General features: G+C 40.6%; 11 protein-coding genes and 1 non-coding gene across 29 annotated transcripts in view; 4 read left to right on the top strand and 8 right to left on the bottom strand.

Moving 5' to 3' along the window:
* Positions 1 to 1,228: 1,228 nt before the first annotated feature.
* gucd1 (guanylyl cyclase domain containing 1) lies at positions 1,229 to 3,623 on the bottom strand. 2 transcript variants are annotated; one of them, XM_026321028.2, is made up of 6 exons: positions 3,322 to 3,622; positions 3,169 to 3,253; positions 2,840 to 3,005; positions 2,661 to 2,752; positions 2,329 to 2,570; positions 1,229 to 2,033 (listed from the first exon to the last, which is right to left on the bottom strand). In XM_026321028.2, the coding sequence occupies exons 1-6, from the start codon at positions 3,326 to 3,328 to the stop codon at positions 1,942 to 1,944; spliced, it is 684 nt and encodes a 227-aa protein (XP_026176813.1). In that variant the 5' UTR covers positions 3,329 to 3,622; the 3' UTR covers positions 1,229 to 1,941. The 2 variants fall into 2 exon arrangements, with proteins under 2 accessions (XP_026176813.1, XP_026176812.1); XM_026321027.2 differs by having other exon boundaries at positions 2,661 to 3,005; positions 3,322 to 3,623.
* A 98-nt stretch (positions 3,624 to 3,721) lies between these two features.
* On the bottom strand, positions 3,722 to 6,870 carry p2rx4b (purinergic receptor P2X, ligand-gated ion channel, 4b). The gene is made up of 12 exons (XM_026321024.1): positions 6,684 to 6,870; positions 6,416 to 6,563; positions 6,155 to 6,226; positions 5,494 to 5,566; positions 5,307 to 5,403; positions 5,138 to 5,218; positions 4,884 to 5,025; positions 4,566 to 4,702; positions 4,401 to 4,494; positions 4,238 to 4,303; positions 3,951 to 4,055; positions 3,722 to 3,835 (listed from the first exon to the last, which is right to left on the bottom strand). The coding sequence occupies exons 1-12, from the start codon at positions 6,824 to 6,826 to the stop codon at positions 3,803 to 3,805; spliced, it is 1,191 nt and encodes a 396-aa protein (XP_026176809.1). The 5' UTR covers positions 6,827 to 6,870; the 3' UTR covers positions 3,722 to 3,802.
* A 313-nt stretch (positions 6,871 to 7,183) lies between these two features.
* On the bottom strand, positions 7,184 to 10,642 carry zbtb26 (zinc finger and BTB domain containing 26). The gene is made up of 2 exons (XM_026321021.1): positions 10,169 to 10,642; positions 7,184 to 9,047 (listed from the first exon to the last, which is right to left on the bottom strand). The coding sequence occupies exon 2, from the start codon at positions 9,015 to 9,017 to the stop codon at positions 7,668 to 7,670; it is 1,350 nt and encodes a 449-aa protein (XP_026176806.1). The 5' UTR covers positions 9,018 to 9,047; positions 10,169 to 10,642; the 3' UTR covers positions 7,184 to 7,667.
* Positions 10,643 to 11,520: 878 nt separating this feature from the next.
* susd1 (sushi domain containing 1) lies at positions 11,521 to 18,999 on the bottom strand. 4 transcript variants are annotated; one of them, XM_026321037.1, is made up of 20 exons: positions 18,859 to 18,999; positions 18,292 to 18,470; positions 18,007 to 18,147; positions 17,708 to 17,863; positions 17,309 to 17,461; positions 16,901 to 17,080; positions 16,418 to 16,597; positions 16,036 to 16,215; positions 15,568 to 15,747; positions 15,266 to 15,445; positions 14,934 to 15,113; positions 14,465 to 14,644; positions 13,870 to 14,034; positions 13,666 to 13,760; positions 13,310 to 13,496; positions 13,102 to 13,195; positions 12,193 to 12,448; positions 12,074 to 12,113; positions 11,799 to 11,892; positions 11,521 to 11,676 (listed from the first exon to the last, which is right to left on the bottom strand). In XM_026321037.1, the coding sequence occupies exons 2-20, from the start codon at positions 18,344 to 18,346 to the stop codon at positions 11,658 to 11,660; spliced, it is 2,715 nt and encodes a 904-aa protein (XP_026176822.1). In that variant the 5' UTR covers positions 18,347 to 18,470; positions 18,859 to 18,999; the 3' UTR covers positions 11,521 to 11,657. The 4 variants fall into 4 exon arrangements, with proteins under 4 accessions (XP_026176822.1, XP_026176821.1, XP_026176824.1 ...); XM_026321036.2 differs by lacking the exon at positions 18,859 to 18,999 and having other exon boundaries at positions 18,292 to 18,593; XM_026321039.2 differs by lacking the exons at positions 15,266 to 15,445; positions 18,859 to 18,999 and having other exon boundaries at positions 18,292 to 18,593.
* A 1,255-nt stretch (positions 19,000 to 20,254) lies between these two features.
* LOC113138458 (uncharacterized) lies at positions 20,255 to 26,970 on the bottom strand. 8 transcript variants are annotated; one of them, XM_026320906.2, is made up of 7 exons: positions 26,614 to 26,970; positions 26,349 to 26,512; positions 25,458 to 25,715; positions 25,094 to 25,303; positions 24,821 to 24,993; positions 22,920 to 23,078; positions 20,255 to 21,163 (listed from the first exon to the last, which is right to left on the bottom strand). In XM_026320906.2, exons 2-7 carry the CDS (start codon positions 26,386 to 26,388, stop codon positions 21,068 to 21,070), a joined length of 936 nt encoding a protein of 311 aa, XP_026176691.1. In that variant the 5' UTR covers positions 26,389 to 26,512; positions 26,614 to 26,970; the 3' UTR covers positions 20,255 to 21,067. The 8 variants fall into 8 exon arrangements, with proteins under 8 accessions (XP_026176691.1, XP_026176693.1, XP_026176692.1 ...); XM_026320908.2 differs by lacking the exon at positions 26,349 to 26,512; XM_026320907.2 differs by having other exon boundaries at positions 25,473 to 25,715; positions 26,349 to 26,970.
* Positions 26,971 to 27,227: 257 nt separating this feature from the next.
* On the bottom strand, positions 27,228 to 28,252 carry LOC113138459 (immediate early response 3-interacting protein 1-like). The gene is made up of 3 exons (XM_026320913.2): positions 28,092 to 28,252; positions 27,570 to 27,671; positions 27,228 to 27,492 (listed from the first exon to the last, which is right to left on the bottom strand). Exons 1-3 carry the CDS (start codon positions 28,180 to 28,182, stop codon positions 27,437 to 27,439), a joined length of 249 nt encoding a protein of 82 aa, XP_026176698.1. The 5' UTR covers positions 28,183 to 28,252; the 3' UTR covers positions 27,228 to 27,436.
* Positions 27,436 to 49,630, top strand: lrp13 (low-density lipoprotein receptor related-protein 13). Its single transcript, XM_033325353.1, has 21 exons — positions 27,436 to 27,751; positions 38,532 to 38,678; positions 39,294 to 39,506; positions 39,593 to 39,793; positions 41,832 to 42,044; positions 42,152 to 42,381; positions 42,596 to 42,725; positions 43,318 to 43,508; positions 43,739 to 43,925; positions 44,590 to 44,802; positions 44,912 to 45,095; positions 45,186 to 45,387; positions 45,556 to 45,720; positions 46,019 to 46,219; positions 46,736 to 47,288; positions 47,418 to 47,537; positions 47,763 to 47,870; positions 48,022 to 48,255; positions 48,330 to 48,702; positions 49,259 to 49,367; positions 49,447 to 49,630. The coding sequence occupies exons 1-21, from the start codon at positions 27,709 to 27,711 to the stop codon at positions 49,474 to 49,476; spliced, it is 4,047 nt and encodes a 1,348-aa protein (XP_033181244.1). The 5' UTR covers positions 27,436 to 27,708; the 3' UTR covers positions 49,477 to 49,630.
* On the bottom strand, positions 29,648 to 37,927 carry LOC113138457 (mothers against decapentaplegic homolog 2). 2 transcript variants are annotated; one of them, XM_026320903.1, is made up of 11 exons: positions 37,776 to 37,927; positions 36,485 to 36,896; positions 34,950 to 35,039; positions 34,531 to 34,724; positions 33,698 to 33,832; positions 33,390 to 33,452; positions 32,658 to 32,711; positions 32,252 to 32,464; positions 31,951 to 32,088; positions 31,369 to 31,513; positions 29,648 to 31,085 (listed from the first exon to the last, which is right to left on the bottom strand). In XM_026320903.1, exons 2-11 carry the CDS (start codon positions 36,718 to 36,720, stop codon positions 30,962 to 30,964), a joined length of 1,392 nt encoding a protein of 463 aa, XP_026176688.1. In that variant the 5' UTR covers positions 36,721 to 36,896; positions 37,776 to 37,927; the 3' UTR covers positions 29,648 to 30,961. The 2 variants fall into 2 exon arrangements, with proteins under 2 accessions (XP_026176688.1, XP_026176687.1); XM_026320902.1 differs by having other exon boundaries at positions 33,378 to 33,452.
* A 985-nt stretch (positions 49,631 to 50,615) lies between the features above and the next one.
* LOC113139281 (mucin-2-like) lies at positions 50,616 to 53,172 on the top strand. Of its 2 annotated transcripts, XR_003296538.2 has the most exons (3): positions 50,616 to 51,060; positions 51,838 to 51,923; positions 52,016 to 53,172. XR_003296538.2 is itself a non-coding variant. In XM_026322374.2 (2 exons), exons 1-2 carry the CDS (start codon positions 51,861 to 51,863, stop codon positions 52,637 to 52,639), a joined length of 687 nt encoding a protein of 228 aa, XP_026178159.1. In that variant the 5' UTR covers positions 51,819 to 51,860; the 3' UTR covers positions 52,640 to 53,172. The 2 variants fall into 2 exon arrangements, 1 of the variants encoding a protein (XP_026178159.1); XM_026322374.2 differs by lacking the exon at positions 50,616 to 51,060 and having other exon boundaries at positions 51,819 to 51,923.
* On the bottom strand, positions 51,203 to 57,248 carry rchy1 (ring finger and CHY zinc finger domain containing 1). Of its 2 annotated transcripts, XM_026322373.1 has the most exons (10): positions 57,137 to 57,248; positions 56,776 to 56,895; positions 56,582 to 56,697; positions 55,974 to 56,052; positions 55,829 to 55,873; positions 55,674 to 55,732; positions 55,558 to 55,587; positions 53,989 to 54,109; positions 53,532 to 53,766; positions 51,203 to 52,707 (listed from the first exon to the last, which is right to left on the bottom strand). In XM_026322373.1, the coding sequence occupies exons 1-9, from the start codon at positions 57,185 to 57,187 to the stop codon at positions 53,554 to 53,556; spliced, it is 834 nt and encodes a 277-aa protein (XP_026178158.1). In that variant the 5' UTR covers positions 57,188 to 57,248; the 3' UTR covers positions 51,203 to 52,707; positions 53,532 to 53,553. The 2 variants fall into 2 exon arrangements, with proteins under 2 accessions (XP_026178158.1, XP_026178157.1); XM_026322372.1 differs by lacking the exon at positions 51,203 to 52,707 and having other exon boundaries at positions 52,911 to 53,766.
* A 7,051-nt stretch (positions 57,249 to 64,299) lies between these two features.
* On the top strand, positions 64,300 to 64,370 carry trnag-ccc (transfer RNA glycine (anticodon CCC)). Its single transcript has one exon. It is a non-coding gene; the product is annotated as a tRNA-Gly (tRNA).
* A 317-nt stretch (positions 64,371 to 64,687) lies between these two features.
* The window catches only part of LOC113138724 (nucleolysin TIA-1-like), a 9,838-nt gene continuing 7,578 nt past the window's right edge, over positions 64,688 to 66,947 (top strand). Inside the window, exons 1-3 of one of the 4 annotated variants that reach the window (XM_026321405.2) lie at positions 64,688 to 64,919; positions 65,632 to 65,728; positions 65,931 to 66,029. In XM_026321405.2, the coding sequence (XP_026177190.1) occupies positions 64,891 to 64,919; positions 65,632 to 65,728; positions 65,931 to 66,029 (225 nt within the window). In that variant the 5' untranslated portion in view covers positions 64,688 to 64,890. Of the gene's footprint in view, positions 64,920 to 65,631; positions 65,729 to 65,930; positions 66,030 to 66,947 lie in introns of those variants that run through there. The other 3 variants (XM_026321406.2, XM_026321404.1, XM_026321407.1) reach the window with 3 other exon arrangements.

Genomic DNA, 66,947 nt, shown 5'->3' on the forward strand with positions numbered 1-66,947 from the left:
TGTAATCACATGTCCAACTAGTGCAATCAAACGTCGAACTAGTTCTGACAAAGACTGAACTAGTATGTGAAATAAACATCTGATATCAAGGATATCTAATTTATGCTCAAACGGCTTGCCATAAGCCACTGCATGTTGAAGTAAAACCACTGAATGTTTAATGTCTTTGATGTGTCAGCTCAAACCAAATGAAGTTATAAGAATGAGCCTATACAGCAGCCTAGGCCTGTTTTTACAATCTAATATTTCATGTTGAGCAGCTCCAGGTGCTTTTGGCCCATTAGTTTGCACCTAAATGAATATAAAATGTAGTCACATCCAACACGTTTTCATCTCTAGCCTTCTGTTAGAAGAAACAAAGTGCTGCTGTGTGGAACACACTCCAGAACAGTTGGCTGCAGTGTATTAAAGTCAACATAGGTGTCTTCAGCTTTTCGTTAGTAAGAGGAAAAATTAACTCAAGTTCAAACCAGTTGAAGTGCAGGTTATCTCACAGCTACTTGGATGATCATTTACACACACACTTAGAAAGATACTTTGGGATACAATGAGTGAAAAAACTACTGGTTCTGTTATTAGACCACTGAAAACATTTAACTTGATAAATTTGTTAGGGATTTTTCATCAAATTAACATATTGCTAAAATATACTGATTGGGTTATTTTAGGTTTTCATTTCACATTTAGAATAAGCTTTAGCTTTAAAAAGGAGAATTTGGTTGTGATGATTCTGTGGTCATTTGTTCATTTGGAAAAATTGTAGAATTTAATGGAGAAGTAGCTTATTCAATACTCATGTACAAAAGAAAAATAGCAATAATGGGGCTTGTGTTCAAATCCTTTAATCACGACATATAAATGCAGCTCTATGTTTAATAAAAAATAATGTTTGTGGTTTAAAAGGTGCTGTTTGTTTTTTTTTTTTTTGTTTTCAAAAAGCACAAACAGGACAAAACCATTTTCATAGTTTCAGTAAAGCAATTTCATGATAAAATCTTTAAATAACATAATCCGGTCTAATATGAACACTTGTAGTGCAAAAAGGTATACATAATAACACAATTAAAAAAATAAAACTTGAGGGACAGTGAGGATGTGACCTAGGCTTCGCTACATTCAACAGAGAGCATGGCAGAATGAAGAGGACACCTTTGTTCTGCGACATGATTAGTATAACCGCACCATCTGTTCAGCATGTTGCCACAAACACAAGATGTTTTTTTTTTTCCCAGTGAAATGAATCAAACTAGTGAGTTCATGTTTCATTGTGTCCACATACTGTCCATGTTCTTCTGTAGGCAGAGCCATCAACACACTATGGAGTATTGCATTGAACTAGTTTTGTCATTTGATTCACTTCAGGGTGTTAATTACCTGAGACTCTCAGCACAAATACTTCCTGTATTCCCTGTTGAAAGAAAGTGACATAAGGGTTTTTTCAAATAAACTCCTTATCCTAAATGTTGTTGTCGTCAGCCCTGAATTATTTGCACACCATTTCCTGATAATTCCTATTCTACATCTTGATTCCCAAGAAACCAATAACTGTCGCTGCGCAAGTCTGAAATCCTTTGCTCACAGTTTGAGATTTAAGCACTGAGCAACCACAGTCATTACAATTCAACAGACACAAAATTCATTTGAACTATCATATCAAAAAAAAAAAAAGAAAAAAAAAATCTTTTAGATTGTTGAATCTCCCATCTGTTTATCCTTCAAGGGTCAAGTAGTACTGGATGTATAAGAGGGAATTAAAAGCAGTGATTCTGCGGCAAGTGTTTCTCATGTGAGCAGTCATGTTGGGCTTATTAGCACCAGAGAAGGTAGCCCAGGTGACCTGTGACAGCAGAGTCTAGTACTGAACTGGAGACATGCAGCGTCATGATGTCACTATAATGATAAATCGAGAAGTGTGAACCTCTAATCCATCATCACTGGCCATCAACTCTCCTTATAGATGAACAGGATATCCTCATCTGTTCCATAGCTTTGCCGAGCCTCTTCAAAGTTACTGACGCTGGTGCAGCACACCCCTGAACAACAACACACATCAAACTGAACACGTTAATTCGGAACAGCTGTCAGCGGATTACTGTATCTAAAGAACTGTCACATTTTTGGTCCACTGCACTATGGGTCTTGATCTGGTCTGTTGGTTGGTTCACCATGATCCAAACTTTGACTTGTATTTAGTGCTAATTTGCTAACGTTAGCATGCTAACCTACTAATATGGTGTCAACTACACCTGTAAAACAAACCTGCAATGAGTCAGTATAAAGTGCAGTATAAATGTCTAGAAACACAACGAATCATATGGTGTCACTCACTGTCGGAATATGCAGGGTTGTTGTAGAAAATACACCCCGTGGTCCTGTTGAAGCCGCACACTACCACAAAGTGTCCCTGGTACTCTGGCTTCCTGCAGAAACACTTCTGACCCACAGGGAGGAAGCAGCAGTACTTTACAGGTGAGGAGCACAGTTCACATGTCAAGACGACCGCGTTTACCAGGACTATGGCGACGTGACCCTGCTCCAGATGAGACTGGATTTCCTGAACTGTCACAGAGCTGCAGAAAGAGAACAAACCCTACAGATCAGGTTTATGTTAAAGGCAAAAGCTGGTGACTTATCCAAGTGAAGAGTAACAGAAAACTCACCATTTGCTCACCACCACACCTTTGCTCTCAGCTTTGAGGAAGAGCTGGTTTACTCGGTCTTCTTCTGTATCAAAATGCTTCTTGTAAAATGACTGCAAAAACAACATACGCACTGTGACAGACACACAACTGAGACCCAAATCAGATGTGTTTTGGACAGTACTGATAACCTCATGTACCTGATTCCTGAAGCCCTTATCAACGCCCAGAGTCTGTGTGCAAAAGCAGTGTTTGATCCCTAAATGGCACATGAGGTAGGCCAGGTCCACAGTCCACACACTCTCCGTCAGCTTCAGCTCCCAGCATGCCCTCTGAAACTCCTCATCACTGACTGGGTGGAGGTACCTGCGGGACGGGAGGGTTAAACACCGACACCGCACCCGGGTTACCCTACAAACATACGGCGGCTCAGCCTTACTAGCAATCAGTGCAGGCTTTAGTTACAGAGACTAGACGAGTTACTGAGCACACAGTGACTTCCGAGGTGCGCGCAGTGTGCCACACTCACCTCAGGACCATCCTGGAGCAGGCTAAGCCACAGTCCCAGTGGTACAGCTGCCGAATGACGGGGACCTTGAGCAGGACGGCATCCTCTGAGAAAAGCCGGTGTCAGTATACTGTCATTTAAAACACAGCACCGACAAGGGTATGAGTTACTCACCTGTCATCCTGTTGTCCTTTCTAAGACCAGCGGATACCTCGCTAACACACGACGAGCTGCTCGGTGCTGCTCACAGCATTTACCCCGAGGTCGTGTTTCCTCATCGACGCTAACTACCTGCCGGGCTGAGCTAGCACCTCGACCTACCCCTGTCAGACATACAAGCGCCACTCAACTATAAAAATAAGGCAACGAGGGTAGAAGAGCTCATTCTTAGCACGTTTCGTGACAGTGTCGCCATCTAAAGGTTTCTTGTACTTCACTCCTCTGTTGTTTGCTAACAGCCATACGTCTGTCAGCTGCCGTCACACTGCCACCCAGCGGCCGGGGGGAGTCACTGCCAAGCTCGGGTTCAAACCGGAAATTGGTTTGAGGGACATGAACTCAGTCCACACATTCAGACATTGAAGCGGTTTTATTGAAGATTTTAAATGATGTTTAAGACAATCAGAAAAATGAAGGTAAATGTTGATGCGACCGTCTATTGAGTTCCATAGCTGGTGGCCAGTGACATCTGTAACATATAAAAAGGAGATTAGCTGTGCAGCAAGTAAACTATTATTTTATTCATTACTTATTACCGACTACAGTGGGGAATGTAAAATAAAAAACGAGTATTAGTCACTTACAGATTCAGTATGGGCATCGTCACTCAGATATGTGACTTTATGTTTCCTGTAAAGATCTCTTTTTTTCATGCATGTTAGTAGAAACCAGTCAGAAACTGCAGGAATCTGGGGAGAAACAGGTAAAACACCCAGTTTGTGACTGTGATCACTTTTTCCATAAAGGAACTACCTTTATGGAAGGTACATTGATACATTGAAGCCAAACCTGTGTCATTACTGTCTGAAACACGGTCTATAAAGCCTCTATGCAGTGTTTAGGACATGATGTGCCTCCTCTATGTACTCACCAAACTGAGAAAAGCCAATGTTGCACCTAAGTTCACTATAGTTGGTACAATGCCAAATTTTCCTGCCTGTAAGATAAAGGTAAAAGCCACAGCTACTATCAATGCAAAGTGACCACACACATTTTGATGAAGATACTAAGTACAAGACTTATCGAGGCCTCACAGTTCCAAAAACAATGATGTCAAAGCGGATCCCATACGCTTTGATCAAGGTTCTGGTCTCCTCTCCATCTGGGGTCTTGTAGTATTTGGCAAACCTAAAAAAGGTTTAATTTTAGTGTTTCACGCATTTCTAAATGAAATTGGTTTTAAATAAAAATGGTTTTACCTGAAGTTGTATCCAGGGGCCACAGTATGGTCAGGGTCTTTGTTGTCCAGCCTGTGGAAGCTGTACTTGGGGTAACACTTCCCTGCCCACCAGTCCAGATCACAGCTCCAGTCGATAATAATACCTATAATGCCACCCTTCACAAATATTAAAACACTTCATTCACTTATCCACCTGTGTACAAGTGCACACAAATATGTGAAAGACTTGACAACTGAAAGGCAAAAGATTTAGGACACAGGAAAGTGTTTGGGGGGGAGGGGGGATACAGTAATGACATGTTTGAAATGTGGTTGGTGTATTTCATTCTGGGTGTACCATCACAGCCATGTCTTGAAACTCCTCTCCAGCCTCCGAAACGATGTGTTTGAGGCGGAATATGGGACAGTCAGGGTCTGTTGCACGATTGAACTCACATGAGTTCAGGTATGACGAGTTAATGTGTGGCAGTATGTTTCTTCTGGAAGAGAGACATTTGATCTAATGGCATACAGTGAAGCATCATGTTTGCATATACCAACCTGAGAAGAGGACACACCTGTCCCTCTTGTCTTTCTTTACAGAATACTGACCTATGAAAGTTGAACTTCGGGTATGTAATGCTGTTTTTGATCAACACAGTGAAGTTCTCAGCTGCAGTCAGCATTGCATATCTGTGGGACAGAAAATGCCATGTTGGGCCATTTACCTTTATGTTGTTATAATTAATTGTAAATACGACAACATTGCTTATATTCTTACTTAGGTGGCATAGTGTCAATTTCAAGAGGACACCATGAGAACACTTCACAGGTCCGCACAGTTGTGGAATAGTTCTCACACAGTCCTGTTTGTATACCTGGGTGGAAAAATAGCTGCAGTTTGATGAATGGTGTTGCATACATCTCTCTGACTTGTACTATTTATGGTTGATATAACAAAGCCCTACCACTGCCTCGAGGATTACTGTATCCCTCAGTGCAGTCGCAGTCATCCACACAAGTTGTTGATGGACTTGGAAGCTGGAGGAGAAATGGCCAGTGTTAGTCTGAACATCCGAAACTAGACAACTGAAATCTGCAAGGCTGCTGGCGTGAGATCAGGATGTGCGCATGTCGTATTTCTGTGGTGTTTTTGGCCTGAGCAAGGACATAGACGATCATAATGTTTACAATAGCTCTGTTTCATTTAAGTCTATCAGTAAGCCATGTCAGTGAACCAGCATGCAAAACAGTAACTCCCTGGGAGAGGCAGAGATAAAGGAGTTGCATGCACAATAATTTTTTTCAATTATAGCTGTGGTTTCAGGTATATCAGGTTACCTGCAGAGAAAAAGGTCCACACACTGTAACTTATTGTAACTTATCAAGGATCAAACCTTAGAGTTCACAGCCATGCTAGCAGCTCTGAGAGTCTGCATTTAGGCTGAAATTAACATGCTGATGTTCACAAGGACAGTAAGCACATGCTTATTTTTAGCAGGCAGAAATTATACCCTGTTGTCCATCTTAGTTTGGCCCTTTATCATGCAGACATTTTCGAAATAGCAATGATGTTACGCACCAAATGTTACGACAGCAATGTTATATCATGTAACATCAGTGTCTCACCTGAGGACAACGTGACTGAACTTGATTTTGGGTGACAACCATCTTCGTCGTCACAAAGAAGGATTTATCGCCCTATTAGAGAAGCAACACAAATGTCACAAGACAATAAAAAATGTCAGTCGTAAAACAAACTGTAGATAACTTTCACACAACATACCATTTAATGTACCATGCAATTGGGGAAACGTTAAGATGGGTTTAGGGTGCTCACTGAGTTTCTGTGCATTTGTTATAAAGACTAAATGTATTTTTTTTTATCACCTGAGGGGGGATCACGTAGTCAGCCACATCCCAAAGACGGGGGCCCATGTCAGATGTGTTGGTGAGGGAAAAGCCTTTCACTTTGGTGGTGACACTACTGATAACAGAGTCTGTATCCTGGTAGGCCTTCTGTACCACACACACATACCTGCAGGTTTACAGCAGTGTGATCAAATTGTAACACGTTACCAGGCAGGTCATTACAACAGTATTTCATGACTAGTTTCCACACAGAATCCCAAACCCATTGATTCTATTCATTACTTACCCCACAGTGTACAGCAGGATCAGAAGCTGAGCGAGCCTGAACACACATCCCACCAGTGTGCTTGGAATAACCAGCGTTTTTGTTGTTTCATAATCAAACACATAATGCAGACAGTTCTGACAGCAACCTGCAGTTTTACTCATTGCTGCACCACACACCTGTGACAGACTGTGCAACAGTAACGAGTGGACATAGATTCTCTTATTCAAATCATTGTATTCAAATCATACTGCCAGGACCTGTCAACGTAGGACAACCCTAAGAGCTGAAGTGTTCTTGGTTAACTCTAATTGCACTAATAAATGAGCAAGAGGATTCAGTGCAAAAATATTACCAGTTTGCACAGAACCGACCATCATCATAGCCCCAATTGTACCGTAGGATTTTGTTCAGAAATGCAGTATTTATTTTGATACTATATTTACATAATATTGAATTTGGATTTGCATGAGTTGAAGAGAAGTTTGTAACGGTAAGAAGAGCATGACACCAACACTGCGTAAGAGTGTTTTTTTTAATCATAACACACATTTGACTTCTATGAACACAGGACAAATACAATGTCACTTTGGTCCAATAGTATGATAAAAAGTCTGTATAAAAACAATTCAGTTCACATAGACACCTAATTTCAGTTCATATAGGCTTCCCAGTTGTCACTGAATTCAATGAAGTGTTTTAAACACACCCTCTTTCAAGTTTCTATGAAGTCCATGTTGTCATATTCACATATTTAATAGACAGGCTACAGCAGACTGTATACACAATATACAAATTTATAATGCTAAATTTCCATTTGACATACAGCACTAATCTTTTAAAACTGTTTAAAACAATGTTTTATATGTTTCTGTGTTGAATTTTCAAGTATGAGTATGAAGGCATCTATAATGTATTTTAGAAAACAACCAAAAAAAAGCCCACAGTAATGAAGCTACAGTGAAGTGTTGACAGGGGAACGTCTGCGTTCTCCAGTTAAACCCATCAGAATGAAGCTGACGTGTTAGGAAACCAGCCATCATGTTCACTCAAGTCAAGCCCTCCTTCGTGCAGGCTGCCTTCGTTTGCATTGTCAAAGCTGTTCTTCCCGTGGATCTGTTTAAGATGCTTTCGGAGAACCGGCTTATGAGCGAATACCATGTCACAGTAATTGCAGCGGTGGGGTTTGTCCCCGCTGTGCAGGTTTAAGTGATCGAGCAAAGAACACTTTTGGGTGAAAGTCTTACCACAGATTTTACACTGGAAGGGCTTGATGCCAGCGTGGACGCGCATGTGTCGGTGAAGGTTGCCCTTCTGCGTGAAGGTCTTGCCACAGAGGAGGCACATGAACAGCTTGTGCATCTTGAGGTGGTTGGCGTAGTTCTCCAGCTGCCGGAAGACCCGGGCACACTTGGGGCACTGGTGGTACCACTGCAGAGGTTTGTCGTAGCACCTCTGGTGACCGCTGTGTTTTTCTGCAGGAGGGGATGGAGGAGGGGGGCTGAGTGGGTACCCGGCCACGCCAGGTGGAACTGCTGTTTCACTGCTACGACTGTCCACGGTGGAGTTGATAAATGAATGCTGGGGCTCAGGGGAGTGGAGCACGGTAGGCGGACTGGTGGGGAGGTGACCGCTCACAGAGTTTTCTGCTACGTCAGATACAGACTCCACCTTAACTATAGTGATGTCCCTCTCTGCTGTACCCTGCCTTTGGTGTCGGCTCAAAATCTGGATAGAGGATTTAGGTTGTATGATCACATCGTCGTCGTCATCGTCGTCGTCGTCGTCATCATCATCATCATCAACATCAACATCATCTCCGTCCTCAACTTGGTCCACCTTCTCCTCCTGATGAACAGGACGCACCTGGGATCGCTCTTGCTCTCTCTGGGCCTGAGAGGATAAACCCTCATCCCTCTTCTCTTTCTTCATGTCCACATCCACGTTCAGCTGACGTGCTGCCTGAGGTTTGATAAACTTGCTGAGGGCCTGAGTGCACTGCTCCACAATGTGGCCCATTTGGAGGAAGCTGGCCACTGTCAGGTAATGCACCAACTTTAGCTCAGGAAACTCCAGCTGCCCTGTGTAACAGGACAGAAGCAGCTGCCGGCCCACTTCCGCCTCCTGGATCATGGAGATCTGGACCTCCTTGGAGTCCTGCTGAAGAATGAACTGATCCCTCAGGAAAGATGAACCGGCAGCAAACACCACCTTGTGGCCAGGGACCTCAAGCTGGTTGAGGCGCACGGTGACATCACAGAAGCGCCTCTGGTGTCGTAGGAGGTTCATCTTCTGCAGCATGGAGTCCCCAAACGTGGCGAATCGGAACTGCAGGATCACCTGGTTCTGGGCCATAGTGAAGCGAGGGCCAGCACAGCAGTGCACCTGTTCAGGACAAATTCAGAGACGGTATCAACGATTACACATCACACTTATTGTGTAAATCTCAATAACGACCACTGTAACCTGCCCATCATCATGTGCTGCCCTCATCAACAAGTTAAGACAGGACCCCTGCTTGTTCTCTTCAGAAACTTTAAGTAAAACACTGGAGGCTCCTCAAACTCTGATGCACAAAGATCATTGTGCTGTTCAGGATTAAACTCAGTAAACATTTAGAGCTGATGGTCTGTTCACAGATTCATACAGATCCTGACCTCTCCTGTTTTTGTTTTTTTCCCCCCCATTTACAGAAAAACCGGTCGGTCCAGTAATAATCCGAGCGCTGTCTGCTGACACATGGTGGCTATTTTCTTTAAAAACAGGTTTATTTCTTAGATACTGTGAAAGACAAAGAGGGGACTACGAGTAAAATATATTCAGTCTCAACAACTTCAAAATAAGTGCAGGGAGGCGGTGTGAGGAAAGACCATGGTGAGCAGCACCGTCTGCAGACTGTCCAGGTGAGGAAGCCTACAGGCAGCGACACGTTGACAGAGCGGTCTATCCAGACTTCCGCAGCTGTGCTGGGCTGCTGGGTGAGACGTAAGCTCAGGCTGGACCAGACCGGGTATGCTTGTTCACATCGGCTGTGACGGTGAAGCAGACCCAGCCTGTCGCCTGTGTAAACACCGGCCCTCCTCAGGTCGCTGCTAACGCTAAACACACTGGTCTGTCTGTCTGTCTGCTGCTGTTTAAATAATTAAATAGCACACACATCTAAACGCTGCACGTCCCCGGAGAACAAGATATTAGAGGACCCTAGCTAGGACCGTCCAGACCCGATGCTGGCCCTGGGGGGGTCGCTGTCCCGCTGACTCTGGCCCACACAAGCAGCTTAGCGCCGCCGGTGTTCCCGGTAAAACACCGAGTTTCTGAGGGGACAAACCTGCGCGTTTCCCCCGGTAAAGCGGTAAAAAGTGGCTTTTCACGGGTGTCGGTAAATGCACCGCTAGCTAAGCCATATGTGAATCACGGACTGCCTCCATATTTGGTTTTGGCCTAACATTAGTCGTCCACCAGCTAACCTCTCAGGCCACGACGCACTGACCAGGTAAGCGCTTTACCTGACGCAGCAACGAGCCCTGTTTTACTCCTGAACCACCTGGAAACGGGTCGAAGCAGGTCTGCTACCGCAGCACACCGAGCCGTGTCGGGTCCGGACGGGACGCGAAGGGGCTGCTCCGGATGCAAAACACATTTAAAGGCCCAGTACACCTCTCGTCCTCGCCCCTCACATGCACCCCCCGTCTCAATACACCACAGATGTAATGAAATGTAACGCCAAACGCAATGCAACCAGTCACTATCAATTTGGTCCCTGAAGGGATCTGAGCACAGACTGAGTCCGGACCATGACCTAGTCTGTATACAGAGGGTGTGAAGCAAAAGGAGTCGGATCCAGTTAAATATAGTAAAACATAAACTATACTTACAAAATTAGGAATAGGTCCCAGCATCATTAGATGCATCACAATATGATTAAAAAGATAAATAAACGTATTCCAGATGAATTTGTTACACAGAACAATGACCTTTGTTTTTGTGCTTGTCTTTCCTTAACACCATACTTGTGCTTTGATCTCAAAAGTATCTTATTAACTGCAAGATATTTTGTAGTTGAATGGTGAAGGGAGCCGGCAGAGGTGTTTAGTATCCAGAGACATTAATACATGTCTTCACTTGTTGACAGGGATTATTACTGTCATTTCTGATAACTGAATGTGTCACAGTCATTAAACCTTCGCTCACAGCAAGATGACTGTCACCAGCAACAGCCACATACTGACACCCAGTAATCATTCAGACATTAATTGTAGTACACATCCAATAGTTACTGAAAATGGTTTAATATATACATGTATATATACAGCGGGGCAAAAAAGTATTTAGTCAGCCTCCAATTGTGCAAGTTCTCCCACTTAAAAAGATGAGAGAGGTCTGTAATTTTCATCATAGGTATACCTCAACTATGAGAGACAAAAATGAGAAAGAAAATCCAGAAAATCACATTGTCTGATTTTTAAAGAATACCCCATAGAAAATCTTTGGAGGGAGTTGAAAGTCCGTGCTGCCCAGCGACAGCCCCAAAACATCACTGCTCTAGAGGAGATCTGCATGGAGGAATGGGCCAAAATACCAGCAACAGTGTGTGAAAACCTTGTGAAGACTTACAGAAAACCTTTGATCTCTGTCATTGCCAACAAAGGGTATATAACAAAGTATTGAGATGAACTTTTGTTATTGACCAAATACTTATTTTCCACCATAATTTGCAAATAAATTCTTTAAAAATCAGACAATGCGATTTTCTGGATTTTCTTTCTCATTTTGTCTCTCATAGTTGAGGTATACCTATGATGAAAATTACAGGCCTCTCTCATCTTTTTAAGTGGGAGAACTTGCACAATTGGTGGCTGACTAAATACTTTTTTGCCCCACTGTATTGTTGTTTACAAAATATACAAAACAGAAAGTACTGGCAGGAAAGTCCAAACTGTGATTTAATCTTTCACACTGGCAAGTAAAATGACTGGATGTCAGCACTATGGGGTGTCATGTCTTTTTGAGAAACCTGAAAATGAAGAAAAGAAGAAAACCATTTACATTACATCATTACATTTCAACCAAGTGTTTTATCTGACTCATATATACATAATTTAATTTAATTAAATAATTGTGTACTTGTTTCCATACCAGGTGAAGCTGTATCCACACAAAATTGCCAAGGCAACCAGTCCTACTGATGCAACAGCACACAGCGATGAAACCTTCAGAACAAAAGATGTACCTGCAACAAAGAAATGCTGTGTAGGAGTAATTGCCACTTTCCATATCTATTTGTTTTTGCAATAAACATTACTTTGTGTTTTCTAATGGTGTGATTTCAGAATGTTATAACTATAACACTGTCACAGTCCGAATTTTAAAGGTTAGACTTTTGTGTTTGGGTATTTTGGCCAGTGAATTACCTCTGACTTTAGCCCACAGGACACAGGAACTTTTTAAGACCTGGGGGAGAAAATATGGAGGCAGTTTAACAAGTACAGTCTGCTGTGGTTTTCATACAACACTGTACAGTTTCACCTACTGTTTTCCACTGACTGACAGCTCGTATGACGATATAATAATCCCTGCCATTCTCCAGTGGTGCATTATAGAAGCCTCCATAGTGGAGTCCATCCCCTACAGTAAAATTCATCTCTGTCCCAACATGTGTGACGTGGATCTGGGCAGCAATGTACTCTGAAGATGATTTGCTTTTGCGTGAGGGGTCTAGGCTTCCAGGAGAGGGACACTCGAACACCATAATCCCCTCTAGAGGAAGCACGAACACCTGGTACAAACTGCCAAATGAAGAAAAAAAAAGGGAATAGAAAGCTATTCAGAAGGTTAACCTGATTAAACTGCTATAAGGTAATTTAATGAACATTTGAATAATTGTTTTGTGAATGTTGCTTTGTTTAGATATACTAAGGAATTGAGACAGTATATCACAACTAATTTGTTTGGTTTGTTGTTATGGGCACTTCCTTCTTCAGTGCCTTTATATTCATTTAGTAATTCATAGGCGTTTCACTTAATAAATAAAGAAAAATGACCACATGAAAACATCATAGATTTGTAACACCTGACCATAACATAAAAGGTGACAATAATGATTGTCATCCAGCCCTTGTTATAGACTGGCTGGTGTTGGAATTTGGGAGCTTTAATCAATATTAGGGAGCTGGACAATCTGGTAATAAAGTATTAGGTTGTTTACATAATATATTGCCATTAATCAATGGATGTCAGCAGATACATTGAATCTATATATGGGTGGGGACTGATTTGGTATTCATGCATATGAAGTGTAGCGGTTAAAGGGACTTGCTGGAGTTTTGAATGTGTTGTTATGAGGTATTGTGTAAACTGAATACCTTCGTTGGTCATTTAAAGGTGAGTATCTGCTGCACACTGTATACATCATATTATGATGTGCCATCTTGGTTCTTACCTTATTGGGTCCAGTGTGTTGACTAATCTGTGTAGCCTCAAAGTTGGTACAGGAGTCTCAAATTCTCTGTAGTAAACAACCGGTGCTGGAGGCACTGACAAATGTTATCATATTTAATGTGTATTAATTGCTGAATATTAACAAATGAACACATAAAATATCATTATTCAATTTCTAAATATTTCCAAAAAACTAAAACAGAAACTACCTGGTAAACTGGTGTTGGTGGTGACGGTGGCTGTAAATCTGGCAGACACTGCAGTGATGGAGATGCTGTAGTTTGTGACTGGAAGCAGGTTGAGACAGAGCTCCAGCTGGTGGGCCTTAGAGCTCACAAGCTGCCTCTTTTTGTCAATGAAAGTCCTCTGGTAGTCTCTGGATCCTGTGTACATCACCTGGAATTGTTTCATTGAAGGTATCATCAGTCTGGGTCACAAAACCCTCCATCAGTCAAAGGGAAAAACTACAGTACTTGAATGGTAAATGCTAAACTGCTGAAAAGATGTAATGGCCAAAAATAAACAGCAGTTCCAGTGAAAGAAGGACGAGGACATCTCCTGTTACCTTATAAACCTCTGTATCCTCCTCATACTTCTCTGCTTTCCAATGCACACATTTTTCATTGAGGACAAACAATTGATTGATTGGTGGCTTTCTTTCTGTAAGAGATATAGGAATGCAAAGAGTATGTATTAATTACATATTCACCTTTCAGGCTTACTGACATTCTTAGCAAGGGTTAGATTCACCTTCTGTTATTTTACTCACCTATGCATCTCAGAGTAGCTTTCTGCCATACCCCAGAGCTGCCACACACAGAGACGTTGCTGCCCCGCCAGCTGTGATATCCATCCACACAACGATGGATCACAATGCTTCTGTTGTGCCACACCACCTCTGAGTTGGCAAGGAAGGGAACTGGGCCACATTTAGCTAAAAAAAAAAAAAGTGGCACTAAAGGACTGATTCATTCAAAAGTAGGAGCATTATGTCAACATACAGTACAATGTGCACTCAAAGGAAACCCAAAGCATGAAAATAACAAGCAAGGGTAATGAATCAATGCAAACTCTGTAAGTATTTCATTAGGCCTTGCACTGTATGCACATTTAATGTATATTTAACACAGATCATATTTGTCTTTGTGTGTATTTCCAGTGAAGTAAAATCACATGCAGCATCTCACAGTAAGTTTGCAAAAAATGTACCTCAAAATGAAAAAAAAAACAAAAAAACAACCCAAGCAGGGATAGACAAAATTCAACATGTATCAGTGGGAATATATCAGCAACATGTTAGTAATCTCAAATGACTCTCCCACAGTTAGATAGATGCATGTCTGTATGTAGGATTGCTACTTTACCTTTGCACTTTACAGATACTTTCCCCCATACTCCTGATATCGAACATATTGAAATATTATTTCCACTTTCCAGGTAAAATCCATCCACACACTCATACAATACCACGCTGCCTGGTCTGCTGGTGTGGTCCCACAGGAGGTTAGTATGGGGAAGGTTTAGTGGGGGACCACAGCTTATTTCTGCACACAGACAGTTAGTATAGACTGTGGGCCATTCACAGAAACATATGATAATAATCATTAAAAACACAATATAATGAAGACTGTTATTATGTGTGGACTGATGAAATGCATATCTGTGTTAAAGTATTAAGAACTGCAATTAACATGGTTTTCTTATATTAAAGTATAGCAATGTTAATGTTAGGATAGCATGGCTTCATGTTTTCTCAGCTATATCTAAATACACAGATTTTACATATATCTGTGAATATTACTACATCAGTATATCTGTCATCAAACATGGCACCTTCACACAATAGATCATTATCCTCCCACTGTCCATTCGCTCCACATACTGAGTAGTTTTTCAGACTCCTGATGCGATATCCTTCATCACATTGGTAATGCACCACACTGCCAAGGTGTGATATGCCATCCCAAAGTATTTTAGCATGAGGCTTAAAAACAGGCTCTCTGCAATTGATTTCTATAACAAAAACACAGCAAAACATTATAAGCAAGTGGCAACTTTTTGAAAATGTTGAGATAGGTTTAGACACCATTCACATATCTTCATAACAATTGCTTCTGTCAGTTGGCGCGTCAGTAGTCTTACATGTAGTTAAATATCATTATCACCTTGACAGAGCAGAGACACCTCAGCCCATTCTCCACTGGCAGTACAAATGGACACATTTCCCTTTCCAACACTGCGATATCCATATTTACACCGATAAACAACTTGAGAGCCCACAGTGGACATGTCATCCCACAGCATGACCGAATGAGGGATGGATGGGGGCATACCACAGTCAACTTCTACAGGGATGGAAATTACATAATTGAACTGTGAGAAGATGGTTTAATATTTGACTCTGGACATTGCAAGGACGAAATAATATCAACTATAGCACTGAGAACATTTTGAAGCAAGTTATTACCTTTGCATGAGATGTTTGCTTTGGTCCAGTAACCATTAGTTGTGCAAAATGACACATTATTTCCTTTATTGTAATAAAATCCTATTTTACAGTAGTAAGTCACTGTGCTTCCAGCGGTGAAGCTGCCATTCCACACATGCCCAGTGTGGGGCAGTATAGGAGGCTCCCCACATAATATTTCTAGGACAGGAAATGATACAAACGGATTGTTATAGGGAATTTCAAAATATCAGAACATATTAACACTTTGAGTTCATAAAATACATATTTTATTCTAAGAAATTCTCCACAATTTAACAACAGTACTGTCGGTGATGCAGGCAAGTGCCATTTAAAAAAATTAAAATACTTTTTGTCAAGTCTTACTTTTCCACTAAAACTAGCTACACAATAACGAACATGGTTTCCTGCCTTTTTACATTTGGAAACTAAAATAATTTCAGTTGTCTAACACCTTGTTTGGATTACCTTGGCATGACAGAGCTGGTGGTGTCCACCAACCACTTTCATTACAGATGGATACATTATGCCCCCCTTTATTGTAAAAGCCCTCTTTGCAGAGATACAGCACAGTGCTGCCAGGGGTTGAGTTTCCATTCCACATCTGCTCAGTGGATTCAATTACAGGAGGACTTCCACATAAAATCTCTACAAGGAAAACATGTACCACAACCATGTAATACACACTCCAGCTTTTAGATTGATTCACCGAGTTTACTTAGTTAAGGAACTATGATGCGTACACAAAGGAAGAAAAACATTGTATAAGTGTATGGGTTAGATATGGTTCAAAAATTAACCTTAAAAAGCAGACAACCTTTATAATCATCTGAGAAAACAATGGCTGTACCTTGGCAGAGCACAGATGGTCCCTCCCACTGTCCAGCAGCTGTACAAACAGAGACATTGCCCTTTCCAACGTGATGATATCCAGAGTTACACTGATAAAGCACCTCAGTGCCCACCCTTGAGCTCTCATTCCACAGCACATGAGAGTGAGGGAGGGCAGGGGGAGACCCACAATCAACCTCTGAGAGCCAAAGCAGGGACATGCTTCATGAAACAGTAGTCACTGGATACTGCGTCCAGCCCACCACTGTCAGCACTAATGTTGTAGTGTCTTGTTGAAATGATGTGATAAAACACTTTTCCAGTTTTCAAGCACTGACACTTAAAAACACTTAAACAACCACACAGCAGAACAAGAACTGAATGTTACAAGTGATCACGAACAGTGGAAGTTACACAGTGTCCTGATGAAGGATGAATGGTTGATGTTAGAACAGAGGAGTGTTGAAGAGAGACAGATTTTTTTGCTTGGTAGTTTTGTTACCTTCACAGACCATGGTAGGTCCTCTCCACAGACCATCTGCCCCACACACTGAGCTGTTTTCTCCTCTCCTCCACACAAAGCCTTCATTGCAGACAAACATGGCTACACTGCCGTATGTGGTCCCTGTGAGTGACAGTAGCACTGTGTCCTCCACTAAGGCGGGCTGGCCACAGTCGACCACTGAGGGGGGACAAGAACAAGAAACACTCTTTACCCACTGACACAATCTCCAGCATAGGGTCTTGCTGATTATCTGGGTTTGAGCTTAGTATTCACTCCTCAACAAAACTGACACAGGGTCTAGCAGAGACTTTCAGTGGCTCAATTTTACTGAATAAAACTTATACAAAGCACATTAAATATAATGTATTATGAATATATTATATAAAGCATTAAAAGCAGTTTTGCCTTTGCAGGAAGCCTTGTCTCTATAGGGGTGGAAGGGTTCAACTCCATCGTGGACTCTATATCCCATCAGGCAGCTACACTCAAAACTGCCCTCCAGGTTCCTGCACTGGCCTCCTTTTCCACACACCCCTGTGATCCTGCACTCATCAACGTCTGCAAAGTCGGTGAGGATGGAAGAGAGTGGGAGTGTGCAAAATAAAAACAAAATGATTGACATTATGTCTGTAATTCCATGGTTAAATCTTTGTCTGCGCTTTTGAATCTCATATGTGTGAAATTTATTTATATCTCATATACTGTAACTATGTTTTGGATGACTCACATTACAGTTTTTGACTTATTCACTGTACTGTAGCATTTACATTTGTAAGAAAGGACTCAGGTTGAGCCCCCACTCACCCTGGCAATGGGTTCCATCATTTGGGATGAAGATGGCCATATTGTTAGAGGGGCTGTAGCCAGCCAGGCAGGTACAGTAGTAGCTGCCATATGTGTTGTGGCAGGTGGTGTGCTGCCCACAGATCTTACTGGCTCCTATCTGACACTCATCTTTGTCTGAAAGAATAAACAGTTATTACACTTTAACATACATGAAAATGAGCTGAAATTGCACAATCTACCCTTCAGATAAATGAACACACACACACACACACACACACACACACACACACACACACACACACACAAGTTTGTCCTACCTTGACAGAAAGTTCTTCCATTTCCAACAAATCCATATTTGCAGTTACAGACTTTGCCAGAGCCGTCAGACTTGTCATTGCATGTGGCGTTAGCGTGGCAGGTGGTGCACACATCCAGAATTTGGCCCAGTGCTGGCATACCTGAGAGGACAAAACAAACATCCCTTAGTTAAATGTTTCCCCACTGTTTTGCACTGGTCCCTGGCACATAAAGGTCTTAAAAATATTCAGTATTCACCAAGTGTGGATAATGGCACAAAGGTGGTAAATTGTCAATAGTATCACCTGCAAAAACAGAGAGCAGAAGAACCACGATCATTGTAGTTGTTCTCTTGTCCATCCTTTCTGAGCCTCCCTGCCGTTCAGTTTGCTTCAGCAGACAGTCGACTTCCTCATCCCCATCTTTCCTTTTAATTCTGTACTTCCGTCTTGGGGACAATGTTGACGCTGAGTGGTTTTGATAACTAGGATTGAGAGGACGCTGTGAGTGGGTGAGCTGAGGTCACTAACTTCTTTTCTCAATGGCCACCTCGCAGCTGACGGGTTTTGTGGCTTCATATATCATTTGCTGCCACATTCACATGTGGGGATAATACGCTTCAGTGCTCACTGTGGTGAACTGCACACTCATGCTGCATTGACTGATAACAGATATATTTGGCCTACCGAACCTGCTTGATGCCCTATTACAAACACAGAGTCATTCTGTAACACATAACTGAAGAGTTTAGAAGAACACTGCACACACCCTTAATATGTGTAGAAAAAATGATAGAAACAAGAACAACTACATCTTATTAAACACCAATGCTACTGCAGACCAATTTGGATTCACAACATGGTGCAGCTTACCCTTTGTCCAATGCATATAAAGTAGTTTGCACCACTATTAAATCATATGTGGCAGATTAACCCTTTACTGTAATCCACAAATGTGTAAAAATATAGCTGGTGTGTTAAGTCAGTGGAAACAACGTCCTTCTTCATCCTAACACAGGGTTTGTAGTGGGTGGTGGTGGTGGGGGTCAGTTGGCGTGTTGTGGGAGATAAGTGTGGTGAGCTGCTATCTCTCTGCCCAGCAGCATGCTAACTGGGGTCTCCCTGTCACTCAAACCAGTAAGCTTCCACCTCACACCAGTGCCTGCTGGACTGGGCTGATTACCCACCAGCCTCCAGAGCCCTCTCTAAATTGTTGCAACAGTAATTTGGAAGCACAGTCATCAGGAAGCTAAGGTTATTGGTCAGATTTTTACCACTGCTGTGGTGTTTCTGTGCTGCATGCAAGAGAGATCCCTGAATTAACCTGACTGTGTCTTTTCTACATTTGTCTTTGTCGTTTGATGTCTACGCTGGCTAATTACTGAATTTGACAGGAAGGAGCAAAACCAGTTTCAGTAAGAAACCATTTGTAGAAAATGATTATGCAGTTAGATTTGCTGCAAAACCATCTGCTCCTTCAGGGACCTGTCAAACACTCATCGTAGTGCATCCTGTTGGAATCACAAATAATGTTTGGACATTTTCTCAAAAACAACGACAGCTGGGCTTTTAGATCAATCCAAAGTACTTGTCAGATATTTAGAGTAACATGGGAAAGTTCCAGGTTATATGGATGTGACTTGATGTTACTACACAGCATTACTTTCTCCAAAATGCAGGATTTTGTCTGTCCCATATTTTGACTTGAAAGTGTAAACTAAACTCAAACCAGCGCCATTTGGAGAAAAGAGTTTCCTGTTGGCTGCTGGTTTGTGTTTACTGATCCTGTAACAAGTCTACAGGGTCACACTGCAGTTGGACAGTTCAGTCCTGCTTTCACCAGTTTATGTCTGGTTTCACTTTTAGGTTTGGCATTTACTTAAAGCTGTAAACAGACATTCAGCTTCGCTTCATTGCTTCTCACCTAAATGCAGTGTGTTATCTTCTTCACTGCCTTTGTTGGAGCGCTGCTATTCTTCTGTTTAACTTTCTGCTGCCAACTGTGGATCAGTGTAATAATGTGGACTTGTTGACAGGACTGTGCATCATGTCATGTGTGTCCCAATCGTGATGCAAAAAAATAAGGGCCCCTCTTGTAAAAACCGTCCAGTGCTACTGGACGTCCAAAATCCCTCAGTATAGCATTATTAGGTACCATTGTGCTGTGATTGGAATTATCTAAAGTAAACAAAGTAAATCTAACTACACATAAAATTTGGTTTTTGAAGTTTGCTTTATTTGACGTCAGCACCCGATCCTTCCAGTCCTGGTGTATTATAAAGTCTTTCTTTCAGATCAAATATTACAGAAACATGCATTATCAGAATCAATATTTCATCACATCCATCCATCCCTCGCTATGTTTCTTAATCTTGAATAAAAAACAAGTCATCATAGCTGTAAATGTGCTGTGAGTGTCTCAGCCCAGTATGTTTCATTAGAGTGCTCAGAACACAGAGGTCAGCATCACAGTCCTGATCTTGAATACACAGTCTGCAGCAGGTTGACAACATATGACCTCCTTCTGGGTCATAAAATGGTGCAGAAACAGCAGTGTTTCTTTCCATGTGCATTTCCGTCCTTGGGTAGAGGTGCGTCACAAGCAGGAGATTTGTCCTTATAATCTACTGAGCCACTAGAGGTGGACAACAACTTCCCACAAACCAGGTCTGCAGCTCTTCCGTCCATGATGGACATGTCTGTCACTGTTTTCTCTCTCAGCGACATGTCTCCATCATCATCATCATCTATCAGCACAAACCCCTTGAGGTAAACCATTCCCACCCCATGCAGACTGTGATTCTCTGCTGATTCCTCCATGGGATGGGTGTCCACAAACGTCAGAGTTGAAGTCTCTGTCAGGGTCTCATGTGGGTCTGTGGAGTCGTCCTCTGGCCCTGAGGAGGCCAGGCTGCTCCAACCCATTATTAATGTGGAGTTCCTGTGAACAGCCTCGTTATTCAGGCTGTACTGTCGGATGTCTGGCATCTTGCCGGTGTGATCTCGACCGGTGACCTGGTCTCTCCTGTTCTCTGTGACATGGCCATTCTCAGGATACATCATAAAATCCACCTCCTGGTAATCATGGTAAACCTCCACACCGATGCTCCCTGTCGGAGAGGAGAGAGGGATGCTGGCAGTGTCGCTGTTTCTTTGCCTCGCCATGTGTTTTCCTTTGCTACATGAAAACAAATCAGAAGATTTTGTGAAAGCTCATTCTCATTGTATTATATACCAAACCTTCATATAAGGTTAAAGATTTCATGATAATTACAAGTGAATGGAAAATGGTCTTTATGGTGGAAGTTATGACTCTGTCACGTGCGGTAGTGTGCTGGAGAAGGACAGGCGTAGGACCCAAATGCAGGACACAAAAGAATATTTATTTCACCTGGATCTCCCAGGGCTCAGGCACAAAAACAACGAAATCCCTGTTCGAGAAATAAAGCTACCAAAAACACATAGGCCTGGAAAAGGAAACCAGAAACCAAAATAAAAGTCCAAATGGAAACTCGGGAAACAACCACATCAGGACAGACTGTCAATATATACTATTGTATCTATCAGTTACTTCTAACCAGATTGATCGAACTCTAGGGATTTTCATATTCTAACCATTCATTGAGCTTTCTCTGGAAGCATCTACATCCACCATGTTTTCTGACTCATTTAATTATTTCTTTTTCAAAATTTTCCTTTAACATTTCCCTTGTCTGTAAATCGTTATTATATCAATAAAAAATACTGAGTGACAGACAATTTCTCATATATACCCCAACCCTGGTATAAATGTTCAGTATAAATATTTTTCACATTTCTAGTTAACACAAGGACGTCAGCAGGTAACAATGAGCGCAGTGGAGTTATTTTATGAACAACAGTGATCTGGTAACAGAGAACAAGCTGACATTTAGTATTGGCCCCTATGAATAAATAAATGAAGCTAGTACTTTTAGAAGAAGCAAAAAATAACTTAATTCCCTGGGGATCAACTCTTTGAAGAAGGAGACAGGCGAACTCTCCTAAAGTGCTTTAACCAAGGAACGGGTGTGTGCATCATTTAAAACACACACACAAACACACACACATCCCTTCTCATCACCAGACAGAAACAGGATTTCAGAGCTTCATCTTGGATTTCAATGTTTAAATTTAGCTTTATAAAACACTTTTTAAACACCATTTTTTAAATTCCTAATTACATTAAGAGAAACTAGACATTTACAATAAGTACATGAGTTAAAGGCCCGATGTGTTAAGATACAGTAATACAGGAGCTTAACGGACTGACCTTCTTACACTTGACTGACTCTATGACTAGGACTGTATGCGTGACAGAATCGGGACTCTATAAATGAGTAATAACATAAATGTACACGTTCGAATGAGTGTCAGTGTACTTCACTGCAGCTCATGGTGGTGACTGAGCAACAGAAGATGAACAATAGATACGATTTAAAGACACTCGCTGCATTACTGCTTTGGTTTGGTGGCTACAGGAAAGAAGTGGCTACATCACAACAGCTTTAACTGTGGCAGAAGGAAATCAGTGGCAGGGTGAAGAGAAACTACACAGTTGTATCTCAAATACTTCATGTTAACTGTTCTACTCTCTAATGGGTTTCTTTATGCCAACATTTCTGTCATCTAACTTATATTTTAAATGAACTCTGCTGTAAGACTTACCTTATAAATAACTTAATAGCTAAATATTAGGGGACATATTTCATGCAGAAGTTCCTCTTGTAGAGTGAACAAAGAGCACTTTTTAGCAAATATATTAAATACTACTCAACACATGTAATGCTATATACACTAACTAGACTATTATGCTATTTAGCAGTTATTTCCCAAAAACAGATACGGGATCATATGTGCTAAAATCTGTTTTCACCAAAATCCACTTAAATTCAGATATCTGTAAAAGCTTTTACCTTGAGCCCTCCAGATGTCCCTGTAAAGAAAATCACATGGTATAGGTGGAATAACCCAGTGCATGTCCCTCTGATCTCCAGTACAGCTGCTGAAAACTGATTTCTCTCTCTGTCTGGATGTCTAGAAACAAGAGATTTGTCACACCCCCTTTCCTCCCCCTGTAGAAAAAGTATTTGAATAATTTAAAATTGAAACTAAACTGCTGAACCTCAATACATTGATATACCGAATCTGAAAAGCTTCATTTGAACTTAATAGTTTGGGACCAAAGTCATATAGACTTAAAACTAAATGTAATATAAAATTGCAATAATTTGATGTGTTTGATACTCTGGGTACTCTGGTTTCCTCCCACAGTCAAAAACATGTATGTCAGGTTGATTGGTGACTCTAAATTGCCCATAGGAGTGAGTGTGAGTGTGTGAGGTTGTTTGTCTCTATGTGGCCCTGTGATGGACTGGTGACCTGTCCAGGGTGTCCCCCTGCCTTTCACCCAGAGAGAGCTGGGATAGGCTCCAGCAGATCCCTGGGACCCTGGTTAGGAATAAGCAGGTATAGATAATAGATGGATGGATGAAATTCTTGAAGTCTTTATCTGACTGAACCTAACCTCCAAAAGTCCATTGTTTTCGATTCAGATAATCTCAGAAAAGCATAAAATAAACCTCCACTTCACCTCTTGTATACAACTGATGCTATGAACCAGCTCCCTGTTGTTCCTTAAGGAAATGCAGTGCAGGGATGCATGAAAAGCCACTTCTCTCAGTGCCATGTACTGAATGTGTTCCTATAAATAATACAGAAGGACAGACTTTCACATACATGAAAGCTGCAAAAGAGAGATCAAATATTGAAAAGTCTTCATTCCCTTTGTAGATGGTGTCTGCATTGGCCTATAGTCAGCTGATACAGTGCTGACATACAGTATAATGAAACTAATCAGAAACCTTTAAATACAAATACAGCTCTTATGATCTTACAGGTTCCAAAAAATATCTGACAATTTGAAATGAATTAAGCCATAATTTAGGGAATAATTTAACATTTGGGAATATACACTAGTTGTCTTTCTTCCTGAGAAGATCAGTAGCAATATGAAGCAATACCTGCAGCAAGTGGCGAGCTAACATAAGCATAAGCATAAAGATGCAGATGAAGTGCAAACAGCTGACGAAAGTTAAAAAATACATCTACCAGCAGCTCTCTAAGTCACAGGTTATCACTTTTATTCTAAAAGTAAGGAATAATGTGAATAAAACAAGCAATGTGCAGGTGTTTTTACAATTTCATTTTTTAAATTGTAGACTTTATCAGTATAGATATTTTCTTACCCAAAGTCTTTGGGCTAAGATAATTGCATCCTGGCTACAACTTAATTCTTGGCACACAGATGTTAAAGTGAACTTCCAACTCTCATCCAGAAAGTGAAAAGTGCATTTCTCAAAATGTCAAACTCTGGCCTTTAGACCGTATGAATTACATCTGTGCTGTTGTGAAAAACGTGTTGTGGATGTGCAACCAGAAGCTGCCAGGATTCTAATGAAAACTTGTCATTCACTCTACACGCTGGTTCATTTGTTGCTGGTTCTAAATGAATGATGTCTAACATGTTCCCATTGCTCTGGGTAATGCACATTGCATAACAGCACAGCACAGCCAAACTGCTCTATGACCATCATAGACACACTGTTTCTCTTTCTTCTCATATGAGAAAATGTGTGAATGATAAATAGTGAACTGATTGTTCTGACCAAACATGTTGCACTAACTTAAATACACTGTGATACGCAAACCCTAACCCAACTAATTTAAAAAGAGCAAAATATTAGCATTTTATTGTTTTGACAATATTACAAGAAGCAAGTATCTGTGCTAATCAAGACCTAGAAATCAGTCCCACCAGGTGACATATTTTGCTACCATGTTGCTGCATGCGAAAGTTGAGGCCTTGGAAAGAAGACTGACCCTCGTCTTTAATCTTCTCCCAAAATGTGATTGTTGCTTTGCCCGGTACCAACAAAGGCTCCTTAAACTGGGCTGTGATGCTGACAGGAGCTGTGATGACTTCAACACCTGATGACACAACCCCAGATCAGAAGGTTTAACCAGTAATCCTGAAAACAGTTCTACACAATCATGTTTTGGCAAAGTCACTTAACAAAAATGCAGATACCCTTGTGCTTTTCAATTTCAGCCAAGCAGACAGACAGCATCCAGAGACTCGGTGTGGTATGTGACCTGTATCCAAAGAGCCTTGCTGGTAGAGAGATAAGCCCATAGGGGGAGCAGTCACAGGGCGACCACAGATACTGCAGGCCAGAACTCCAGGGAACTCTGACCTCTACCTGCTTCATGGTTTCTGGCACAGGCTCATCTGGTTGGTCTGTCAGAACAACAAAACACAACCGCAGTGTGTATCTGCACACATGTATGATGTGGCTACTGGATGAGCCTACTCATGGATGAATATTAAGAGGTAAGATGAAAACATTTATATTCCTGATGTAAAGGCTAAGATTATTCTTAGTACAAGTTACCAGATTGTTGCCCACTCTTGTTTTCATTCATGGGGAAACATCTGGTGTCTTTGTGGAGCTTGAATTTGGACAACAATGTAAGGATGCTCTCCCACACTGGGCACCCGGTTCGAGCCGTGGCAGAGATGCAGATGTCCACCTCCACCCCTGCACCAACGTGCCGGTACTCCAGGACTTGAACTTGCAGCATGAATGGACCCTTCTTAAGCTCATCAATTGGCTGAAAGGTTTTCAAAGTCTGACACACAGGAACCAGACCTGCAAAAGTAATTGACACTATCATATTACCATAATTTCCTAACCTTTTTTTTAAAAGCACACAAATAAAATATGACAATCAGGGCAGTGTAAATAATAAATAGTAAATATGATGTAGCTATTTTTCCAACTCACAAAGTTAGCAAAGGAACTATAACGTAAACATTTTGGTCCTGACGTGCAAAGGGCACAATATGGGTGTAGGAGCCAAATTATTCATTTCCTTTGTTTTGTACGTTTGCATGGACAGGTGGCAGTGTCTGTGTTCATGGTATATATTCGTGTGGGTAATCACTGCACAGGTGGTTTGTGACCACGTCATGGTGTTTTGTTTTAGTGTATAAAAGCTATGGAAAGTTGAGTTATAGAAGGAAATTATTTGACTTGTGATATGCATGGAGGAAATATGGACTATGGAAAATAAACCAGCAATAACTGAAGGTGAACCTTTGGAACATTTTTGATCATACAAAGAAACTGAGGTTCACAAAAAAAAAAAAATCCCATTCCCTGCCCTCCTAGAATTAGTACCTGACTACACCGTGCACAGCATTTTCAGTGTCTGTATACACCCATGTCTTGGTTGTACATTTTCTGCACTACATGATGCCCTGTGCTTTGCTGACCTCCTACCTGCTGGGCTGAGCCTGAAGTTGTCATCAGTCAGCACCATAAGCAGCAGTCTACCACAGAGGAACTGCGGGAAGCACAGGGGGATGTCTCTGAACTCAGTGTCTGGATAATCCCAGCCATAACCTGCAGCGCTGCAGAACCTCCTCAGCAAGGCGGTCTGCAGCCTTAGGAAGACACGTATATGCAGACACGTACACTGGCTCGACACGTGGACGATGAGCACCCAATTTTCAGTCAGCTTCAACAGGAGGAGGGCGGTGCTCACCTGCACTTGATGACCGTGCAAACAGCTTGGCGCCTGTGTGTTGCTGAGGGTGGGTACAGGAAGCCTGTTCTCCGGACCAGAGCTCTGCTCACATACTTGTGTTGAGATACACAAAACCTGGAAGCAGGTCGCTGCTCAGCACGCTTTGTTTCGACAGCTTGTAAGCACGGTAAATGTGAACATAACCTAAATACACACAGCACACGGACAGCGAGGCAACAAGGTAACTCTGAGTATTACCCATTGTTGCTCAAAGTGAGTTTTTGCCGCACACTTAGTTAAACAAAAGCGTGTAGTCACTGCCCAAACACCTGACCCTCGACGCTGGCCGGAAGTACGGCGAGCACGCTGGGACACACAAGTTAATACTGCGATTATCTTATGAAAACACTTTGGTCGACACGCTGAGGCAGGTTTTTAAAAAAAAACGTTTTATTCTCGAGAGTTTCGAAAACAGCAGCACATATTCAACAACAACTGTTTATATCTTCAGTGTATAAATCACAAAATCACAAACATTTTACAGCCACTCTGTGACAGTGCTTATATAGTTCATGTCCTGGTGTCCATCCCAAAGTATTAGGAAACGCGTAAAAACATTTTTCTTACTAAAAAAAACAAATGAAGTCCCATATTCAGAGTTTTATTGTGTCATTCAAAGTGAGAGGGCAGTTAACCTGCTAAATTACTGAACCTGCATTGCTGATAAACACGGGCCTTGACCACGTATCGATGCAGAACATGAAATAACATTCACACTGAGGATGTCAGGAGACTCCAGGCGTGTCAGGGACCACAGGTTTGGTCTGGGGGCTCCTGGGCTTCATCCAAACAGAAGCAGTAGCACAATGCAGACTGAGTTGACTGCTATCAGAGGCACTGTAGAGAAGGCAGACATGGTGTGATTATTGGTGAGTGACTGAAGTGTGTTTGTGTGTGCTGGAGTGCAGGCTGACCTCTCATGACTGTCCTCACGGAGCGGATCAGGTTCATCAGCTGCGCCCTGATGCCCGGTTCATCCCCGAACCCTCCGACATTTTGGTCCACTCCCCAGCCGACTGAGGATCAATAACATCGGCAGACAGACACAGGAGGATGGATGTTTATTCATTAGTGAAAGAAAAACATTTCGACATGAGTAAGTAAGGTTTTCTTTCGAAATATTTTAAAGTCTTCGCTGTATTTTTGCCATATACTGTTACATTGATGCTTTTTGTGATCTCTCAGGTTTTGCTAATAAAGTTATATTGTAGTAGTTTAAAAGAGGTAAACCCTGGGCCACATTTCTCTTGCTGGTACTATAAATGTATAAAGCGCTGATCTGCCCTGATTGATCCCACATGTCTTAAGTTATTACACTTGTTACAACGTTAGATGTTAAATTACGACGCATTAGCATTAACGTTAGCTAATCTAATGGCTAACACAACTTATAATGACATCAAGCGGTGAAAACCATTTTAACCGCAGCCACTTACTTTTGCTGAGAAATCTTTCTTCGTGTAACACAGCGACAGCGTTGACGCACAGGATTGCTGCTTGGATTAGAGAGTACAAAGTAAATGCCATGTTGTTTCTACGAGGAGCTAATCTTAAGGTAGCTCACAGTATTTACGTCTGACGTAGCCTACGGTGGCTGAGAAAGGACAAACCGCTTTGTGAAGTTTTGCACTTTGGTGACTTTTACAGGTCACATGCGCTTACTTTGGGTAATGCTTTATGTACTGTGGTGTAAAACAAATTCAGATCCCTGAATCACAAAGCACATCCATGTAAATACTGACATTTGATTATGGTGCAATATAATTGAACCCAAGTTGTATCTGTTACTAAAGCAGTTCTATGTTCACCTGTGCAATAAGAGTTTAGCAGTGTCACTTCAAATAGCACTAACTATCCATCCATCCATCCATCATCTATATCCTCTTATTCCTTAACCAGGGTCACAGGGATCTGCTGGAACCTATCCCAGCTCTCTTTGGGTGAAAGGCAGGGGTCCACCCTGGACAGGTCCCCAGTCCATCAGAGTCCACCACTCTTTAATTAAAATATCAGAGACCAATGTCCCTAATAGCTACAGTTAAACTGAGACACAGCAGACTCACAGAATCATGAGAATAAAAATCTTTATTAGTGTTTTATGAAGTCTGCATAATATGCCACACGCCTGAGAAGCTTATGGTCAAAAAAAAAAAAAAAAATTTAAAAAAAAAAAAAAAAAAAAAAAGAGAACTGCTCTATCAATACCGCCCTCTACTGGAAAAACAACGGCGACATCTACTGTGTTGACGCTTTGCAAAAAGATTACTGTTAAATACACACATACTGTACTACTGTTATGTATATGTACGTCTGGTCCACGTCAGTTTTTGTAATGTATTTTTTTCACATTCATATGTTGTAGGCCAAAGATAAAAACAATGTAACACTGAACCCTAACACATGGTTCAGTTCCCCAAATCCAAAGGTCACTAGGTGCACTTAAAGTACAATCACTAGTGCCATAAGGTAAACACATTTACATCAAAAAGGGAGGGAGGGAAACATGTTAAACTTGCAACAGCCACGTAATGACAATAATGGCAGAGTTTAAGATAGTAAGTCTGGTTGTACATACTGTATTTTATAGACAGAACAAATACAATACACACATTAACACAGAATGTCCCAATGTGCAGGCACATTCGCTCTTCTTTTATCCTCCATTCTGTAACATTTTAAAAGCCAATTATATGTGGTTGACCTTAACCTGCTTGGCAAAGCACCACAAGGCTGCAAGAGGTCATGTGTGTTTTACAACAAAACCAAAACAAACAAAATAATAAAAAACAACAAAAAAAAAAAAGTGAGATGAGTGAGTCAATAGCCATTACAAAATTTTACATGACTCTAGAAGCATAATAAGAAAGTAGACTTGGAATTTCAGGAAATTTTTTTCTGTACTTTAAATGCACCAGATTTCTTTGGAACAAACGGGACAGAAAGGCTATGCATCATGTCAGGCAGTGATTGTATCTTTTTTTTTTAAAAAAAAAAAAACAAGGTAAAGAGCTGATATTGGAAACTAATTCAAACTAAACCTTTTGGGTTAATGAAGGAATGATGCATACTCTCCATGTCACTTTAGAAACAGATGTGGTCTTGTAAATATTACTTTAATTAAAAGTGAACAACTGAAATTTTAAAGTATATTTATATATAAAATACAAGAGAATACAAAATGTAGCAAAACAACGGGGATATAAGATAAAAACAAAATGAATTCATTGATACCTTCAATTTCTCCTGGTAAGAGGTTTAATGCTTCACCCTGTAGAGCCCCAGGGCTCCCAGTGTGATGTCAATGAAGAAAACACAAAAAAAAAAAAACCAAAAAAACTACTGATAACAGCTAATATTCTCTGGTCCCTGCCCAGTGCACCCTGTAACACCTGGTCAATATTTCTTCAGCTTCCAAACCAGGCTGTTCAGTGCAGATGTAAATCAACTAAACCAAGAACAAGTCGAGTGCCATATAATGACAAAGAAATAAACTACAGCCCAACTGAGTTTGTAGTTTGTCTAGGGTTTCTGTTTTTTTTTTTTATTTATTATTTTTAACCTAACATTCCTATTCGTCCATTAAGAGGTATGTCTTATAACGACACACAAGTTACAAAAAGGGCCGTACTGGCAAAGTCTATTTAATCAAATTTCATAAACACATTGTGGTGTTTCCTTTGGAGGAGAACAGCCACCAAGGCCATCGTTTCTGCACCAAGCCACCCCCCCCCGCCCAGCTCCCCCTTTCGACAGAAGACGGGGGCCAAGTTTCCCAGAGAAAAGTAAACTTAGTTTAAGAACAATGGTTGGGGTGGGCTGGAACAAAAAAATCCTTTTAGCATTCAAGCTTGTGTTACTCATACAAGCAATCTTCAATACTGAGAATCTATTCACAGATATTTTTGGTATTTCCCATACTTCCTGGATTAAAAACCAATATACATTTCATTTGTACCACAAATAGATCTAATATTAAGGATTTGGGGAAAAGAAATTTATCAAGGTGCATGACATAGATGGGTAACAAAGTGCCAATTTTTTTTTTTTTTTTTTTTTTTACTGAAAAGTCCGAAAAGAGTGTGTGTATGTGTGCAAGTGCAACAGTGTAGGTGCGTTTGTTCTTCAGTGTGTGTGTTATTGTGTTTACAAGTTCAAAGAGGGATGTGGAACTGGGCCACAAATACTATGAAGTATGTTACAGAAAATTTATTCTGTGGGGTTTCTGTTTTTTCATTACAGGACTCAAAGGTTTAAAAGTGAATGATCTTTGCAATGGTTGTTTTTTTGGGGGTGTTTCTTTAGCTGCTTAGGACATACTGGAACAACGTGCAGATGGGGAACCCATCTGGGTCAGAACCTTGTCCAGCCACTGCAGGGGACCGTTCAAATGCAGCTCGATCCAGCACGGAGTGCTTGTGACAGTTTGCCGCCTGAGGAACAGACACATGTATTTTTTATTAATGACGTGCAGTTTTACTTTGAAGCACACATGATGTAAAACGATATATACTGTGTTTCATTATATGCAGTATTTATTGCTCCAGCATGTTGTGGTTTATATATATATATTTTTTTATAATATTTGGTATAGCTTTAGACAAAAAAAAAAAAGAAAAAAAAAGAAGAGTGTCTTAAGTCCAATTCGACAAATCAGAACACACCCCGCCCCCCAATAACTGCAGTTATTAGAGCAGAGTTTCTGTCAGTGTTTACCTGTACTCAGCTCCCCAGCCTTTGACAAAACTCATGCGGATGGTGCACATCCTAGTGAGCTGATAGACTGCTTCAAAGCCTTGGTTGACTGACTGAGCTAGAAGGGCTGCAAATTCCTGGTTGTTGAAGATTTTCAGATTACAACCTAAAAACCAAGAACATAAACAGGGCAGATTAAAAATTAAAAGAACACCTTATAGGAATTTGACACACCAAGATGATTTGTGCCCAGTTTTTGTAGTGTGTTCAGCATCGTTGGCTCTGGTGGTTTCAGTCGGGTCATATGAATATGATAAATAAGCAGCAGGACCAATAGGCAAGAATGTCAGCTAACAATGGCCAATCTGTTAGCTGTTTTTATTTCCTTTCTACCTTTGTCTTAAAGGAAAACTTTACAGTCCCTGTTCATATTAAAATACACTTTGGTTGTCTTCATTCATATGTAAGGTCTTCAAGATGAGCTTCATTTACACAGAAAAGACTCAGTGCATTCATGATAAGCAGCTATTCAGTCTGCAGTTGCTCCTTTGGTGAATACCTTACTGTCACCTAACTGCCTAACTTACATCTTCAGTGTCTTACCTGGAGGAATTTTACACACTGTTGCTGGATGCCAGCCATACCGCTGGTTGCAGTTTGGACTCTGGACAAAGATGGCGCTATCACTCAGGCACTCAGCAAATACTTCCCCTCCAATGTAGTAGAGTCTAACTCCTCTACCTGTAAACACAGAGACAGAAGCTCATCAGTTTTAATAAATATTAAAATGGACTTGAAGAAGTTGTGTTAACACATACGACTAGAGCAGTGACAAAATCTGAAAGCCAACAGAAATAGAGACTGACAGGTTGACTGCTGATGATGCATGACTTTAAAGCCATACCTATGTGCCTCCGGGTCATCTCCACAGTGGCATTCCTGTTGACATTTGACAACAGGCCCAGGCAGAAACGTTCGGAGTTGGATGGATCTGTGAATCCATCCACTGTCAATGAGGGCTGTGAGGCATGGAACGTCTCCCCCACACGCTGGTTCAGCTCATAGTAGGCTATAGAGCACCAGAAGGCTGGCTCCGAGTAGGTGACCGGCTGCAGATCTACATTACAGCATCATGTCAGTGTCTTTCTAATGAAACATTGTTCATACAGTACACTGATAAAAAGTTATGGGCACTGAAAATTTGACTGTATACGTCAATATGGAATTAGGTGGTGTATTTATATACAGTATGCTTGTGTGTTTTGTGTTGTTTTAGTCTAATGTTTCCAATGGGAGGCCCTGCATCTTACCCATGTTGTGATTAACAGGAGACAGAGTGCTGGGAGAGAGCTCTGCTGGAGAACCTGACAGAAAAAACAGGAAGTCATCAATTTGAAAGGGATCATAGGAGGCCATAGCAAGGGTAACAGGGGATCAGATCAAAGATTTATGATGGCTGTGTTGACTAATTTGCAAAGGAATGACATAATACTGTAATACTGATTCATTGGCATTAGAGTGACCAAGAAATGCTGCTTTTATAACAAAGGTCTCATTTCTACATCCCACATCTTGCTTGGTGGTGGTTTGTTGAGGTTATACAGTTTGAACTATAACTTACTTGACCACACAAAGAACAAAATGGATGATGTATAAAAAAAGTAAGTAGCTTGCTGTTGCTTGTGTGGTTATCATTAACAGTACACTGACCATGCAAATGTATTTCATAAAATAGAGACAAAGGATGTACAGCCCTAAATGTCTCAAGTCAATTTTGACAGAAGCTTTTAGAAAAGCTTGAAAGTCTGCCATGTGTTAGGGTATGGCAGATTGCATGTTAGTCTCGAGATACCAGCAGCTTTGGACTGGGTAATTCACAGAGCTGCAAACTCTGGGCACCTTTCTCAAACTATTTGGTATCCCTGACTAATTCACTTGGAAAAACATTAACACAATCCTTATTTAAACACAAAGTCAAAATGAGTACATGACAGATGGGCAAAACATAAGGAGGTGCTAGTCTAAGGTACCTGTGTCCATACTTTGATTCATCTGTTGATCGCTGGCCTCCCCATCCTCGCTGATGTATCCTGGTGGAGGTGTTTCTGATTAAATGATTTGAGGAGAATTATTATTGTTGTTATTATTCTCTTTAACAGAATGAGCATCAGAAAAAAAAAGAACAACTTTGCATATACAAACCCATGTATATGTATACCATGTAATACAGCAGAGAAACTGTAAATAACATCACTTTACTTTCTTCACTTTCAAATTTCAGTTAGTACATTCGGTCAGTACTTTATGTAACCCCGTAGTTCAGTCTCATTCAGTGCTCAGGTTAACTCACCTGGTATATAGTTGTTTGGAGGTTCAATTCCTGCTGGAAAGTTTGTATTCTCAGGTATGGAATGAGTGTAGTCATCCAGAGGTGGCAACTCTGGCAGGATTTCTGAGTGTCTTGGCACAAGAACAGGAGGCAGCACTACAGTGTTGGGTAAAAGGTGTCAGAAGTTAGTAGCTTAAGAGGCATATCCTTTCCCTAATGTACTGTCAGTTGTTTTAAATTAGTTTTAATTCAAAAATGGTGAAAATGTGTTTTAAACCATTTAATAATGATGAAAATGATGAAACGCTGCCTACCAGATGTTAAACTGTATTCTTACACTGATTACTGGCAGGGTGAAACAGAATTTAACATGGTCTATGCCTAAAGCTCTTAAAGGGACAGTTGCTGTTCTGGAAGATGCACTTCTTTTGTGCTGAGAGTTAAATTTAATACAATGATACAATGACTGATACAATTTTCTGTTAAATACTTTACAAGCATATAGCCAGCAGTCATTTAGCTTAACATAAAGCCTGGAATCAGGAAAATGCTATAGCCACCAACCAAACACAACGCAGTAATTTCCAGGGGTATTCACTGGTTACCTAGCAATCTAAATATGACCCCCCCCACACACACACACACCTCTAAAAACAAAACAAAACACAGCTTGTTTTTTTATATGGGTTAAATAGCCAGATATAATGTGTTCATGAGCAAGTATTTAAAGGAGCTGGTAGGTCTATTTTGTTACCTTTGGACAAGCTGTTTCCAGCCAATGCTAACAATCTGGGTGCTGTTGACAAATAATGAAAGAACAATGTAGTAGACACTGAAATACAAAGTCCTCTCACCTGGAGTCTCCACCCTCTGGTAGTGATAGGGGTTGATGCAGACCTCATCCTTCTTGAGATGGAAGGCATACTCACAGGACTCGATAGCGCGCAGCTCGTGGTGGCTGTGGAGGTCTGGCCATCGCCACAAGCGGCAGTAGATAACGTGGGGAAGCCCTTTCCTGTGGGACACCTGCAGGCGGCCATCCAGGGATCTGATTGGACAGCAAACAGGAGATGGTGGTGAGACATGTAGAAGATACACAGGGGAGGGGGGTGACACATAATACGGCCAGGTAGGGGAAGGGAAATGGAAATGGATCAGATTGATTGGTGACGAGAACAACAATTTCTCAGTGTCCGTGACTTCCAAGATTGTAATGACAGGTCTCCCACAGCAAAGTTGTATGCAACACCATACAATAGTTGAGGATAGTCACCTGGTTTGGTCAGGGTAGCTGTATAGGCCTGATGTATCCCACTGTTCTATCGTATTTGGTGTACTCAGTCCCCATATTTCAGAGCAATTGCTGTGCACAGAGAAAACAACAAAACAAAAACAAAAAACAAATGATAAACATGGGACATGGCTCATTCAGAAATATCAGTATGGATAATGTCAACATTAAAAGGCCTCTTTTATTAGAGTCTTATGGCAAAATAAAGACATCAAATTTTCAGCTGTGGAAATGAAGGATGGGAACTTCAAATAAGAGAAGCCTTTTTGACAGAATTAAGGGAAAAAAGAATATGAAGTCTGCTAACACACAGTGAGTGAGACTAAGAGCATTCTTCAACGGTGTGGCATTGTATCAAACACTGAAAATAACTCAAATTTTTTTCACTACAGCCGCTTATGTCAGAACTTATCTGAAGACATTCAAACAAACACTGAAGACACGCAATGACACAAAAGGGGACAAATGAAGCAACCTTGAAGGAGAAGAAGAAAAAAAAAAAGTTGTTCTCAAAACAAGAAAATGGCCAAAATATAAGAAATTAACACTTGGAATGGGGACAAATGAATAGTTGCTTCTGAATAACAGGGCAATTACAAATTCTACATGTTAAATGCTACAGACACACATCAACATGCACTAAATTAGATTACTTGAGTGGGATTTCACTACTATCCATAATTATTTTGTTTGTGAAAGGGTAGGGGACCAACTTTTTGTCCACTAGCCACAACAGCTTACAGATACTAAAAATCAGTAGATGTTTACAGTATCCAAATAGTGAATGCGTACCTGCCAAAGTGGATAACAGGAATGACGAGCTCCTCATTCATGATTAAACTGTACTAACATAAGAATGGCTGGTGGAAAAACCTAAATCTGGCTTTGTTTGGGTTTGCAACCCACCCACTTGAGTGCAGATATCCTCTATAAGCAATAACTTCATTCAGACCTAGCCTCTGTATCTCTACAAACATAACAGTGCAGCCTAGTACCGTTCTCAGGCGATAAGGACAAGCCTGCTATCTACAGACACACAAACATCTGACATGGTAGTTGGCGGCACATCAGTGAGGAATGAATCTGCTAAAACAGTGTTCCCACTGAACGTGAGTCTGGGCCACCAAGGCCAGCTGGCTTATAAAGAGAATATCTTCTCTCGCCCTTTTAATGTCTCTTTCTCCCAGTGAGCATAATACTGACAGCATGTGTAAACCTTTTACGTACAATTGTAAACTGTGATTTGATTACTTTCAGCTAATCTTAATGATGAATTTGTGTTGTACTATTCTGCATCGCTGTACAAATCATTTCATATTTTGAACTATTTCTTCCAATGTTTGGTAATTATTGCAAGAAATAATGATAACAGAAATAAAAAGAGAGGAGTACAAAATTATGACCAGCAACTAGCCCCTGATTTTATATGTTTCTATTAGGAACATGTCTCAACTAAGCACACTTGCAGCTTTTTCTCTCACCCTAGCGTGAAGAGTAATCAATGTTTGTCAGTATACCTGGGGATAGTGACACACTTGGTGTTGCAGTTCTGTGTGGTGATAGCTTTCTCCAGCTCATCCAGCTGGCCTGTCTTCTTTAACTTCTTCACTAAGCTCTTCACAGCCTTCTCGCACCATTTTTCCTCTTGACCGTTCTGCTCTCCACCGCCCGCACCGCCCGGGGTGCTGGTCGACTTCTTCCAGCCGAGGAGCCTCTTGACCACAGGAGGGGTAAACGGCAGGATGGAGGACATCTCAGCTGGAGAAGCCTGGGAGTCTCCAGAGGACTCAACTCAAGCTCTCTCTCACACAGACAGGGGGGACCTGGAGCTACACTTTGGGCCCTTGCTCTGATGGGGCCCCTGTAGTGACCAGTGAGTCACAGGGTGGAAGCCAGTGCTAGCTGGGTATACTCAAAAGAGACGGACACCTTGGGAGAAAGTCACACACAAAGTACATCATTACAATCAAAACTTGGTACAGAAAAACAGTCAAAAGGCCATGTACTGATGGGTGCAACACTGAATCCCGGACAAAACAGGGCTGTTGTGGCAGTAGCAAACACTGAGGTGTATCTAGTGTGAAGAGAAGGATCTGGGGAGCTGAAGCCGCAAAAATAACCACTTGATGCTAGCTGGTCTCAATCACAGCTCCACAGTAGCACGCAAACTTAACGCTGACTCCAAAGTTAACAGCCGCGGAGCCAGGCATGTGCAGCTTTTACCGAAGACATCACCAACACCGTGAACTCCATCACATCACTGTGGACAACAGGAGCCCTCTCTGTGCTAGCACCAATGAGAAGGCCGGCTGCTAGCTGCCTTATGGGGGGCCTGTTGGACTCGAACCACAACAATAAGTTTACTAGCGTTAGCCTGACAGCAAAACGAGCCCCGGCTGCAAACGAAAAGCCGAAATACAGGAGTTATCGTAACGCGGCAGATCGGAGGGAGCCAGCAGAGAAGTCCTCCCTGGCTAGGTCAGCTAGCGTTAGCCTGACGGAGCTAGCTGCCAGCTTGTTATCAAAATCCTTTTGTTGTGATCCACGAAGACCCTCAACGCGCCGCTTCGCTCCCTGACCCTGTGCCCACCAGCACGGCAGACCCTGGGGCAAACAGCCCAACAACACAACGTGTCAATTCATGCCTTCACATGTTACAGCGTTTACCACAGCGTAGCTATCGTGTGTTTGTGACTTTTAATAAAAGTCAGGCATCAAGACGAGTTAGCATCTTCGCCGAACTCTTCCAAACTGAGCCCTGGCTAACGAAGCCGCACATCTCACACCTTAAAGCACTTCACTACTCACCCCAGTGTTGAAGTCCAAAGCCCCGCTGTGTCCCTACAATATGTGCAGAGTCCTGTAAACAGCTGGCTGACATAAAGACGCCCGAGCTGTGCCACCCTGCAGCTAATGTGGACACGGTCTGTAGGCTCTGTCTCCTCAAGGTGCTGCTGAAGCTAGTTAGCCAGGCTTGGTAGAGAGAAACAAGAAACAACACAGACAAACGTGCTGGATTCGAACGCGCTCTAAATCCCGCCTATCCCAAAAGTGATTGGAGGATATTAGGAGGACATACTGTGCATATTGGCTGATGTTTATTTGACATTTATTTTTACTCAGCATTTTCACAGGACATGAACTCATTCTTTATAACAAAATACAACGACAGACAAAAAGTAAAAACAATATTATGATTAATCTTTTTTTATTTCACTGGGCCTAGTATGAGTTTTAGGAGGAGTGAGCTCCTCCCTTCAGTCATGTGATCAATTAGGTTGTATTGGTCTCACCTGTACCTTTATAAAATGCTACACTTGCAGCGTTTGTTCAGTTTTGTTTATTCAGTGGCGATGGGTGGATTTTTGTTTCTTTTTGTAGTGGTTTTGCAGTTGTCAGAGTCCTTGCAAGGTGAGCCAGGCTTGCACCCTCTATATAAATATGCTGATATCATGATTTTTTTTTTTATTGAAGTCTTTCTCACTTCAGGTGGGATGAGGACTATGTTACCAGCTGTTTTTTTTTCCGGTTGTAGTAAAAGCATCCTGTTCTTTTCTCTTTCAGCTACAAGCAGTTCTTTGAAGTGCGACCTGGGCTCTAACCTGTGTAGGGATGGCTCAGAATGTGTCCTTCACAGCCACATGTGTGATGGAAAGCCTGACTGCAGGGATGGTTCAGATGAAGAGGACTGTGGCTCTGGATGTAATGAAAGTATGAGACTATATCCTCACACGATCCATGCTCAAGTCAAATACTGCCTAGCCCTAGCTTTCTAAGGTTTGTTTCTGAGTCTGATATGCTTGCCAGATGGGATGGTTTGGTGAATAACTAATAGTTATGGGTATTACCGAAAAGTTTAAAAGCCAGATTAGACAAGACTGTTTATTTGACACAAACAAGGCCTATGAAACGCTTCCACTGCAAAGTCAAGGTAAAGTCAAGAACCACTGTCATCTGGTGGAATAATTTACTTTGCTTTTGTTTTGTTTTGTCACATGAAACAGGGCAAAATATACAGTTGGATGCACATAGGTGACTAAAGGTTATAATGATCATTTTGTCAAGACAGTTATTCAATTCATTACTGATTATACATTATTACCTTTATGAAGGGAGGATTAGTTACAGAAATGTATTAGAATTGGACTTAGTTAAGCTATGTACGAACAAATAGGCAGTTGTGTGTCTACCATCTTATGTAACCAAGACACTATTTAAAAGGTCTTGTGATCACCCTACCAGATACACCCACTACATGCAAGCAAATAATGACCTATAATAATCGTTTACTTGTCTCACAATGTCAAATGCCCTTTATTCAAAAAGATCAGTTCCAGTGTACCGAAGGGAAGGAGTGTATAGATGAGGCCCAGGTGTGTGATGGCATATCTCAGTGTCAGGACCGTTCTGATGAACATCAATGTATGAAGCAAACTGAGGGCTGTGAACACCACTGTGACAAGAGCCGCTGCTTGCCTTCAAATGTTGTCTGTGATGGTGTGAAAGACTGCTTAGATGGCACGGATGAGACCCACTGTGGTATGTTGAAACTGAGAATACAACAGAGAACATCTATGTTTCAGTCTTGGATAATGTGAAGTATTGAAACATAATGTCTTTGTCAGAGGACCAAGATGAAGAAGACATCAGTACACCCTTAAAACCTGATACCTCTGGGAGCTCATCTAACCCCATTAAGTGTCCTTTGGGCTCCAAACCCTGCAAAGACAATGCAGCATGTGTCGTCTATGACCATGTATGTGATGGAGAAGACGACTGCAGAGATGGCTCGGATGAGGAAGAGTGCTTATCTACATGTGAAACAGGTAATGTAGGGGTTGATTTGTGTAGCTTTGTGTTCCAGTACATGGGTTAGGGGTATGGCTTTACTGCCCTCTACAGGGAAGTATTATTCTAAATGTTTTAGCACCTCAGACTATGTACTACAGTGTTTACATAAGGAAATGTAAGTACTGACAAGAAGATGCATCGCTCTGATGGAACATTAGATTGTCACTACAAAGAAGTATGTAAGTATGTGCAAACATCACTCACCCACTACACAGGTACCTTCAGGACATGGATACAGGGCATTGAGGTATAGTAGGAGAAGCCTGGTGCCTGTTGCTATACACTGTGTGCACAATTATTAGGCGAGTTGCATTTTTGACGATTAGATTTATTTAACAGTGCTCTTGGTCAAACCAAAATGTTTATAAACTTCAAACCTGAATATTTAAAGAAGTGAATGTGAGGATTTGTCTTTTGTACAAGAATATCTGTGTGCACAATTATTATGCAACTCAAAGAAAAAAATTTTCCCATCTCACTTTCATTTTCATCTGTTAATGTGAGAATAATGAACAACTCAAACTTTACAAACAAGCATTTTTATCATTTTAAAAAATAAATCGGTGACCAATATAGCCACCCTTCTTTTCAATAACTCTCAAAAGTCTTCCATCCATTGAGTCTGTCAGTTTCTTGATTTCTTGACCATCAACTTTTTGTGCAGCAGCAACCACAGCCTCCCAGACAGCGTTCAGAGAGGTGTACTGTTTTCCTTCACTGTAAATCTCACGTTTAAGAAAGGCCCATAAGTTATCAATAGTGTTTAGGTCAGGTGAGGAAGGAGGTCTTGTCATTATTTTTTTCATCTTTAAGGCCTTTACTGGCTAGCAATACAGCAGAGAACTTCGATGCATGAGATGGAGCATTGTCCTGCATAAAAATCATGGTCTTCTTGAAAGATGCAGACTTTTTCCTGTACCACTGTTTGAAGAGAGTTTCTTCTAGAAACTGACAGTAGGTTTGGGAGTTCAGTTTGAGTCCATCTTCCACCCGAAAAGGTCCAACAAGCTCATCTTTAATAATTCCAGCCCATACCAGTACCCCACCTCCACCTTGCTGGCGTCTGAGTCGGAGTGGAGCTCTATGCCCATTGCTGATCCAGCTGCGGGCCCACCCATCTGGTCCATCAAATGTCATTCTCCTCTCATCAGTCCATAAAACGTTTGTAAAATCAGTCTTCAGATATTTCTTGGCCCAGTCTTGGCGTTTCAACTTATGTGCCTTGTTCAGTGGTGGTCGGGTTTCAGCTTTTCTTACCTTGGCCATGTCTCTGAGCACTGAACACCTTGTACTTTGGGATATTCCAGGCAGGTTACATTTCTGGAATAGGACAGCACTGGACAACAAAATGTTTGCTGGTTCTGTGGCCACATCCTAATATCTTGGCAATTTCAAGAGTGTTGCATCCTCCTGAAAGATTTTTAATAATTTGACTTTTTGGAGTCTGTTAAATCCCTTTTCTGGCCCGTTTTCCCTGAGGAAAACAAGCTGCCTAATAATTGTGCACACCTGATATAGGGTGTTGGTCTCCTAGGGCCACACCCTCCCTCAATACACAAATGCACATCACCTTGTATGCTGAAATCTAATAGGCAGTCAAGTTTATACAGCTTGGAGTTGGAAAATTTGCATTAAAATGACAATATGATCAAAATACTCACTTGCCTAATAATTGTGCACATAGTGTATTGTCCCTGAACAAAAGGCCTTGCTGAACAGCTCAGAGTGGGCTTTGTTAAATGTAGTCTGTTTCCCTCATGTGATTGACTGTTTTTGTGATATGTTATTGTGACTGGTTGTGGAATGGGCATGATGCTGTGTCCCCTCAAGGGGACAAAGTTTAAGTTTATAATGTGCAGTACTGAAATCAAGATTAATAGCCCATTGGTTTCATTATTTATGGATGACAGTGAAATCTACTAAAAAAAAAAAAAAAAAAAAAAAATGAACACACCAGTCTGAAGGTTGATTGTAACCTACCATCATCCTGATAATGCCATGTGTCCTCTGCAGACCAGTTCCAGTGTTCCCATGGAAAGAAGTGCATTGAGAAGAGCCAGGTGTGTGATGGAGTGCTTCAGTGTCAGGACCGGTCAGATGAACAGGGATGTGCTAAGCACATGGAGGGCTGTGCTCACCAGTGTGATGACAAGAGCTGCATTCCCAGCAGCTTTCTCTGTGATGGGGAGATGGACTGCAAGGATGGCAGTGATGAGGCAAACTGTGGTATGTCGTCAATGAATTAACTTGAATATCTACTCATTGGATGAAGTAGCTCTCCTTGTATAGCACACCTTTGAGGTTATCTTTGCTCTTCTCTGCCCTTTCTGAAGCTCATGAGAGCTGCAGTGCCACAGAGTTTACATGTGCCAGTGGGCAGTGTGTGTCGGCCACAGTGCGTTGTGATGGTCACCCAGACTGCTGGGACCGTTCGGATGAGGAGCGCTGCACCAAAGCACCAATCTGCACCACCAAACAGCGCTGCCCACAGAGCAAGGAGTGTCTGGTGCAGGAGTGGATCTGTGATGGAGAAGAGGACTGCAAAGATGGCACAGATGAGAAGGTGCAGCCTGAAGGCAATGCCACAACTTTGTTGGGCATAAATAGTATATATATATTTTAAAAACTTGTCAACTTTTGTATTAAGCACTAAGCTTTCAGGAATATGTATGGTTTTAAAATGTAAATCAAACTGAGGTAAATGTATTTCACCTGGCCTCCCTAATGTCTGAAACTGTAAGTACCAGTATAGATGACAATGAAATGTCATCCTACAGGACTGTCTTGTCGTTCCACTGAACTGCGGCGAATTCCAGTGGTTGTGTAAATCCAAGACCATGTGTATCCCTACAACCTGGAGGTGCGATGGCATGAAGGACTGTGATGACGGCAGTGACGAGACTGAATGTGAGTAGTTGCGCATTTTGAAAACGCTGTCAGAAATGAGCAGTGCTGTTTTATGCTAAATTATCCCTATCGTTGGTTCAGCTGTAGACGTAACTCATGCATTGCCCTCATTATTCCCATGGTTCCTGTCTGCTTCCTTACTGGACACACTATCAGGCAAAACTGAAGTGATTAACAAAAGGACAGTGTTCACATGCACTTTTAAATGAATAAAAATCAAGCTGTCTTTGCATTTACTGAAATGTAACTTCATTTTCACTGTAAAATATATAACCAGCTCCTGGCAAATCAAGGTACACAAGGATAACACATTTTCAAGGTGACCAAGAGCTGGATTTCTTTTTTTTTTTTTCCTGATTTTCAGAATACATGACTTAGTATTTTGAGTTTGTTCAGAATGCTTGGTCTTACAGCCAAATCATATATTCAGCCACTTGTGATAATAAAGGAAAGCCTCTTAGTGTAGTTTAACTTTCTGGTGCACCAAATCTGCAAGAGCTTTACTTTCTGTAAAAACTTTCATGTAAAACTGTAGCTGAATACTTATTACAGTTCTGTCCTAAACGTGTGTGTGTGTGTGTGCACACACCAGGTGGAGTGGTGACATGCCTCCCTCACCAGTTCCAGTGCAGCAGCCAGGAGTGCTTGGATCCTGCTCTGGTGTGTAATGGCATCAACAACTGTACGGATGGCTCGGACGAGGGAGGCCATTGCCAGACTACCTGCACAGAAGCAGATAGGAGCCGCTGCTCCCAGGGCTGCTACAGCACACCACGGGGAACGGTGAGAATCCCGTGTATAGACTGCTGTGTGCCTCATCTCGCCTAATTGTCAGCCTGCCCTGAAAATTAGTGGCTTAAAAAGGGGGAAAAAAATGCTAAAATGCAGCATGGGGTGAAGTTTCTAAAAGACCATCTTTTGATAAAATTGTGGCCTTGAGAATAGGATAGATTTAATGACAGCCATTATAAGTTTGAAATTGTCACTCCTAATACTTGATTCTTGCCCTGTAGCATTGTTACTGTGCTGCAGGCTTCAGGCTCATGGAGGATGGGCTGACCTGTGCTGATATTGATGAGTGTGAAAGCCAGAGCCCTAGTGTATGCAGCCAGCTGTGCATCAACACTCCTGGCTCCTACCAATGTGACTGTCAACAAGGCTTCATAATGGAGGCAGGTGGACAACGTTGCAAGATCACAGGTAAAGTCCTTTTAGTAGGACACAGAACAGGGTTTGGAGGGGAAGTGTTATAGAAACAAACTCAAGAACAGATATTGCAACATAATGACATTTTGGCAGGTACATTTTCATAGAGATCACTCCATTGCCATGAGCTGGATGAGAAGACTGATGGCATTCATGCCTGACATATGCAGCTAAAAACAGAAAACAGTGTAAGATTGGAAACAGGTGAAAACAGCTAGTCTGGCTATACTTAAAGATGAGAAATTTCTCTGAAGTTAACCATAACCCAACTGTCATCTGACCAAAAAGCCAATTAAGCATTTTGCCAAACTAGCCGAACAGCTCTTATACAGTATATTGAAGTTTGTCTGTACAGCAGCACTACCAAAAAGGTCACTACTAATGCTTAACTGAACAAATTCAATGGTCTAAATCAGAGGTCTCATAATTCAGTCCTCGAGGGCTACTGTCTGGCTTGTTTTTCAACTAGCCCTGCGCTTGCAGCTTCTGATTGGCTAAACACCTGAGCCAGGTAATCAGCAGTGGGCAGGGCAGGGCTCGTTGGGGGGAAAACAAGCAGGACAGTCGCCCTCAAGGACTAGAGTTGGAGACCTCTGGTCTGAATTGACTTGACTAACATTTTGCTGCAGTGGTTCAATAAATACATTTTATCACTCAGGTGAACCCTTCCTGTTGACATCAATCCAAACAGACCTGTTTTTGTTTGGCCTGCGCAGTGGCAGCCTAGATGTGCTGTCCTCCTCTGCCAAGAAGGCCATCCTCTCTCTGGACTATGACTGGAAACAACAGAGGGTCTTCTGGGTCAGTCTGGACACTGACAGTATCAGGTGGTCTTCACTGGACCAGAAGACCACAGGAACTCTTATTAAAGGTTTGTATAAAACAAATGTGGTTGGAGTCAGAGGAATAGGTATTCAATGTCAGACATAAGGATGTCATTTCAGCACAGACGACACATTTTTTTTTTTTTTTCCCCACAGAGGTCCGGGCTGATTCTGTAGCTGTGGATTGGCTTGGGAGGAATCTGTACTGGATTGATGGCGTGAACAGCCAGATAGCTGCTATCAGAATGGCCACAATGACTGTGAAGTCACTGGATCACAGCGTCATCCTTGACGAAGACCTGGATCAGCCACGTTCTCTGGCTCTGCTACCACAAAAAGGGTTGGTATGAATTTATTTCACTGACCATTTGACCGTTCTACAATTAAAAACCTAGAGATCAACATTCAGAATACTTAATGTCTCTACTAGGCTGATGTTCTGGACAGAGATTGGTAATGTAGTGAAGATTGAGCGTGCTGGTATGGATGGGTCAGAGAGGACAGTGGTGGTGAACTCCAGCTTGGGCTGGCCGGGTGGTGTAGCTGTGGACACCATCTCTGACAGGGTCTACTGGACAGATGAACGGCTGAAGGCCATTGGATCTGCAACACTGGATGGAGATGACATTCGTGTAAACCATTTTGGGAGGGAGTGTTGTCAAGCAATCTGTTTAAGCTTCAAAGCAATGTTCAATGTTTAGATGCATCTAGCTCAAATTCTGGTGTAGAATTCTCTCAAAACTTTCAATTACCACTAACAAATAGCAAGTCATATGTCTAAATAATAAATGTAATTTCAGATTTTACAGATGAAAGAGACCACCAATCCATTCTCTCTGGCAGTGTTTAATGATATTCTCTACTGGTCTGATGCCAAGAGGCGAGTGGTGCAGGCTGCTCATAAAATCTCTGGCAAAAACCGTCAAGTTCTCCTAAAAAGACCCAGACAGCCTTTTGGTGTGAAGGTGAGTAAAATGATCAGAACTGAGAATATCAAGGGACCAGTTGAAATTGGGCTGCTTTTGTATAACACGCACTGGCAAAATGTGGACTGTGTGATATACAGTGGGTTTCTAAATTGCCTATACATACTTATTTGATTTTTCACTCATCGTGTCACTACCATTTTGGTTCAGTTTCAGGAAATTAAATAATTGTGGCTTCTTTCCCAAAGGTTTTGTACATTAAACAATTATCTAGTGCTTTCTACACTTTGATTTGGTGTAAAGCACAATATATCACTTTATCCTGCCTGGTTTGCAGATTATTCACCCTTTGCTCCAAATGGGCATTGAGAGCCCCTGTGAGAAGATACACTGTTCCCACATGTGTGTTCTGGCCCCAGGACCCAAGGGTGTGTGCAGGTGTCCTTCTGGTCTCTTACTGGCAGAGGATGGTGTGACCTGCTCCAGTCTGGTCAAATCAGCTTTCCTCCTGATGCTGTCTCCTTCTACTGTCACACAGGTTTTAATTTTATTGCATAGTTACACCATGTCTAAATTACTTTAACCAAATTGTGAAATCTATTCTAAAGAAAGTTTAGGGGAAATGTGATTTTAACTTCTTTTTTTCTTCCCCCTGAGTAAGATGAGAAACATCTTCATTGATACCACTCAAATCTGTGAGCTATAGCTCAGACTCCAACTGGAAACTAGGGGAAGTAGCAGTGTTCAACATCTAAAGCCATCTAAAATTCACTGTGTATTAATGTGTACAAAAGCCAAACTGTAAAAACAGGTTCCCTGGTTTATGGACAAACTACGTTCTGGTGAAAAGCGGTTATTACTGGTACTGGCCAAGAAATTTTGATAATGCTGGTTCACGCTTAAAATTTACTGTACAGACTAGTGGTATCAGTCTTCTCATCTAAGCACATTTTCAAAATGTCAAACTATTTCTTCAACCTAAGATGCAGTAATGTGAGAAGCCCAAGTACCACAAGGTGCTAACTTACTGGATCATCTCCAATGATCTCTACAGATATACTTGCAGTCCCAACACACAGCAGCAGTGCTGAAGGGCTGGCCTGAACACCTGGCCCTGCAGGTACCCAGCATCAATGAAGCTTCTCTCATGGACTACAGCCTACGTGACCGCACCCTGTTCCTGACAGATGACGGTACAACTTCACTCAGCTCCTTTAAACTTAAGGACTCAGACTTGAACTTCCAAGGCCAGCTTCTAAAACTGCTGGGTGACACCATCACTGCCATGGCCCTAGACTGGGTAACCCTTAATATATACTGGAGCAGCAACAAACAGCCCCGCCTGCAGGTCACCTCAATCACAGGCACGCACACTGCTGTTCTCATAAAAGAAGGGATTGGAAGACTAGAGTCCATCGCTCTTCATCCTCCCAGTGGGAGAGTTTGTTTCGCTAACCTGGGCCGACATGGTAAAAGTACTCTGCACACTACTGTTGAGTGTGCCAACATGGATGGTACTGAGCGAAATGTGGTGAAAGAGGACACTGTCCGGCCTACATCTCTGGTGTTCTCCAACAATGGGGAGACAATTTACTGGGCTGACACTGGTAAGAACTTTGATAAATTGTGTGTAGAGTTATGGAAAGTTTCTAATTGTCTTTTTGTGCACTGAAAGTCAAAATGGTGCAATATACATCTATAAATTGGGGTTTACAGAAGCAGTAATTCTTTCCCAGGATTAGGGACCATCTGCTCTGTCCTGCTTGCTGGATCTGGATACAGGGAGCTAAAGGCTGGTGATGGCCTGGCTGCTATGGCTTTGAGTGATGATATGCTGCTCTGGATGACAGTCAGTGGTAATGGCTCATATAGTATGTCCTTAAAATGAAATAAGACCAAATACTAACTAGGAGGTTGTGCTGTTCATAAACCTGTCTTACCATAATTGTTACACAATTGATAATTCAAGATGGTGACTTCATGGGGAAAAAATGCTTTTCACTAAAGGGCTGCCATTATTTATTTATTTTTTTCCTCCCCTGAAATGGAGCTGAGTTTTGTTTTTGGACTTTTTCCTTCAGACAAGACCAGGCTCTGGTATAGAGATGAGCAGCATCAAAACAAGCTGTGGTTTGAGGTTGGCACACAAGTGGTCAGCTTGAAGGCATTCAGCAAGTCCAGTCAGGCTGGTACGTAGGAGCCACACAACAGGCCCCCTGAGTAACACATGGACAAGTTTTTATTTGAGACAGCCTAAATCACTGTATATGGTTTCAAAGTCATTGGATGCTAAAAGAAAATCAAACTCCAGCTGGCTGACAATTCATTTTGTTTCAACAGGTTCTAACCAGTGCGCAGAAAACAATGGCAACTGCCAACACTTGTGCCTTCCCACCCCAAGAGGTAGGACATGTAACTGTGGCCATGACCACATCCTTGTAAACGCCACCCACTGCAGCCCAGAGCAGCGCTGCCCATTTGGCAGCAGGCTGTGCCTGGATCAACTCTCATGCCAGCTTGTTGAGAAATTCTGTAATGGACATGTAGACTGCTCTGACCACTCAGATGAGAACTGTGAGTCATATACCTGCTGAAAAATATAATATATTAGCAAATGTATGTTTTGGCTAAGATGCTCTCTTTCCTAGGTGTCAATCTGAAGCAGGTATCAGGAGTGGAGGTCCCTGATCCCACACAGCCTCATAGTTCTTCTCCTCCTCTCCCCTTCCCTTTGTCATCTCTGTCTGAAACCACTACTATCAACACCACCCTGAATGTCAGCAGTCAGCTCATGAACCTGGATGCCCAGAAATGCAGCCAGACACGTTGCAGTGGCAATGGACACTGTGTGGAGATCAGTGGGAACACTGCATGTGTCTGTTCACTGGGATACAGAGGTGATTCCTGTCAGGACCACCTACTGAAGACTATGCAGGGTCCTATCATCTATGGTGCCACGGGGCTCTGTGTAGGAGTGGTGGTCATTGCTGTGATAGCAGTGCTGGTCAAGAGGAAGAAGAGGTTTTTATTATTACAATGTCTTGGCACAAACATAAGAAACGTGGGCACAGCCATGCTTGGAGATAATTGCTAACAGATTTCATGCAGTTTTAAAATGCTAATGCCACATTCACATCTCAGATGTAGTAGGGATAATGATGGGGGGGGGCACAACCTAAGAGCATTCAGGTCATATGTTTATTTAAACTGGATCTGAAACTCAAAACACCATCTTGACAATATCACACTATGACTATCACACTATATGTGTATATACTGTATAATTTATACACACCCATATTAGTAGTCATCAAGTTATGACTTATTTAAAAAATTAGAAGCTGATAATTACAATTCACCATTAGGTACAATAGCTGAAATGTCAGCCTGAACTAAAGTGATGGACAGACATTTCACCCAAGGTGCTACACTGGCTGAACACTCAGATGAAGAGGTGGCATCGAACCTTTTTCTAAACTCTCTAAGACAGACTGCAAATGGCCTAAAGTTTAGAGATTGAGCTCAACAGCTGTAAAGCACTAACACAAGACTTCATTTCTGTGTTCACTTCCTGCAGGAGTGCAGGCCCAGCAGCAGTAAAGGAAATGAGTATGAGCGACCTGGAGAAAAAAACTGAGACCACACCCAGTACACAAACTGTGCCACAAGACACTGACAAATCTGAGGTGAAACCTCTTAACTAGCAAATCCTTAACTTGTCTGCTGTGGTCATGGGATGATGGTCTGACTTTTTTCTCTTTACAGGAAGTGGTAGCAGTATCTTCTGTGGACTGAGGCAGATTGAATTTATGGGCAAGCGACATGTTAAATAAAGTTTGTAATTTCAACCGTTTCCTGTTATCTCAGCATTGTTTACTGTAATTAGACCACCAGTGTAGATTTTCTGACTTGGGCATGACTTATGGACCTGGTCTGAGCATTGTTCACTCGGATCAAGAGGATTTTCTTACACTGGTAGATATGGAGTGCCAGGAGAAAAGATCAGGGTTTGGTAACTGCCAGGTGGACTCAGGGCTGTCATTTGTCAGCACTGAGAATGATGATCTGACATTTGAAAAATCAGAGAGGTGAGACCTGAAGTACAGAAAATACCATACTCTATTCTTAATCCAAAAAAAGCACTTAATGTTTTCTTTGACAGTTTCCATATGTGTCATAAGACTTGGGTTACAACTGTTTTCATTATCAATCATTAGGGTTTTTTGGAAATGCACACTCCAGTTACTGCACAAGATGTGTTCAAATGTTTTGGCAAATCCTCACATTTGAGAATGGCAGCTCTAGATAACAGGCTGTCCAACACTTTAGTTCAGATTGAAATATCTGAAGTGGCTCAATTGTGGTGGATTTTTGCACAGACAAATACTTTTTGTCTACCACATGGCTTATGTGGGGTGAATTTCTGCAAATAATGTAACTAATTTAAAAAAGAAAACCTCGCTCACCTGAATGGAACTTGATTTAAGATGGGCCTCAGTCAGAAAGATGAGGAAGAGCCCAACACTCACTTTAGCAGAGCTTTATGCGTCTGGAGAGATGGAGAATCTGAAGCCAACCTGCATTGGCTATTGAATGGATTGCCATGATATCAATATTGTCACTGTGAGCATGCTAGTATAGTGAGAGCAGCATTAATACTATAATGCTCATATGCTGTGGCTTTGGTTGAATGGTACAGTGTACTGGACAGTTTTGGGATAGCATTGCCATTTCACTCCTATGAGAATAAATACAAATATACATATAATTGGTGTGAATTCAGGAGGGTATGGTACTTTAATGAAAGCCAAATATTAGATATTTTAAGGACAAAAATACCTAGCAAGGTAGATTTGTTTTCCTGTGGACTGTCATATTTGACTGATTGCTAGACATAGATCTACGGAATTACTGAATTTAAGTATAGTGAAGAAAAAGTTCAAAAATTCTTTGTTTCAAGTATGACAGTTTCCTTTGTCAGTGTGATGAGTATGCCTGATCAGATGATCCATATTTAAAGTCTAAACCTCAGTCTTCCTATTGTTTACTTCAAAACCACAAAAAACTTGTTTACTTTTTCAATGAATATGCTTCTCTGGTATATTTATTCTATTATTATCCTCAAAGAATTGTTAGCACTCTTTAATTTCAGTGTGTCTGGCAGTGCCTAATGACTTAATTGTCTATGAGCCAGAGCTGAAGTGAATGGGAATGACATGAACCAGAATTACTGACACCCACACACGTCAAAAGCCATATAAATACAAGACTAAGCAGAAATGAACATTTATTGTACTGCTTTTGCTAGAGCAACATTTCAGAATTTGTCTTCTACATCCGTATGGTCTGCAGTGATAAGAGGATACTGAACTTATCAAGGTAGGTCAATATCAGTAAAGTTATATAATCCATAATTAGAATCCATAAAGCGGTGGATTTCACATCCCTACTTAAAAGTTGGATTACAACAGTATTCTACATTCAAAATGTTACTTATGTAAAATTAAGGCTACACAAAGTATTAAAAGTGAAGGTATTTATTGGGCAGAAGAATACTTCATATAAACATATTTCAAATTTGTGCATTAATATGTGAGTAGTATTTCTTATATATCTGTTATAGCTGTTCAGGGTTGAGTTGATTTGGATTGATTTATAGAGTTGAGATAATTTAATGTGGAAAACCTTCAATCTTAAAACATTTCTGTCTATAACCTCAGACTTGCTGAGTGGTTAGACTATTTAATGTCTTATTGGTTTAAATCAACTTGTAAAAAATGTACCTGCATCTGGAAACACACAAGGATCAAGTAGGTTATGGGACTAGATTTTGAAAAATAAAATTCTAACATCTTTTATGTGCATTGAAAACCGTAAAATTTTGTTGCCAAACGTTTTCTTTAACTCTAACTCAAACTTTAACTCTTTCATTTGGGTCTAGAATAAAATGTGAAATGGGATTTTCTTCCTCTTAACATACTTTAGACATTGACATGCTGTGGAATAAAATAATCAAAAAAAAAATTGAAAATAACTAGTAGCTACAGCTATTAGGTAAATGGCATATAGTAGGTCTATTTGTACTGTAGGAATACAAGTGTGTGGTAGTGTAGAGCAGCATAATATAAACACTTGCTTACTGTTAATATGTTTCAGCAAACTAAGAAGGATACACAGAAATGGCAATTCTATGGACTACACTCTGTGCTGTCTTCATGCTGACTGTAATAACATCCAAACCAGTGAGTATATCTGCTACTGTGCTACCACATTTACACAACAGTAAAATAATGTAAAAAAGAAAAACAATGTCATTTGTTATTGTTAAAAACAGGTCTGTTTAAATGGCTGTGAGAATTCATCCAGTTCAGAGTCCTGTGAATCCAAGTCATCAGAAGAGGTTGCCACTGATGTCGGGCCCTCACAACAAGACTTGACGCCAGCGTTTCCAGAGGCAGACATGCCCAATGCTGTAGAGGAGACCGACCCCTCGGGCACTGCAGCTCTACTTCCCCCTGTGGACTCAGGGCCTTCTCCATCTACACTCGATACTTCAGCCCTGCCAGATCCACAGACCTCCACTGACACTGACGCTTTACAACAAATTCCAGACGATCCTGCTCTTGGCACAGACATTTCTCAGGATATGCCTGAATCTGGTAACACTGACACTGTGCATGTTCTTGCACATACAAAGGAAACACTACACCCAGGGCTTACACACACAAATATAGTCATAGGTATTGGTGGCTCAAACCAACCACAAGTTGCCACCAGCACCAAATACCAAGCAGTTCCCCAGGGTGTCACTTCACCCTTCCCTCCACATGTCATGAAACCAACACCATCATTTACCACCCCTTCTGTGCCAATCCCTGTTAGCACTGCTGTTCCTGTTTGTTTCACTTTCCAGTTTGAATCCTCTGAGCGGGGTCCCCCCAGAGGAGACAGTATTTGATCCTAAACAAAACTGTGATCCAGTTCTGTTTCACTTCCACTGCAGGCTACTGGCTTGGTACTTAATCACTGTAAAAATAACCAGACAACACATCATTTTTACTTTGCTTTACAATTCATGGTCTCTTAAAAAAAAAAAAATGGTTCTGGTGTATATGACATATATATGTATACAATGTCTGAACTTGTACTGTAAACTTGAATCTTTAACTAAACTCAAGTGATTAAATGTTCTCATATCTAATTCAATGACTGGCTCAGAAACAATAAGGCTTAGTAAAATTATATTTTTATTGGGAGTTTTTATTACTAAAGGTAATCAAACTTTACATCTGCAATAATCAGATGCAAAAAAGGCAAAAGAATTAGGGGCCATTTTCCCAGTAGCCACACCACAAATTACAGTACTGTATGTTTGTTTATTATATAGGTGTATGTGTTCGAGTATGTTAGTTTATTATACCAAATAGACAGGACTTGTAACATATTATAAATGCCATATTTCAGAAAATACAATAAATGCCTTTGAAAACATGATTATGTAATAAGTTGCACACTGAGATGCAATGTGTATGACCGACACACCTTTGATCAAACTGCCTTACTGAGAGTATTTAAAAAGTCATGCTGATCACATAAATAATGACTCGAAATTGCCTGAGGATATGAATGACTGTGGATACGTGTTAGTCCTGTGATAGACTAGCTACATGTCCAGGGTTATGCCTGTCAACCAGTGCATGATGGAATATGTTCCAGCTCTGCAGAAAACAATCAGCGAGAGAAAGTAGATGGAGTTGTGTAATATAGAATAAGGGATATTGGCTCAGTCTGCTGTTAGACAACATAAGTTACTGCAAGTACTGTACAAAACTCTAATCCACAGACATCACCCTTTTGTAGTTGGTGCCGGTGCTACTGTGTTGTGGGCGACTCAGGTTGATCTTGCAGCTCTGGCACCATGTTTGTTTCTGCCGCATTTCCAGTGTCCAGCTCTGACTGTTGCTGCTGAGGCTGCTGGATGAGTCCTCCTTGACGTGCTGTATTATAAGAGCCACAGCGGTTGCACTTCATGCCCAGCACGTGGAAAGGCACTGTGCAGTGGGCTTGGCAGTCGTTACATATAATCTATAGTGATGCAAATCAAAAATAATGGATTACATGTAAAGATCAACAACTGGACTCATTACTCAACAGTCAACTAATGAGCTGTACAAACCAGAGTGAAGGGGAAACAAAAAAAAACAGGCGAGCCATATCTGTAACTGAGAATCTAATGGATATGTAACTCTACACTACTTTTAACAAAACTATTACTAGGGCATTTTATTGTACTTAATAATGCCTTACATTGACAGTAGCACCCTGGTATTCAGTGGGCATCGGTGACTCAGAGATCTCTATGTCGATCTGATCCCACTGGTCATCCATGTTCCAGGCAGAGTGCATGCACAGAGGGCAACGATACACTCTAAAATAAAGAAAAAAATGACAACAAAATAAAATAAGTCTGTGAATCCATATACACATGCAGCAGGTCAACAATCAGGTCTATCACGCAACCCACATCTTAATTTTGGATTCATGGCTGACTTTTGTAGCAGCAGAAGCTGCTGTGACACTGCTGCCTGACCTTTTTTTTTTAGTGTGGTTTATGCATCTGTGTTGGCGCAGACTGATAATGCTTTGAGAAAAAGAGCAGAAAGACAAATTTGAGCTTTTCTTCATAGCACCAATGTGTCAGAGTTCAACAGTCAAATGTTCTGTGGTGGGAACAAACATATTAGTGTCAGTTTTAGTCCAACAGAAGTATAGATAGAAGTATTTAGTAAAGAGGCATGACCACACACAGTCATCTCTCCTCATGTGTCATTTGTCATAAAATGTTATGTTGTTAAAAAACACCTGGTCCTGGACACCTTATTAAAGTTTATCAGTGAATCGGACAGGACAGTGTCAGTGCAGCTGTCCACCAGCTGAAGCTCAGCACATGATGGGTGACCCTAAACAGAGCCTATGGAGCTGCTGCTCCATGACTCTGGAACAGTCTGCCCCTAAATACTAGAACGGCCCAGTTTCTAAACTGTTGTAAATCTTCTCTAAAAACCCATCTCTTTGCACTGGCGTACCTTTAACACTGTAATAATTTTACATGTTTTTATTCTGTTTATTATTATATATGTATGTATTATGTATTTTTGATTTGCCTTTCCATTTTCATTTTATTTTACTTGACTGTACAGCACTTTTGGCAGCCTTGGTTGTTGTAAGTGCTATACAAATAAATCTGACCTTGACCTTGACCTATACAGGGAAGTCAATTTACTACAGAATGGCTCCAAGCCATTTTGAGGTTACTGCTGCCAAAGGAGGTCTGTCCAACCAATAAATCCAATGCCTACTGTTTCCACAGTTGCTGTGCATGATTGATTTTACAACTAATTAGACAGAAAATTAGTAATAAACAAAACCAGGGTTCACTATAACACTGAAAACAACATTTAAGAAATCATCATACAAGCCAGCTACAACCTGGTTAGTTGCATGTAAGGGGCACATTTTTGTTCTTGCAAAGCCTGAAATATTTGTGTCAAACAAATAATACATGAATCTGAAATACGACCATATATTATTCAACATTTGGGGGCAGTTGTGGCCTAATGGATAGAGAGTCGGACTTGTAACCCGAAAGTTGCAGGGTTCGAGTCTCAGGACCGGTATAGCCAGCGCTCTCTTCACCTTCAATACCACGACTGAGGTGAGACCCTTGAGCAAGGCACCGAACCCGCAACTGCTTGCTGGGCACCGCATGGCTGCCCACCGCTCCGGGTGTGTGTGAGTTAAAATGCAGAGTCCCAGTTTGGGATGAATAAAGTACGGTCTTAATCTTAATTAGGTTAACAGATATTTTAGACATACCCTGTTTTGACCATGTCATCAAAGCAGGTCCTGCAGGGAATATAAAACAAATATGTTAATGCAAAATGCAAAAACACACTCAAAGTTACTAGTATTTAAAGGATCATGTTTCATACATGTGTAAGAGATGGCCGCATGGAAGAACGTGAGCTCGGATTCTGGACGTGTGAATGTCCTGTACAAAAGAAAACCATATCTTTTTAGAGAAAGTAAGTGACTGAATGAAATTTCCATTTCCCTCTGTTTATCATCCCCCAGTGTGTTTTATTACCTCCATACAGACTGGGCAGTTCTGCCTTGACACATTTTCAACACACTGAAACATTTAAAAAAAAAAAAAAAAGAACATATAAATGAAAGCAAATGTAAATTCATGTAATGAAAACATTACAAAATAGGTACATGGTAATAATCACCTTGTGGTTTCCATGCAGATCCCGGGCTAAACAAAGATTGCACTTCTCACAGTGGAAATACTTCTCCCTGGGCCCAATCCTGGGGAGGCCAAAAACACAGTGCCACTGACACAGAATGGATATCAGGGAAGGACACACTGAGTTTTAAGTTACTTAGTTAGAACATATTTAGCAACATTGCTAACCAAAACCTTTCGAACTTGCTATCAGTGTATACAGTAACGTGGCACCCACTGAATCAGTGATTGGTGAAAGCTGATTTAGAAACAGTGACAGCTATAAAACTAGGACAATAAAATGAACATCTCAACATGTGGATTTTGTCTTTTATAGCTGTACAGCAGTGAACACAAATGCAACCTTTTCCACCTGTCTGTACATTGTAATCTGTACAGCCAAAAGCTTTCTGATGCCTAGAGGTTAACTCAGTGACATGCTTCAGCACTGAGGTTATTGATAGTGATGGTGTACTAGACCAACACAAGTGTTTACATTCGGCTTTAACTGAACGGACATATTTTTTGACCAAGTCATCAAAACCGGACACTTTAAACTTCTTGGAGGTAGAATTTATAGCAGCTACTCTGTGTATAAATACTATCGCTCACCTGCATATTCCACAGGGCTGACAGTGGTACTGCTGCTTATCTTTGTCAAACAAGTGGCAAATGTCGCAGTAATACTCCCCAAACTGCACATGGCACTGTTGGCAACTCTGCTGTGCCTGGAAGAGACATTTGAACAAGTGACATGTGAGATCACTGAGTTACAGCTGACGAGAGAACCGTGTTTTCTCCCTCACCTGTTGCACTGTCTGACACTCAGAGCACTGCACCTCTCTGACTCTGAAGCGATCCATCTGGTGGTTCTCCTCCGCATCGTGGCACAGCCGGCACACATACAGCTTACCACAACAAGGAGCCTGCAGTGCACACAGACGGGATTACAGGCGCAATAAGCGACAGAGACGTACTCAGTCCGCTAATACGCTGGACGTTTAAATGTCAAGTTTCAGGTGATTTGCCAATAACAGAACGTCACATTAGCAGCAACGAGGTTTGAATGACACGGCGAGTGTTTCTAGCTAATGTCCACACGAACAGACCCATCACACACGTCAGACGTCTGTAATGTGTGAAAGACATTTGAGAAGGGCTACTCACCTTCAATAAGCAGCTACGGACATAATGTTCACAACCTGCTGCAGAGGCCATGTTGGTCCAAATGTTTGCCTCTCTTCTTCGCGTGCGAACGAGGTGCTCTTCTTCTTTGGTGTTTTACTGCCGCCAACCTCCTGGTTACTGCCGCCAACCTCCACCTTCTGGATGGAGGAGGAAGGATATCTGTAATGTATTGATGACCAGTCAGCTAATATATCTGTAATGTATTGATGACCAGTCATCTAATGTATCTGTAATGTATTGATGACCAGTCAGCTAATATATCTGTAATGTATTGATGACCAGTCATCTAATGTATCTGTAATGTATTGATGACCAGTCATCTAATGTATCTGTAATGCATTGATGACCAGTCAGCTAATATATCTGTAATGTATTGATGACCAGTCATCTAATGTATCTGTAATGCATTGATGACCAGTCAGCTAATATATCTGTAATGTATTGATGACCAGTCAGCTAATGTATCTGTAATGTATTGATGACCAGTCATCTAATGTATCTGTAATGTATTGATGACCAGTCAGCTAATGTATCTGTAATGTATTGATGACCAGTCATCTAATGTATCTGTAATGTATTGATGACCAGTCAGCTAAGATATCGGTAATGTATTGATGACCAGTCATCTAATGTATCTGTAATGTATTGATGACCAGTCAGCTAATGTATCTGTAATGTATTGATGACCAGTCATCTAATGTATCTGTAATGTATTGATGACCAGTCATCTAATGTATCTGTAATGCATTGATGACCAGTCAGCTAATATATCTGTAATGTATTGATGACCAGTCATCTAATGTATCTGTAATGTATTGATGACCAGTCAGCTAATATATCTGTAATGTATTGATGACCAGTCATCTAATGTATCTGTAATGCATTGATGACCAGTCAGCTAATATATCTGTAATGTATTGATGACCAGTCATCTAATGTATCTGTAATGTATTGATGACCAGTCAGCTAATGTATCTGTAATGTATTGATGACCAGTCATCTAATATATCTGTAATGTATTGATGACCAGTCAGCTAATATATCGGTAATGTATTGATGACCAGTCATCTAATGTATCTGTAATGTATTGATGACCAGTCATCTAATATATCTGTAATGTATTGATGACCAGTCAGCTAATATATCTGTAATGTATTGATGACCAGTCATCTAATGTATCTGTAATGTATTGATGACCAGTCAGCTAATGTATCTGTAATGTATTGATGACCAGTCATCTAATATATCTGTAATGTATTGATGACCAGTCAGCTAATGTATCTGTAATGTATTGATGACCAGTCATCTAATGTATCTGTAATGTATTGATGACCAGTCATCTAATATATCTGTAATGTATTGATGACCAGTCATCTAATGTATCTGTAATGTATTGATGACCAGTCATCTAATATATCTGTAATGTATTGATGACCAGTCATCTAATGTATCTGTAATGTATTGATGACCAGTCATCTAATATATCTGTAATGTATTGATGACCAGTCATCTAATGTATCTGTAATGTATTGATGACCAGTCATCTAATATATCTGTAATGTATTGATGACCAGTCATCTAATGTATCTGTAATGTATTGATGACCAGTCATCTAATATATCTGTAATGTATTGATGACCAGTCATCTAATGTATCTGTAATGTATTGATGACCAGTCATCTAATATATCTGTAATGTATTGATGACCAGTCATCTAATATATCTGTAATGTATTGATGACCAGTCATCTAATATATCTGTAATGCATTGATGACCAGTCAGCTAAGATATCGGTAATGTATTGATGACCAGTCATCTAATGTATCTGTAATGTATTGATGACCAGTCATCTAATGTATCTGTAATGTATTGATGACCAGTCATCTAAGATATCGGTAATGTATTGATGACCAGTCATCTAATGTATCTGTAATGTATTGATGACCAGTCATCTAATATATCTGTAATGTATTGATGACCAGTCATCTAATATATCTGTAATGTATTGATGACCAGTCATCTAATGTATCTGTAATGTATTGATGACCAGTCATCTAATATATCTGTAATGTATTGATGACCAGTCAGCTAATATATCTGTAATGTATTGATGACCAGTCATCTAATGTATCTGTAATGTATTGATGACCAGTCATCTAATATATCTGTAATGTATTGATGACCAGTCATCTAATGTATCTGTAATGCATTGATGACCAGTCAGCTAATGTATCTGTAATGTATTGATGACCAGTCATCTAATGTATCTGTAATGTATTGATGACCAGTCATCTAATGTATCTGTAATGTATTGATGACCAGTCATCTAATGTATCTGTAATGTATTGATGACCAGTCATCTAATGTATCTGTAATGTATTGATGACCAGTCAGCTAATGTATCTGTAATGTATTGATGACCAGTCATCTAATGTATCTGTAATGTATTGATGACCAGTCATCTAATATATCTGTAATGTATTGATGACCAGTCATCTAATGTATCTGTAATGTATTGATGACCAGTCATCTAATATATCTGTAATGTATTGATGACCAGTCATCTAATGTATCTGTAATGTATTGATGACCAGTCATCTAATATATCTGTAATGTATTGATGACCAGTCATCTAATGTATCTGTAATGTATTGATGACCAGTCATCTAATATATCTGTAATGTATTGATGACCAGTCATCTAATGTATCTGTAATGTATTGATGACCAGTCATCTAATATATCTGTAATGTATTGATGACCAGTCATCTAATGTATCTGTAATGTATTGATGACCAGTCATCTAATATATCTGTAATGTATTGATGACCAGTCATCTAATATATCTGTAATGTATTGATGACCAGTCATCTAATATATCTGTAATGCATTGATGACCAGTCAGCTAAGATATCGGTAATGTATTGATGACCAGTCATCTAATGTATCTGTAATGTATTGATGACCAGTCATCTAATGTATCTGTAATGTATTGATGACCAGTCATCTAAGATATCGGTAATGTATTGATGACCAGTCATCTAATGTATCTGTAATGTATTGATGACCAGTCATCTAATATATCTGTAATGTATTGATGACCAGTCAGCTAATATATCTGTAATGTATTGATGACCAGTCATCTAATGTATCTGTAATGTATTGATGACCAGTCATCTAATGTATCTGTAATGTATTGATGACCAGTCATCTAATATATCTGTAATGTATTGATGACCAGTCAGCTAATGTATCTGTAATGTATTGATGACCAGTCATCTAATGTATCTGTAATGTATTGATGACCAGTCATCTAATATATCTGTAATGTATTGATGACCAGTCATCTAATGTATCTGTAATGTATTGATGACCAGTCATCTAATATATCTGTAATGTATTGATGACCAGTCATCTAATGTATCTGTAATGTATTGATGACCAGTCATCTAATATATCTGTAATGTATTGATGACCAGTCATCTAATGTATCTGTAATGTATTGATGACCAGTCATCTAATATATCTGTAATGTATTGATGACCAGTCATCTAATGTATCTGTAATGTATTGATGACCAGTCATCTAATATATCTGTAATGTATTGATGACCAGTCATCTAATGTATCTGTAATGTATTGATGACCAGTCATCTAATATATCTGTAATGTATTGATGACCAGTCATCTAATATATCTGTAATGTATTGATGACCAGTCATCTAATATATCTGTAATGCATTGATGACCAGTCAGCTAAGATATCGGTAATGTATTGATGACCAGTCATCTAATGTATCTGTAATGTATTGATGACCAGTCATCTAATGTATCTGTAATGTATTGATGACCAGTCATCTAATATATCTGTAATGTATTGATGACCAGTCATCTAATGTATCTGTAATGTATTGATGACCAGTCATCTAATGTATCTGTAATGTATTGATGACCAGTCATCTAATATATCTGTAATGTATTGATGACCAGTCATCTAATGTATCTGTAATGTATTGATGACCAGTCATCTAATATATCTGTAATGTATTGATGACCAGTCATCTAATGTATCTGTAATGCATTGATGACCAGTCAGCTAATATATCTGTAATGTATTGATGACCAGTCATCTAATGTATCTGTAATGTATTGATGACCAGTCATCTAATGTATCTGTAATGTATTGATGACCAGTCATCTAATGTATCTGTAATGTATTGATGACCAGTCATCTAATGTATCTGTAATGTATTGATGACCAGTCAGCTAATGTATCTGTAATGTATTGATGACCAGTCATCTAATGTATCTGTAATGTATTGATGACCAGTCATCTAATATATCTGTAATGTATTGATGACCAGTCATCTAATGTATCTGTAATGTATTGATGACCAGTCATCTAATATATCTGTAATGTATTGATGACCAGTCATCTAATGTATCTGTAATGTATTGATGACCAGTCATCTAATATATCTGTAATGTATTGATGACCAGTCATCTAATGTATCTGTAATGTATTGATGACCAGTCATCTAATATATCTGTAATGTATTGATGACCAGTCATCTAATGTATCTGTAATGTATTGATGACCAGTCATCTAATATATCTGTAATGTATTGATGACCAGTCATCTAATGTATCTGTAATGTATTGATGACCAGTCATCTAATATATCTGTAATGTATTGATGACCAGTCATCTAATATATCTGTAATGTATTGATGACCAGTCATCTAATATATCTGTAATGCATTGATGACCAGTCAGCTAAGATATCGGTAATGTATTGATGACCAGTCATCTAATGTATCTGTAATGTATTGATGACCAGTCATCTAATGTATCTGTAATGTATTGATGACCAGTCATCTAAGATATCGGTAATGTATTGATGACCAGTCATCTAATGTATCTGTAATGTATTGATGACCAGTCATCTAATATATCTGTAATGTATTGATGACCAGTCAGCTAAGATATCGGTAATGTATTGATGACCAGTCATCTAATGTATCTGTAATGTATTGATGACCAGTCAGCTAATGTATCTGTAATGTATTGATGACCAGTCAGCTAAGATATCGGTAATGTATTGATGACCAGTCATCTAATGTATCTGTAATGTATTGATGACCAGTCAGCTAATATATCTGTAATGTATTGATGACCAGTCATCTAATGTATCTGTAATGTATTGATGACCAGTCATCTAATGTATCTGTAATGTATTGATGACCAGTCAGCTAATGTATCTGTAATGTATTGATGACCAGTCATCTAATGTATCTGTAATGCATTGATGACCAGTCAGCTAATATATCTGTAATGTATTGATGACCAGTCATCTAATATATCTGTAATGTATTGATGACCAGTCAGCTAATGTATCTGTAATGTATTGATGACCAGTCAGCTAATATATCTGTAATGTATTGATGACCAGTCATCTAATATATCTGTAATGTATTGATGACCAGTCAGCTAATGTATCTGTAATGTATTGATGACCAGTCATCTAATGTATCTGTAATGCATTGATAACCAGTCATCTAAGACATATGTAATGTATTGATGACCAGTCATCTAATGTATCTGTAATGTATTGATGACCAGTCATCTAATATATCTGTAATGTATTGATGACCAGTCATCTAATGTATCTGTAATGTATTGATGACCAGTCATCTAATGTATCTGTAATGTATTGATGACCAGTCATCTAATATATCTGTAATGTATTGATGACCAGTCATCTAATGTATCTGTAATGTATTGATGACCAGTCATCTAATGTATCTGTAATGTATTGATGACCAGTCATCTAAGACATATGTAATGTATTGATGACCAGTCATCTAATGTATCTGTAATGCATTGATAACCAGTCATCTAAGACATATGTAATGTATTGATGACCAGTCATCTAATGTATCTGTAATGTATTGATGACCAGTCAGCTAAGATATCGGTAATGTATTGATGACCAGTCATCTAATGTATCTGTAATGTATTGATGACCAGTCAGCTAATATATCTGTAATGTATTGATGACCAGTCATCTAATGTATCTGTAATGTATTGATGACCAGTCATCTAATGTATCTGTAATGTATTGATGACCAGTCAGCTAATGTATCTGTAATGTATTGATGACCAGTCATCTAATGTATCTGTAATGCATTGATGACCAGTGAGGGCTGTTATTTAAGATTCAGTCATTTTACAAATAAACACCTTTCATAAAACTTTAATGTGGATCGATAATGTTAGGAAAATGTTTTATTCTGTTCAATTGTTTACATATATCCTTACCCTTATTTTACTATAAGTATTTGTTTCTTAATTCTGAGATGTCTGAAAGCTAACTTTTGCCATCTGTGGGCTGGAGAACAACAACAGGATGGTTGACCATATTTTAACCCCAGTTAAGTGCCCAGTCTTAGAGACAACAGTTCTAGTCTCTTATCTAGATCTGGAAGATAGTTGACCGCTCTTTAACCCATCCTGGGTTCTATCTTAATTTGACAGATGGTGGCCCTCAGCTCAGGAAGCGTGTACTCCTTCTTTGCATGGAACTCTGGTCATAGTAAACTATAAAATGTCTAGCCTGGAGTGATCTCTCACTCTGCATTCAGAGTGCTGAGTGACAGTTTACTCCTTGTGCAAGTAAAATTGATCTATAAGTTCGTCCTATTTTGTTAAGAATTTCCCTAACATATAATAAAGAGGCTCAGACACTACTTTGAGTTTGATGAGTCTGTTTCATATAATTACCTTTTCAAATAAGTGCAAGATGTACTCTGCCACATCTGGTAAAGCCGTATTGAACTCTTATTTTTTGGTATCTGACCATATTTTAACTGCTGTAACAAGGAAGTTGATATGAAGGAATAGTGGTTCAGTTCCCTCTGTTTAAGTTTTGGGACTTTAAAATGAAATCATTTGCACTCTCAAGGTACCGTTTGGTCTCAGCCTTACCGTTATCAGGTCACCGTTTGATAACCAGTGGTAATCAATGTTTATCACTCACCATTTCATTTAATTACCCTTCTTTGTCTAACAATTATCTCCCTCTTGATGCCTCACTCGCTACAGATTGCCTTGATAAATCTTGAACACTGCCTCATCTGTAACGGCGCCGCTGGTGTAGTGGTATCATGCAAGATTCCCATTCTTGCGACCCGGGTTCGATTCCCGGGCGGCGCACGCGTTTTGCTTCGTTACCGCTATCTGAGAAATGAAAGGCAGTAACGCAACAACCGACCATCCACAGTTGAACCGCAGTTATAGAGTAGGGTCAGTTTACCGGCGCTGATTAGCATTATTTCCTCCGGTTTTTTTTTTTTTTTTGCTGTGCTCTACATTAAGTAGAAAATGTTATTCAACAGAGTTTTCCAAAGCTACCAGTAACCGGCTGTTTGTGCTGTGTATGGATGAGCCACACAGATGTGGACTCACATCTGTTTGCGTGGGAGAAAGAGCGCTTGATTTTGGCTTCATGTCAGCGCGCAGGCGGACACTGCTGACGCCGCTCCTCCGCCATCTTCAACTTCCTATTGTTTGCATCAGACCGAGGCTGTCTGCGGTGTGTGTGAGAGCAGGGGCGGCCGCCGATTTATAACTCAATACTAAACTCTGTCTTTACGGCCGCGGCGCTCAAGTTCAGCCCAAACCATTTGTATGTCATTGGATTAAAAACTCGTCAGGACGCGACCACTAAACCTTGATGATGGAGGACGATCAACCCAGAACCTTGTGAGTAACAGCGGCCTCGTCTATGTGCTGGAATGGGAAGGCTCCGTGTAACTACAGTGTTTCCACGTTGTTTCAATTAAACACTGTAAAGCACTGTCATTTAGACATATACGGTCATTTAGCTCGCCTTATGGTTTCATGCAGCCAGCAGTGAATTTTCTAAAAATAATAACAGAATATTTGAATGTGAAGATTTTTTAGATTTGGCCGGAGAAATAGACTCGCCTGAAAATGAAACTGGAGGGCTAGTTTAGGCTAGCTAGCTGTCGGTGTGAACGTATCTATCTAGCCACTTCTAAAATGCACACGTTTTTATAGAATAATAGCTATATTTACAAAAGTAACGGTGTTTTATCAGAAACTACGCGATATTAGCAAAACCATCGCGAAACGGATGTAATCTTACAAAGTAGAGTTAGCGTAAGTTGCTAACCACTTAGCATGAGGCCCGTTTGACCCGGCTAGCCCTGTGATTAGCTAGGCCACGTCAACGCTCGTAGAGACGGCACAGGGCAGCACCAGAGAGAGGGGGACCACACTCGGCTTGTTGGCACATATGTGAAACTGTCCACGGTGGTCTTTAGTCCACTATCATTGCTGGTTTTATGTTGAAGTAAGGAATTGTTGTGGTTGAAGCTAGCCTGGTTTAACTAGCCTTTGTTTGCATGCCACTTCCTGTTTGACAAAGACTCTGCTCCCTTCTTGTTCCCAGGTATGTAGGGAATCTGTCCAGGGATGTCACCGAGCCCCTTATTCTGCAGGTCTTCACACAGATAGGACCCTGCAAGAGCTGTAAAATGATCGTCGATGTGAGTGTTATCCTCTGTGGTATATATTGTTTGACTTAAATAAAATGGCATTCAAGAGTGTCCTGGTAAAGTCTCAACCTGATCCATTATATCAGATCAAGCCTACTATTCCACGTTACCATGGGTGGCTCTTGATGCCTGCTGTGATTAAATCGTTTCCTTTGCTGTGGACTTAATATCAGTGTTGTGTTCCTGTTGACAGACAGCTGGAAATGATCCATACTGCTTTGTGGAGTTCTATGACCACAGGCATGCTGCTGCCTCACTGGCAGCCATGAATGGAAGGAAAATAATGGGTAAGGTAAGCTATCGTATCTACAGGGTGAGTGGGGGCGGGTGGGCTTCTGGTGGGGGGAATTCAGGTTGTGTGCTGCCTTAAAACAAACAACTAGTCAGCTGCTGGCATCTGTATTACATCAGGATTTTCCATCTGAAAGAAGGAAGCTGATGGAGCTAGGGTCCAAGTCAGCTCTTGAACTTTTTGCATTACATACAAGTATAATGAGACTACTTCAGCCTAGTGGTCTTGAAGTATATGATGTAATCATGTGACCTGAATGTTTCAAGGAAAGTCAGATTTGATAAGATACTGAAAGAAATACTGTCTTCAAGAACATAAAAGCTACACAAAAATCTGGGTGGAGCTGGAAAATGTCAAGTTATTCATGATGTTAATTTTTAATGTTTAAAAAAGCCCAAGGGCTTATAAAAGTAATATTAATGCAGTGTTACTGGATGGTGTAATGTCAATAGCAGCCACTCTGGTTAGGCAAGGTGCATTTCATTGGAAGCGACTCCAGGTGAGTTTTGTAACTTTTGGTTCCTGCAGAACCTGTATTTGCTATTGTTTCCTGGCTTCCCTTAAAATCTTTCACCATTGCGGTGATGCCCCCTTCATGCCATTCTGTGATTATGGTCTATGCTTTTTTGTTAAAAAATGTTTCTGTCCAGTTTATAACTTATTTGATGGCATGCTAGTGGCTTTTTTATTTAGTGTTAAGTTAACTGAGGTCTTTGTGAGATACATTTTCTTGTACTGTGTCAGTTGATGTATGCTGGATAGAAGTGAGAGATATGGCATTAAAGTACTCTTTTTATTTTTTAAGTACCATTTAGACAGTTTTGAAGTCATACACCTATCTAGTGTAAATGACCAGGCTTTTCTGTAAGTGAAGTAAACATACCCCACCTGGCCTGTTATTTTTCTGCCCCTCTCCAC

Source organism: Mastacembelus armatus, chromosome 9 (assembly GCF_900324485.2).
Source record: "Mastacembelus armatus chromosome 9, fMasArm1.2, whole genome shotgun sequence".
Taxonomy (NCBI): Eukaryota; Metazoa; Chordata; class Actinopteri; order Synbranchiformes; family Mastacembelidae; genus Mastacembelus; species Mastacembelus armatus.

Coding starts and splice junctions, on each gene's coding strand:
- gucd1 (XM_026321027.2), bottom strand. Junction 3,006..3,168: donor TGCTCCAGGATGGTCCTGAG/GTGAGTGTGGCA, acceptor CCCGTCCCGCAG/GTACCTCCACCCAGTCAGTG. Junction 2,034..2,328: donor CAACCCTGCATATTCCGACA/GTGAGTGACACC, acceptor GTTGTTGTTCAG/GGGTGTGCTGCACCAGCGTC.
- p2rx4b (XM_026321024.1), bottom strand. CDS start 6,826: ATGAGTAAAACTGCAGGTTGCTGTCAGAACTGTCTGCATTATGTGTTT. Junction 6,564..6,683: donor ATCCTGCTGTACACTGTGGG/GTAAGTAATGAA, acceptor GTAAACCTGCAG/GTATGTGTGTGTGGTACAGA. Junction 3,836..3,950: donor ACGATGCCCATACTGAATCT/GTAAGTGACTAA, acceptor TATATGTTACAG/ATGTCACTGGCCACCAGCTA.
- zbtb26 (XM_026321021.1), bottom strand. CDS start 9,017: ATGGCCCAGAACCAGGTGATCCTGCAGTTCCGATTCGCCACGTTTGGG.
- susd1 (XM_026321037.1), bottom strand. CDS start 18,346: ATGGACAAGAGAACAACTACAATGATCGTGGTTCTTCTGCTCTCTGTT. Junction 16,216..16,417: donor ACCATCTGTGCTCTGCCAAG/GTACAGCCATTG, acceptor TTTTCCTTGTAG/AGATTTTATGTGGAAGTCCT. Junction 11,893..12,073: donor CCTGTGGGCTAAAGTCAGAG/GTAATTCACTGG, acceptor TCTTTGTTGCAG/GTACATCTTTTGTTCTGAAG.
- LOC113138458 (XM_026320906.2), bottom strand. CDS start 26,388: ATGGTGCTGACTGATGACAACTTCAGGCTCAGCCCAGCAG. Junction 24,994..25,093: donor TGAAATTGAAAAGCACAAGG/GTATCTGCATTT, acceptor TTGTGTCATCAG/GTGTTGAAGTCATCACAGCT. Junction 23,079..24,820: donor GTAGCAAAATATGTCACCTG/GTGGGACTGATT, acceptor CTTTTTCTACAG/GGGGAGGAAAGGGGGTGTGA.
- lrp13 (XM_033325353.1), top strand. CDS start 27,709: ATGGATGTTTATTCATTAGTGAAAGAAAAACATTTCGACATGA. Junction 42,726..43,317: donor CGGCAGTGACGAGACTGAAT/GTGAGTAGTTGC, acceptor TGCACACACCAG/GTGGAGTGGTGACATGCCTC. Junction 47,538..47,762: donor GCTCTGGATGACAGTCAGTG/GTAATGGCTCAT, acceptor TTTTTCCTTCAG/ACAAGACCAGGCTCTGGTAT.
- LOC113138459 (XM_026320913.2), bottom strand. CDS start 28,182: ATGGCATTTACTTTGTACTCTCTAATCCAAGCAGCAATCCTGTGCGTC. Junction 27,672..28,091: donor AGAAAGATTTCTCAGCAAAA/GTAAGTGGCTGC, acceptor ATTGATCCTCAG/TCGGCTGGGGAGTGGACCAA. Junction 27,493..27,569: donor CGTGAGGACAGTCATGAGAG/GTCAGCCTGCAC, acceptor CCTTCTCTACAG/TGCCTCTGATAGCAGTCAAC.
- LOC113138457 (XM_026320902.1), bottom strand. CDS start 36,720: ATGTCCTCCATCCTGCCGTTTACCCCTCCTGTGGTCAAGAGGCTCCTC. Junction 33,833..34,530: donor CCAGAGGGTGGAGACTCCAG/GTGAGAGGACTT, acceptor CCAACACTGTAG/TGCTGCCTCCTGTTCTTGTG. Junction 31,086..31,368: donor GGCTGGGGAGCTGAGTACAG/GTAAACACTGAC, acceptor TCTGTTCCTCAG/GCGGCAAACTGTCACAAGCA.
- LOC113139281 (XM_026322374.2), top strand. CDS start 51,861: ATGGCAATTCTATGGACTACACTCTGTGCTGTCTTCATGCTGACTGTA. Junction 51,924..52,015: donor CTGTAATAACATCCAAACCA/GTGAGTATATCT, acceptor TGTTAAAAACAG/GTCTGTTTAAATGGCTGTGA.
- rchy1 (XM_026322373.1), bottom strand. CDS start 57,187: ATGGCCTCTGCAGCAGGTTGTGAACATTATGTCCGTAGCTGCTTATTG. Junction 56,053..56,581: donor CAGCCCTGTGGAATATGCAG/GTGAGCGATAGT, acceptor TGGCCTCCCCAG/GATTGGGCCCAGGGAGAAGT. Junction 53,767..53,988: donor ACCAGGGTGCTACTGTCAAT/GTAAGGCATTAT, acceptor GCATCACTATAG/ATTATATGTAACGACTGCCA.